The sequence below is a fragment of the Lepus europaeus genome, chromosome 20, assembly GCF_033115175.1.
Source record: "Lepus europaeus isolate LE1 chromosome 20, mLepTim1.pri, whole genome shotgun sequence".
Classification (NCBI taxonomy): Eukaryota; Metazoa; Chordata; class Mammalia; order Lagomorpha; family Leporidae; genus Lepus; species Lepus europaeus.
This window is the reverse complement of record NC_084846.1, coordinates 11,174,058-11,246,146: the sequence shown is the minus strand read 5'-3', so window position 1 is coordinate 11,246,146 and position 72,089 is coordinate 11,174,058. Positions and strand designations below refer to the sequence as shown.

Below are 72,089 nucleotides of genomic sequence, written 5' to 3'. Positions count from 1 at the left end.
AAAGGGGTGACAAGCACCGGGGGACAGTGGTGCCATCTTGGGGACCCCCCACCCACACTTTCTCTCAGGACACTGGCAGTCCTGTACAGATCAGCAGGAAGCCACAGATGGAAACTCAGGCCCTGGGCTGTTTGGAGGTGGGGTAGGATAACCCACAGCTTGGGGCAGGGGCCGGTGTAAGGAGTCGGGGATATGTTGCTTCCTGAAGCCCAGAACAGGAGATGATACGAGAGCTCTCAGCATGTCTCCCAACATCCAGAGGTCTTTACTTTGGCCGGCAACCCTCCACCCCAAAGCAGTTGGCATTCACACCCTGGGGACCAAGGGCTAAGGACCACAGCGCCACCTGGCTGTCAGTGTAGAAACGTAAACCACCCCCCTGCAGCCCCGTGGGAAGTTTCTTCCAGGAGCCGACCCGTCCTATCTGGAAAGTGGAATCCTGCACCCTTCCTGCTACAGGAAGGATGATGGGCTTGGGGGGAGGCACCAGGACGAAGCACCCCCCACCCCGCAGTGCCACCTCTTGGGACTGAAGAAGACACCTGTTTTGCTCCACCAAAAGATGCATGCAGAGGAGTTGCCCCAAAGTTCCAGGAGACAATCCTGGAATTGGCTAAATTCTAGATGAGCAAAAGGCACCTGTGGACTTGTCAAAGGGATGCTTCAGGAACACCAGAGTGGCAGGACCAAGAGTGATCAGAGGATTGCTCCCCTTCTCTGTCTCCTGAGCCCAGACCAGAGAATGGGGGTGTGGTAGGGACACATGGGTGATGCTGTTTCTAACACAAGATCCACCTGGATCTTCCCAAGTGCTCTGCCAGCCCAGCAGGGCCAGGCCAGGAGCTCTCTCTGGTACCAAGCTGGCATGTTCTCCCAGGCACCAAGCTGTGCCAACCAGAGCCTTTGAACCTAGGAGTGTGCCCTGTAGCACCCACCCCCACTCCTTGTGTTGGCCAAGCCGTCCTATCTGGAAATGATGTCCAGTAGCAGGTGTATTGCAAATGCCTGACTTGGCCAAGAGCTGCAGGAGAGGGAGCAGAACCCACTCAGGTCCCAGCCTGCCTTGGGTGGCCCGGAGAAGGAGTCCTTAACTCAGATGCAGGGGGAGACGGTGTGTGTGTGTGTGAGCTGTGGGCTGAATCTGGTGCTGTCCACACTTCGTTGGCTGGATCTCCGAGCCCCCATTTCCCTGTTTGTGGGGAGGGAGCCATACCCACCTCTTCACAGCCTCCATGTAGGAATTAAGTGACTTTCTATTTGCAGAGTCGCTCTGTGCATTGCAAAGCAGGTGTGGTCTGAGCGCTCGCGGACTTGGAGGAGTTGATCCAAGATGGAGCCCACAACCACTGCCTCCACCTCTCTGGGCCAGGGTCTTGGGTTCCATCCTGTGGACACCCATGCCCAGTTCTGCCCCACCGCTTCCCCCTACCCTGTGTCCCTGCAATGTCGACACCCTTGTCCTTGGAGCTGGACATGTCCCAGCGTCTCTTTCTGCTTCTCTCTCAGGTGTTTTTTTCTGCACAGTGGTGTTCACCGTGCTGCTCTACTCCATCATGGTGTATTTCTTTGTAAAGCAGATGACAGACCCCAAGAGTCTCTGTACCAACTACCATTACAAAGGTGTTTGGGTACCTGCCAGCCAGCTGTCAGTACTGCCTCCCTCTGGGGTCCAGGGTGCTGGGGCAGCTGTTTACTGGCACTGCCTCCCTCTAGGGTCCAGGGCAGTGGGGCAGTTCCCAGCATTGCCTCCCTTGGGGTCCAGGGTGCTAGGTCAGCTGTTTCCCAGCTTGTAGTCTCTTGAGCTGGGATGTGGTCACTCTAGCTTGTCCCAGGGAGAGAGGCTGGAGCAGAAATGGACCCTGTTGCTCTTTTTGGGGTACCCAAGGCTCTGGACCTCATCTAAGGACTGCTGCCCCTTGTCTATACTGCAGCCCTGTGTCTACACCTCTGCCCTGTGTCCACACTGCTGCCAGCAACTATCTGGCTAGCTGGCACCACCAGGGCTGTTAGGGGGCTGTGGTGCCAGGTGTCAGGTGTGGGAGAGGGGGCTGCCCTGCACTCTCTGTCCCTCCACAGTCAGCCGTGGGATGCTCAAGTTGTGCTGGTCCCTGGTGGGGACGGGCAGAGTGGGGTGGAGGTGGGGCTGTCCTGGAGGAGTCAGCCATCTAAGAAAGGAGTCAGACAGGGGACTGGGAACACCTTAGCTGAAAAGGTCCAGGAGCCCCAACAGTGAGCACCACTGTCTGCATCAAGCAAGGGGGAAAGATGTGCCCATGTACAACCCCAGGGCCTGTGGCAACTCCCCTGATGCCAACCGAGGGTCCCTGCAGATGTGACTGAAGGTGGGTGGTCCTGTGGGCCCAAGGCCAGTGGCAGCTGTTCTATGAGACAGAGAGAGAGAGGCACCAACCCACAGGAGAAGCAAATGTGCCACAAGCAAAGGAGAACCCACAGCCCCCAGGAGTCAAAAGAGGTGGGAAGAATTCAGGGCCAGGGCACCCAGAGGGAACACGGCTCTCCCACCAGGCTGCAGACATGGGGGTCCATGGTGCTAAGGCTCCCCTATGGTGCCTGGTTGGCACGGTGGCTATAGGATGCAGGCCTCAGAGCCCCCCCGCTTCCTGGTTCTTGTGAGACCTCTCTCCCCAAGGCCATGGCAGAGCAGAGACAGCAGCGTCCACTCCTGCTGCATGTATGCAGTTGCCTGGCTTTGCTGTTCCAGAAAATTCCACAGGGAGTCAGGGAGGGCGCTTCCCCACCAAAATGTCTCTTGGGCTGAAGTTGGCTACTAGGCACTGATAGAGGAAACCCTTATGGCTCAGCTGCCTCCCAGTCCAGCCCAGTGTACCACGCAGGCCACGCCACCAAGGGCCACATGCTCCAGATGTCCCTTAGGGCAGCCAAGCGAGCGAGCAAGCGAGCACCTTGCCCCTTGGAGCTCAGTCCCACCGTGCTCCACCTCCCACAAGCTCACCTGTGATATTCTCAGCAAGGGCTTTCTGGAAAGCCATGCGGCTTTGAGTGTAGGTGACCCTGGGGGTGCAGAGGACAGGGTCATAGGAGCGAGCAGGGTAGGACTGTAGCCATCCCATTCTGTTTGGAGGATGGCTGGGTGTGGCATGGCAAGGCTCAGCTGTGTATGTATGTGTGTCAGTAGCAGGGAGGAGGGAGGAGACCTGGGGACTTGGCCTCACCTTCCAGAGCCAGAGTGGGGTTATCACACCAGCCAGGTGGGGCAGTGGGGCTGGGGGGAGCCCAGGGCACTCAGGTAAGGCAGGGCATACACCTGGGCATCCTTCGGGCCGGGGAGGGAGAAGGTTGCTTCACTCCACCCTTCCCGGAGAAAGACTCCACCCCTTGGCCTCACCCAGCCCCACTTGTGTCTCCCTTGTTCTGGCAGAGGTTGGAGAGGACACCTGGTTGCTTTTCCTGTCCGTGTTCACCGTGTGGGCAAACACCACCATGGTCGTGTTCCTTGGGATGGGCGTGCTGCTGCTCAGCTTTGTCATCATGCTGATGCTGGTGCAGCTGATTTTCTTTCACATATATCTGAGTATGTACCTCCCCCCACTCCCCACCCCGGTCTGAGCACTGCCCACCACCCCCAGCATGCTCAGCTTGCTGCCCCAGGCAGGTGGCTTCCTGGTCAACCTGGGCTAGACATGAGCTCATAGCAAAACTCTAGGATCCGTTGGCAAGGGCAGAGCACAAGGAGCACGAGGGGGCTCTACTTGGAAAAGCACCACCCCAGAGGTGCTGTCCCCCTTGCAAGCTTCCTCATCCCTCAGCCAGAGGGGATGCAGGGAGCCAGGAGAGTGGGCTTCCCATCATTCTGTTTGGTCTCTAGTGCAACTCCCAGCCTGTACCTGTGCCAGCAACATCTGGCACAGAATCGATGCCCTCTGCTGAGAAAGACCCCATTTGTCAAACCTGTTTGTCAACCTCAGGTCACCCACACACCACATCACCATGTAGCCCTTGAAAAGTGCAATGCATAGTTGGCCCTAGCATTGTGGTTCTGGTGGTCTTGCCTTGAGGCTCGCACTGGTGTTTTCCTGGAAAGTACAATGAAGAGTGCTGGCATGAGTCTTATGGGGCACCATACTGAGCTCTAAGGGTCCATGGACTTGGCCATGAATGACCCAGATAGAGAGGCATTGGTTTGAGTTATCCCTGAAGGGAGCAGAAAGACCCTCAGACGTCAGTACCCAGAGGCATGTGTCTGTCGATTATAGAAAGCTGTTCTCTGTTCTGTGAAGGAATGGCACAGCCACTGGCCCCTTCTCTGCAGCCAGACCCTAGTGAATGGGGGCCGGGGGTCCATGGGCAGCACCTTTAAAGCCTTCTTCCACTGCTGCTGCTGTCAGGGTTGCTTTTAAACACTTTCTAAAAGCTGTCCAGAAGCTTCCTGCTCTCATGCCCAGGTAGAAACTCCTCCACTCCCCTCTCCCAGGACTCCCTCATGCCCAGCCCTTGTCCAGTCTCACATCCACATCATGAACCACTCATGTGACATGTTACAGCACACCATGAACCACCCGTGTGATGTGACAGCATAGCACAGCATGAACCATGCATGTTACATGATGCAGCACTGCAGGAACTATGCATGTGACATGACACACAGCACAGCACAAACCACACATGTGACATGACACACAGAATGGCATAAATCATGTGTGTGACATGAAACAGCATGAACCACACATGTGACATGACACACAGCACAGCATGAACCACACATGTGACATGACACAGCATAGCATGAACCACACATGTGACATGACACACACCACAAACCATGCATGTGACATGATACACAGCACAACATGAACCACACATGTGACATGACAGCACAGCATGAACCATACATGTGACATGACAGCACAGCACAAACCACACATGTGACATGACACACAGCATGAACCATGCATCTGACAGCACACAGCACACCATGAACCACACATGTGGCATGACACAGCACACCATGAACTACACATGTGACATGACACAGCACACCATGAGCCACACATGTGACATGATACACAGCCCAGCATAAATCACGTGTGTGACATGACAGCAGAGCACAAACCACTCATGGGACATGACACACAGCATGAACCACACATGTGACATGACACACAGCACAGAATAAATCATGTGTGTGACTTAATAGCATGAACCACACACATGACATGAAATAGCACAAACCACATGTGACATGACACACAGCCCGAACCACACATGTGACATGACACACAGCATGCCAAGAACCACACATGACAGCACAGCATTAACCATGCATGTGACATGACACACAGTACAGCATGAACCACACACATGACATGACACAACACACCACACCACAGACCATGCACAAAGCATGATAACATAACATGAACCACACACATGTCATGACACACACATGCAGCAGAGGACTGGGGCCCAGTTGCTCAGTACTACACGGTTGGTCCCTGCCATTTTTCTTTTCAATTGTAATGATGGAATACTGGCCCCAATGGAGGGTGGAGGAATAGATGGTGGGATGGAAACAGTGTGTGCAGGTGGCACTTACCTGGCCAGGTGGGCTGGCAGAGCACAGCTGTGAGGCATGGGGACCATGGGGGAGGTGGGAACCCCAAGGGAGGTGGTGTCTAGCTTGGTGGGCATGATTGCCTCCAAGTGAATAGCTGTGGCTGTCCACTGCTGTGTGCTGGTTGCCAAAAGCTGCCCACTGCCCACGCATGTCCCTGTTCAGAGGGGAGCACGGAGGTTTGGGAGGGCACAGCCCTTATACAATGGGGCAGCCACACTGAAGCCACACTGAAGTGCCTGTGCCAGAACCCTTGTTTTTCTGTCATCCTGGTCATACAGCACAGGAGGCCCAACAGGGCCCCATGGCTTCCTACCGCTATTGCACATGATCCCAGGGATACCAACCATGCCATGGCTGAGGTTTCCTTTCCTGCAGCTCCAAACCTCACGTGCAATTCCAAGGCCAGCCCTGGACGTGGACTGTGTACTACCACCATGCCAGTGCAGCATCTACAGTCAGCTTTTGTGAATGGAACCCCTGGCCCCATGCACACACAGACACACACACACAGGCTGTGTTTTGCTTTAAGGGCGTACCAGTGTCAGGTGCAGCTCGAGGAGTGTCCACCACTCCCTTTCCCATCTCTGCCAGGGCTCGCCCTGAAATTGGAGAACCGGGGACAGGTCCATGCCCTCAGTCTTTGTCAGGGTCAGAGAAATGGGGATGCACCCTGTGGCCAACACCCTGGACCTGGCATCTTTCATCAGCTGATAGTATGTGGGCACTTAGAGATATTCCTGGAGAAACGGAACAAGGTGTCTTCTGGTGCAAAAAAAAAAAATAAATGAAACCCACACATATGTGGAGTCTCAGAAAAGCTCATGAAAGTGTGAATTACAAAAAAAAAAAAAAACCAACACGTGTTGGGAATCCAAAATTGTTGGCACCAAAAACGCAAATCATCTTTGGTTTTCTTCCGTGAAGTTTTCGCCGTGCCCTCACACTCACAAGTGGTTCTTCAGGCAGAAACCTCAGGAAAGGGTGTGTGTCAAGCAGGGGTGTGGTGCCACTGGCCCTCCCCTGGATCCTTGAGACTAAGTGGAGGCACCACGGCACAAGAGACCAGGATTCCCAAGAGCACTTAGGCTGTGGGAGCGAATTCCTTCCCCCACCTGGTCTCCTCTTGGCCCCTGGAATCCCGTTCATGAAAACCCCAGGGACCATGCCTTCTGGCCCCCTACCTGGCCACGGCCCTGTGGCTTGCATCGGGGATTGGGAGGAGAGGGGTACACAAAGCGCCCACTGGGCCCTGCTGGCATGGTTTCCGTCCTCCCTACCAGCAGGAGCCGCTGCTCTTGAAAGACAAGGTAGCACCTCCAGCAAACCTGCTGTGGTTGTTTGGGGTTTGTTGGAGTTCAGGGATATCCCAAGCTCCCCTTTCCCTCCCCCTTCCTCAGAGAAGTGGTAAGCACATGGCCAGGTGGACAGGGCTGCAGAGGAGTGGGTGCCAGACGGACACAGGCACCAGCCACAGCCTGGGGGGCGTCCACCAGGGGCGGGTGTGGACACGTGATGTTTATGTAGCAAGCTGGCAGCGAGATCAGGGGATCCTGGCCACTGGGGGTTGAAAGGCAGGCAGAGGCCTCCAGGATGGTGGAAATCAGGGAGGAGTAGGGGAGAGGGACCTCCCTGCACCCCGCCCCACCCCAAGGGGCAAGAAGCATGCGTCAGGCCATGTTGGGGATATTTGGACACCACCTGGAATGGATCCCCCTGAAGTTGTTAGTGAGGATCTGGTGGCCCCAAAGTGCAGGGGAGTGCACAGGCAAGCTGGGGCTTCTGCCCAGAGCCCCTGTGACAGGGCTTCCATGGAGGCTTTGGTGGGGACCATGGTCCACAAGGAGGCTGAGGGATCAACCATGAGCGGCCTCTATGAAGCTGCTGGCAGGTGCATGAATGGCAGGACAAAGCCTCTGTCTTGGCGAGTGGAGGGCTACAGTGGCCTCGCTCCATCCCTCACCCTCTAAGCTGTCTGTGGAGCAGATAGCCGTACAGGTGGCTGGTTGCAGCAGAGTGAGCAGGCAGGAAACACAAAGAGAGGCAGTCGGTCTCCTGAAGCCCCCCTGGCACGGAGGCGCCACCTGATGCCACTTTTGTGTCCCCTTACATAGAGGCAGTCGGCTACAGAGGCACAAAGCACCCAGGCTGTGATCTGAAGCTGGTAGAGAAGCCCTGGTGTGCCTCCAGCTTGTCCAGGCCCAGAGGAGCTTCCCAAACCCCTACCCAAGAAAGATGGGAGGGAAGTGGAAGAGGACAGGTGCCAAGCGAGGGTGGAGAACTCATGGCTCGCTCAGATGGCCCGAGTGGACACCCTGGCCCTGGCCCTGATTGGGCTAGAGGACACAGCAGGGGGTGTGCGGGGACATGGAGGTGACATCTGTTGGGCACAGGTGCTGGTGGAGAGGTAGAAAGGTTGTGAGCATCCTCCATGCTGTATGTATGCTGTCGGCTTAAAATGTTTTACGGGAAACACACACTGTCCAAGCAGGTTTACCAGGAGACGCTGTGCACATGGCTCTAATAGCCTCTGGAGAAGCCCAGGCAAAAACAGGAGTTTTATTTTTATTTTTACTTTTTTAAAAATTTTTTATTTAGTAAAAATAAATTTCCAACGTACAGTTTATGGATTACAAAGGCTTCCCCCCCATAATTTCCCTCTCACTCACACCCTCCCATCTCCCGCTCCCTCTCCCATTCCATTCACATCAAGATTCATTTTCAATTATCTTTATATACAGAAGATTGATTTAGTATATATTAAGTAAAGATTTCATCAGTTTGCACCCACACAGAAACACAAAGTGTAAAATACTGTTTCAGTACTAGTTATAGCATTATTTCACATTAAACAACAATTTAAGGACAGATCCCACATGAGAAGTAAGTACACAGTGACTCCTGTTGTTGACTTAACAATTTGACACTCTTGTTTATGGCATCAGTAATCTCCCTAGGCTCTAGTCATGAGTTGCCAAGGCTATGGAGGCCTTTTGAGTTCTCCGACTTCGATCTTATTCCGACAGGATCATAGTCAAACTGGAAGTTCTCTCCTCCCTTCAGAGGAAGGTACCTCCTTCTTTGATGGCCCCGTTCTTTCCACTGGGATCTCACTCACAGAGATCTTTCATTTAGGTCTTCTTCTTCTTTTTTTTTTGTTTTGCCACAGTGTCTTGGCTTTCCATGCCTACAATACTCTCATGTGCTCTTCAGCCAGATCCAAATGCCTTAAGGGATGATTCTGAGGCCAGAGTGCTGTTTAGGACATCTTCCATTCTATGAGTCTGCTGCGTATCCCGCTTCCCATGATGGATCTTTCTCTCCCTTTTTGATTCTATCAGTTAATATTAGCAGAAACTAGTCTTGTTTGTATGATCCCTTTGACTCTTAGACCTATCAGTGTGAGCAGTTGTGAACTAAAATTGATCACTTGGACTAGAGAGATGGCATTGGTACATGCCACCCTGATGGTATTGTACTGGAATCCTCTGGCACATTTCTAACTCCACCATTTGGGGCAAGTCCAATTGAGCATGTCCCAAATTGTACATCTCCTCCGTCTCTTATTCCCACTCTTATATTTAATAGGGATCACTTTTCAATTAAAATTTAAACACCTAAGAATAATTATGTGTTAATTACAGAGTTCAACCAACAGTACTAGAACAAAACAGAGAAAAAAATACTAAAATGGATGAAGTATTACATTGTACATCAAGAGTCAGGACAAGAGCTGATCAAGTCACTGTTTCTCATAGTGTCCCTTTCACTTCAACAGGTTTCCCTTTTGGTGCTCAGTTAGTTGTGGCCGATCAGGGAGAACATATGATATTTGTCCCTTTGGGACTGGCTTAATTCGCTCAGCATGTTTTCCAGATTCCTCCATCTTGTTGCAAATGACTGGATTTCATTTTTTTTTTTTACTGCTGTATAGTATTCTATGGAGTACATGCCCCATAATTTCTTTATCCAGTCTACTGTTGATGGGCATTTGGGTTGATTCCAGGTCTTAGCTATTGTAAACTGAGCTGCAATAAACATTAAGGTGCAGATGGCTTTTTTATTAGCCAATTTAATTTCCTTTGGGTAAATTCCAAGGAGTGGGATGGCTGGGTTGTATGGTAGGGTTATATTCAGGTTTCTGAGGAATCTCCAGACTGACCTTCATAGTGGTTTAACCAGTTTTCATTCCCACCAACAGTGGGTTAGTGTCCCTTTTTCCCCACATCCTCTCCAGCATCTGTTGTGGCTAGATTTCTGAATGTGAGCCATTCTCACCGGGGTGAGGTAGAAGCTCATTGTGGTTTTGATTTGCATTTCTCTGATTGCTAGTGATCTTGAACATTTTTTCATGTGTCGGCCATTTGGATTTCCTCTTTCGAAAAATGTCTATTGAGGTCCTTGGCCCATCTCTTAAGTGTGTTGTTTGTTTTGTTGTTGTGGAGTTTCTTGATTTCTTTGTAGATGCTGGTTATCAACCCTTTATCTGTACATAGTTTGCAAATATTTTTTCCCATTCTGTCGGTTGCCTCTTCACTTTCCTGACTGTTTCTTTTGCAGTACAGAAACTTCTCTCAATTTGATGCAATCCCAAATGTTAATTTTGGTTTTGACTGCCTGTGCTTCTGGTGTATTTTCCAAGAAGTCTTTACCTGTGCCTATATTTTGCAGGGTTTCTCCAATGCTCTCTAATAATTAGATGGTTTCGGGTCGTAGATTTAAGTCTTTAATCCATGTTGAGTGAACTTTTGTGTAAGGTGAAAGGTAGGGGTCTTGCTTCATGCTTCTGCATGTGGAAATCCAATTTTCCCAGCACCATTTATTGAATAGACTATCCTTATTCCAGGGATTGGTTTTGGATCTTTGATCAAATATAAGTTGGCTGTAGATGTTTGGATTGATTTCTGGTGTTTCTATTCTGTTCCATTGGTCTATCCATCTGTTTCTGTACCAGTACCATGCTGTTTTGATAACAACTGCCCTGTAGTATGTCCTGAAATGTGGTATTGTGATGCCTCCAGCTTTTTTTTTTTGTTGTACAAGATTGCATCATTTTTTTCCAGATCTGAGAAGAATGTCTTCGGTATCTTGATTGGTTTTGCATTCAATGTATATATTGCTTTTGGGAGAATAGACATTTTGATGATATTGATTCTTCCAATCTATGAGCATGGAAGATTTCTCCATTTTTTGGTATCCTCTTCTATTTCTTTCTTTAAGGTTTTGTAATTTTCATCATAGAGATATTTAACGTCCTTGGTTAAGTTTATTCCAAGGTATTTGATTGTTATTGTAGCTATTGTGAATGGGATTGATCTTAGAAGTTCTTCCTCAGCCGTAGCATTTTTGTGCATTGATTTTATATCCTGCTACTTTGCCAAACTCTTCGATGAGTTCCAGTAGTCTCTTAGTAGAGTTCTTTGGGTCCCCTACATAAAGAATCATATGATCTGCAAAGAGGGATAGTTTGAGTTCTTCCTTCCCAATTTGTATCCCTTTAATTTCTTTTTCTTGCCTCATAGCTCTGGCTAGAACTTCCAGAACTATATTGAAGAGCAGTGGTGAGAGTGGGCATCCCTGTCTGGTACCAGATCTCAGTGGAAATGCTTCCAACTTTTCCCCATTCAATAGGATGTTGGCCGTGGGCTTTTCATATACTGCTTTGATTGTATTGAGGAATGTTCCTTCCATACCCAGTTTGCTTAGAGTTTTCATCATGATAGGGTGTTGTATTTTATCAAATGCTTTCTCTGCGTCTATTGAGAGAATCATATGGTTTTTCTTCTGCAGTCTGTTAATATGGTGTATCACGTTGATTGTTTTGCGAACGTTGAACCATCCCTGCAAACCAGGGATAAATCCCACTTTGTCTGGGTGGATGATCTTTCTGATGTGTTGTTGCATTCTATTGGCCAGAATTTTATTGAGTATTTTTGCATCTATGTTCATCAGGGATATTGGTCTGTAATTCTCTTTCAATGCTGCATCTTTCTCCAGCTTAGGGATTAATGTGATGCTGGCTTCATAGAAAGAATTTGGGAGGATTCCATATTTTTCAGTTTTTCTGAATAGTTTGAGGAGAATTGGAGTTAATTCTTCTTTAAATGTCTGGTAGAATTCAGCAGTGAATCCATCTGGCCCTGGGCTTTTCTTTTTTGGGAGGGCCTTTATTACTGTTTCAATTTCTGTCTCAGTTATGGGCCTATTTAGGTTTTCTATGTCTTCCTTGTTCAATTTAGGTAGATTGCATGTGTCCAGGAATCTGTCCATTTCTGATAGATTTCCCTGTTTGTTGGCATACAACTCTTTGTAATAATTTCTGATGATTCTTTTTATTTCTGTGGTGTCTTTTGTTACATTTCCTTTTTCATCTCTGATTTTATTGATTTGGGTCTTTTCTTTTTTTAGTTAGTTGAGCCAATGGTGTGTCAATTTGTTTTATTTTTTCAAAAAAGCAGCTCTTCGCTTGGCTTATTTTTTTTGCAATTTTTTTTTGGATTCAGTTCTGTTGATTTCTTCTCTGATTTTAATTATTTCTCCTCTCTTACTAGATTTGGGTCTGGTTTGCTGCAGTTTTTCTAGATCCTTGAGATGCGCTGAAAGCTCATTTATTTGGTGCCTTTCCAATTTCTTGATATAGGCACCTATTGATATAAACTTTCCTCTCAACACTGCTTTTGCCATATCCCATAACTTTTGATATGTTGTGTTGTTATCCTCATTTACTTCTAGAAAATTTTTGATTTCTCTTTTGATTTCTTCTATGACCCATTGTGCATTCAGGAGCATGTTTTTCAGTTTCCATGTTTTTGTATATTCTCTAGGGATTCCTGAGTTGCTAATTTCCACCTTCATTCCACTGTGGTCTGAGAAGCTGCATGATATGATTCTAATTCTTTTATATTTGCTGAGATTTGCTTTATGGCCTAGTATGTGGTCAATCCTAGAGAAGGTTCCATGCACTGCTGAGAAGAATGTGTATTCTCTAAATGTAGGATTGAAAGTTCTGTAGATATCTGTCAGATCCATTTGGGCAATAGTGTCAATTAAATCTGCTGTTTCTTTGTTGATCTTCTGTCTGGATGATCTATTTCTGACAGTGGAGTATTGAAGTCCCCCAGTACTATTGTATTGAGGTCTAAGTCTCCCTTTAAGTCCCTTAACATATCTTTTAAATAAACCGGTGCCCTGTAATTAGGCGCGTATACATTTATAATAGTTACATCTTCCTTTTGAATTGAACCCGTAATCATTATATAGTGCCACACTGTGTCTCTCTTAACAGATTTTGTGTTAAAGTTTATTTTGTCTGATATTAAGATGGCTACACCTGCTTTTCTTTGGTTTCTGTTGGTGTGGAATATCTTTTTCCAACCTTTCACTTTCAGTCTGTATGCTTCTATGTTGGAAAGATGTGTTTCTTGTAGGCAGCAAATAGATGGGTTTTGTTCCTTAATCCACTCAGCCAGTCTTTGCCTTTTAACTTTAGATTTCAATCCATTAACGTTCAAAGTGACTATGGATAGGTAGTAACTTTGCCCTGCCATTTTCCCAAAGATATTTTCTAGTATATGCTTTGAGTTTTCTATGATCTTTTACTGGTAGGTTTTCTTCCTTTACCTTCTTTCATATTGATGACCGTGTTTCTGTGTTTCTGTATGTAACACATCTTCAAGCATCTTTTGCAGGGCAGGACGAGTGGCAACAAATTCTTTCAATTTCTGTTTGCTGTGAAAGGTCTTTATTTCACCTTCATTCACAAATGAGAGTTTTGCAGGATATAATATTCTGGGCTGGCAGTTTTTCTCTCTTAGTACCTGGGCTATATCTCGCCATTCCCTCCTAGCCTGTAGGATTTCTGATGAGAAGTCTGCTGTGAGTCTAATTGGGGATCCTCTGAGAGTAATCTGATGTTTCTCTCTTGCACATTTTAGAATCTTTTCTTTATATTTCACTGTGGTGAGTTTAATTACAACGTGTCGTGGTGAGGATCTCTTTTGGACATGTTTATGAGGGTTTCTATGAGCTTCCTATACTAGGATGTCTCTGTCCTTCTCCAAACCTGGAAAGTTCTCTGCTAGTATCTCGCTAAAAAGGCCTTCTAATCCTTTCTCCTCCATGCCTTCAGGGATTCCTAGAACTCGAATGTTGGGTTTTTAAGAGTATCCTGAAGATTCCCAACAATATTTTTTAGATTTCTTTTTTTAAACTTTTATTTAATGAATATAAATTTCCAGGGTACAGCTTATGGATTACAATGGCTTCCCCCCCCCCATAAACTTCCCTCCCACCCGCAACCCTCCCCTCCTCCCGCCCCCTCTCCCCTTCCATTTGCATCAAGATTCATTTTCAATTCTCTTTATATACAGAAGATCAATTTAGTATAAAGATTCAACAGTTTGCACCCACATAGAAACACAAAGTGAAACATACTGTTTGAGTACTAGTTTAGCATTAAATCAAAAATGTACAGCCACATTAAGGACAGAGATCCCACATGAGGAGCAAGTGCACAGTGGCTCCTGTTGTTGACCCAACAAATTGACACTCTAGTTTATGGCGCCAGTAGCCATCCTAGGCTGTCGTCATGAGTTGCCAAGGCTATGGAAGCCTTCCAAGTTTGCCGACTCTGATCATATTTAGACAAAGGTCATAAAAGACAGAGTGAGGATAGTAACCAATGATCCTAAGAGTGGCATTTACCAGGTTTGAACAATTATACAGCATTAAGTTGGGAAGAGGACCATCAGTACACACATGTTGGGAGTAGAGCCATTGGTGGTAGAGTAGAGGTTATGATTACAAAGGAATGAGGCCCAGTGCACTAGACAGGGCCTAGAACAAAGGACAGAGTCATTATTAGAGGAGCTAAGAAAGGGTGCTGTCTAAGCTACATGTAATTTTTCTGATTGAGAGGCAAATAGAACCTGACAGAAGGGGCTTGATAATAATCTGTTGGGCTTTAGGCTTTGTAAGTTAAGAGGCCCAGACCTATCTATCTCTTCACATGGGGTATATCCTAAGGGAGGTGTGAACCTCCTAGGGGAAGGCACTCTGTTGACTTTCATTACTTGGCTGGCCTAGGAGGAGAGCTGGCCAGGTAAAGGCAGGTGGGCATCTCTAACAAGAAATTTACAGTTCTGCCTGCAATCTTGCTGACCCTACTTGACCATCCCCCTCAGCTGCAGTGGTCACTTTGGAAGTTGGGGCTGAGTGAAGGGCTTTTCAGCTTAGAGCCAATAGATCTGTGGCTCTGACCTGGGCATCCTTCGACTCCAGGGCAGGTCCATTTCCAGTGATGCAACTCTTGGCAGAGCTGCCAGGGCTCTTCACAAGCTGACTTCTGCTGAAGCCCAGGCTTACCACATTGAAAGCCACTGCAGTGGACTGGCCTGTTGGGTCTCCTTGAGGGCAGATCACTGTACAGATCAGCCATTAATAGGCCTTCCACCCATTGCTTCTGATGCCGAGCTTTCTTTTCCTCCTGGTTTGTGTTAAAGCAGACCAGAGGGTGCAAGTCAAGGGAGTGCCCGTTTCCCATCTCTAATCTTCGGTGGCCTGAACTACAAGTCTATAGTCACAGGCATGTTCTGTAGTAGTTTTTCTAAGGTAGACAATGCCCATGAGGAAAATTATATTCTCACTTTAAAACTTTCTTTCCCTTTGGTCTGAAAGGAGGTTTTTTCTACTTACTGTATACTTCGCTGATGGCGAAGTGAATCTAGCAATGAGATTATTTTTGAGTTTCTTATATTGGCTATGCTATTGCAGAAAAATGTTAGCCATCTCTTTTATAAGGTCTAAAGATTAAATTGTGCATCCTACAGATTCCTTCATAATAGAATTAGTTTCCTACCTTGAAGAGAATAGAGAAATGAAAGAACAAGTTGGGCTTAGAATAGAGAAATGAGGGAGCAAGTCCTAGATCGCTTGCTGACAATAGCAATATCACATGAATACTTAGCAAACCGTTTCAACCATTAGATAACAACTTAAGAAAACATTTACCAGAAGGTCCAATGCCTTCTATAAATTTTAAGAATCATGTATTTGGAAACACCTCTTAAATATCTAACATGGTGTAGTTTGTTTAGCCAGTAACTTAAGCACAACCATCTAAAATGTTTTTAGTTTCTTTCTACAACAAGTCTAAAACATATGATACACAGATTCAGGTCCCACAAATTAAAATGTATCTTTGATTGATTTTAGCAGCTTAAATTTATGGACAATCTTATCTATAAGCCATTTAAAATAAAACTCTTAATAAAATTTCCCCATGTGGACATACAATATGTACACACATATAATATAGCAAAATAGACCAAAATAGCAATTTTAATAATAGCTTTTAAAATCTTTAACTCTTTTTGTAGATTGCCAATTGATTTGAATTGCTTTTTGTTTTTAGTAACCTCAGTTAACCATACTTTCTCTCAGTTGGTACTGTTAATACCTTATTGGCTTCATCTGTTTACAGAGCCATCCCAAAGTACTGAATACAATAGAAGTGGCTGGAAAAAGTCCATAGGAACCTATAGGAGGACAGCTAAACACAGAACCAACAACGCTTTAGTTTTATGAGCAGCAGATCATATATAACTGTGGATGACAAAAGACTTTAGTCGCCATGTTTAAAATGATAAACTCATCAACCAACAAGAGGCACTTGCTTACTTCACATTATTTTTGAAAGCACCTGTAGGATTTTACAAGTATTTAACCCTTTAGGCCTCTGGGGCTTTCTCATTAAGATAACTATCATGTCTAGTAACACAAGATCATTAGACTTTTTAATTCTCAAACATTTGTATTAATAGCATTTTCCATTATAGAAACTTAAAGCCTGGTACCACATCACATCTTGACAGTCCTTCTAATATACTCCAAATAGACTGATTAGTTGGTGTCTCTATAAGATGAGAGACATAGGTCCTTCGATTTTTTCAGTTGGGCCCAAACTGGAAAAACCAAAGTCCAGGATTTACTTGGAAATTTTAGAGACCAGATTGTTTGAAACTTTGATTTTTTGACTGCCTGTCAAGAATGCCAAGAAGGCTCAAAATCCAAAATATCTGGTTGAAATAAGATTTCTTAAAATCATGACATAACATAGACCAAATTTGATCATTGTTACAAGGTGATTATTCAAATTTTTGAAAAAAGCACATATTTAAATAACCCATAGCTCTTAATAAAAATTCAGCTGTTTTTGAACAATTAGAATTTAACAGACATCAAGAGAACATAATAGATTACTTTAACACATTGCTTTAGCAGAGCATCAGAGTTTAATTCTATGTCAAAGAGAAATTGAGCTTCCTGTGATCTTTTGCTGTGAAGGTTTCCTTCCTTTACCTTCTTTCATATTGGTGACCATGTTTCTGTGTTTCTGTGTGTAAGACATCTTAAGCATCTTTTGCAGGGCAGGATGAGTGGCAACAAATTCTTTCAGTTTCTGTTTGCTATGAAAAGTCTTAATTTCACCTTCATTCACAAATGAGAGCTTTGCAGGATATAGTATTCTGGGCTGGCAGTTTTTCTCTCTTAGTACCTGGGCTATGTCTCGCCATTCCCTTCTAGCTTGTAGGGTTTCTGATGAGAAGTCTGCTGTGAGTCTAATTGGAGATCCTCTAAGAGTGATCTGACGTTTCTCTCTTGCACCTTTTAGGATCTTTTCTTTATGTTTCACTGTGGTGAGTTTGATTACGATGTGTCGTGGTGAGGATCTCTTTTGGTCATGTTTATTAGGGGTTCTATAAGCTTCCTGTACTAAGATGCCTCTGTCCTTCTCCAAACCTGGGAAATTTTCTGCTAGTATCTCACTGAAAATTGCCTTCTAATCCTTTCTCCCTCTCCATGCCTTCAGGAACTCCTAGAACCCGAATGTTGGTTTTTTTTAATACTATCCTGTAGATTCCCGACAATATTTTTTAGATTTCTAATTTCTTCTTCTTATTCTTTGGTTTGCCTGTTTCCTTTCCTGTTCCTCTGTCTTCTAAGTCTGATATTCTCTCTTCTGCTTCACCCATTCTGTTTTTAAGGCTCTCTAATGTGTTTGTCATTTGATCTATTGAACTCTTCATTTCATTATGATTTCTAGTCACTATCAGAGTTTCTTGTTCCACTAGTTGTTTCATTTCATTTTGATTCCTCCTTAATATTTCACTTTCACGAGAGAGATTTTCTATCTTGTCCATGAAGGATTTCTGTAGTTCAAGAATTTGTTTTTGAGAACTTCTTAATGTTCTTATCAATTTTTTTGAGATCCGCTTCTTGCATTTCTTCGATCTCATCATCTTCATAATCTTGAATTGGGGTGTCTTTTTCATTTGGGGGCGTCATAGTTTCTTCCTTGTTCTTGTTAGCTTGGTTTTTGCATTTGTTGTTTGGCATATTGGAGATATTTGGTTTCTTCACTGTGGTGTTTTTTCTTGTTACACTATGGCTGTATATTAAGTGGACTGTCTGCTTTCAGTGGAGCCTTAGAGGCTTGAGATGAGTGTGGACTGAGAGCTGTGTTTGGTTCCTCCGGGTTGAGGGTGTGTCAAAGATGAAACTCCCAGGTTAGGTGTGGTAAATCTCTCTGTTTCTTTTTTTGATTTAAAAGGGAAGTAATTCCGCACAGCTGAACGTAATTGGAGGTAGTTAGCAGGCAAATGATATACCCACAGGAGCCAGAGATTGGAAGCTCTTTCCCAAGGACCACACAGGGGAATCTGTGCTGCCCTCAGTGTGGGCTCCAATTCTCCTGCAGTCTCCCACTGGGTTGCCAAGTTTAGATGCTAATCTCCTGTTATTTCACCCCTCCCCACAGAGTCAGGTTTTTCTGCTAGGCTCAGGGCTGGTGCAGACCTGAGGGTCGCCCTGCTTATGACGTATGTCCAAAATGGCGCCTGCTCTGTCTTGCTTGCCTTTGAGGGGTGAGCGGAGAGAGAGAAACTTGTGTCCGTATCGGTCACTTTTTTTATTTTTTTCCTATCTCTCTTCTAGTTAGCCTGGTGAACTTTTCCCCACGGAGTTTCAAGCCTCATTCCCTCTAGCCTCCTCTTTCCGCTTGCCCGCTGGTATCTTGGGCTATGGAGGTTCGGCTCACCTCGCGTTCCAAGCGCTGGTGCGTTGAGTCTGCCGCTGGTGTCCCGAACTTGGGCTCCCACGCTCTAGTGAGCCGCGGTGCAGGCCTCAAACAGTACTTTATACTTTGTGTTTTTGTGTGGGTGCAAACTATTGAAATCTTTACTTAGTATATACTAAATATATTTATATTATAAGTATATGTATATGCTTATACTGTTTATAAACTTATACTGTATAATAAACTTATACTGTATATATATAAGTATATATGTATTATACTTATATAATTGTATATATACTTACATATATAATATATATATTTTTATATAATATATATTATATTTTAAAAACTTTTATTTAATAAATATAAATTTCCAAAGTACAAATTTTGGATTATAGCAGCTTCCCCCCATAACCTCCCTCCCATATATATATATATACATATAATAATTATATTATAATTATATAATATACAATATACTATATATTAATAGTAATATATATTATATAACATATAATATGTTAATATAATATTAATTACTGTTAATAAATTATTATAATACAATTATAATTATGATTAATATATTAATTAATATATTACTAATTATTATTAAATATATTAATACAATATATTATATACAATAATATATAGTAATATATAATAATATATCATATATAATATATATTATATTATACATATTATATATAATATACAATATATAATATAATCAATATGATATATAATTATATTATATAATTATATTATTATATCATATTATATACTATATATTATATGATATATAATATATACACATATATTATATATAATATATCATATAATATATAATATATAATATAATATATATTATACATAATATATTATATGTTATTACATATTAATAATTATATAATTATTAAATAATTATTAATTTATTATATATAATATGTATTATTTGTTATATATTACATATCATATAGAATATATTAATAATTATATGATAATTATAAAATTAATAATATATAATAATTTTATATAATTACACATAATATATAATATATAATGTAATATATATTATATGTGTGTATATAATATAATCTACTATATAATATATTATAATACTATACATAATATATAATATATGATATAATAGATATAATTATAATCACATATTATATTATTATTATAATAAAATATTGTATTATTATAATTATATAATATATATTATCTAATATATGTATTATATAATAGATATAGTTATATAATTATATATTATATATGATATAATACATATTTTTATATAATGATATATTAATATAATGTATATTATATTAATATAAATTATTTATTATATATATTATTTACTCATAAATATATCTTATATGAATACATTATATATAATGTATATAATATGTTATATACATTATACATTATTATATTTATAAATATAAATAGATATATAATATAATTATATAAATTATAATATATAAATTATATATAATATATTATTTACATATAAATATATAAATTATAAATATATAAATATATATAATATAATATTACATCTAATATATAATATATTATATAGTATAATATATAATATGTATTAATTTATATTATAATATATAATATAAATATATATAATATAATTATATTATATAATATATAAAATATATATTATTACTTATATATATATTATATATATTGTATATATATTATTAATTTATATTATAATATATAATATATACATATATATATTATAATTATATTATATCATATATAAAATATATATTATATATTGTATAGTATATAAAATATATAATATAATGTATCTATTATAAATAATTATATTTCTATATTACAATACATCTTTATATATATGTATATATATTTAGATCTTAATCGTATATATTTATATATTATATATACTATATATATATAATATATAGTGTGTATATATACGTATATAAGTAATATATACTAAATATAATTAGTATTTATATAAGTATGTAATACTTATAGTGTATATATACTTTACTGTATATCATATACTTATAAGTGTATATACTTATACTTTATATCATGATAATTGAAAGATGAATCTTGATGTGAATGAGGTGGGAGAGGGAGTGGGAGATGCGATGGTTGTGTGGAGGGAGCGTTATGGGGGGGAAAAGGTGCGTATAATCCAAAATTTGTACTTTGGGAAATTTATAATTATTAAATACACTCAAAAGAGTTTAGTTGGAGTGCAGTCAGACTATCTCTTACAGCAGGAAGGAGGGATATGATCACCCCTGTTGGTGTAATCCAACCCTCCCCTCCTCTCTTCCATAGTGGTCAATGCCCCACGTTAGCCCACAGTGGGTGCAGCACTCGCCTGTACTGCCATATGAACCACATAAAGGATCTGTGCAGTCCTCAAGTGAACATGAACCTTGTTGCTGTGGATTCATTTCTGTGAGGGGGAGCGTGGTTGGGGCAAAAGTCATGGAGTCACACACAGACCCCGGGAGTCAGGTGAAAGCAGGCCTGAGGCAAGCAGCCTGCAGACTCGTTTATTTCAGTTGCTACAGCTGCTTATATAGCCAAGGCAGCCAATCTAGTCAAGGGGTGGTCTATGCCCTAACCAATCACAGCCTGTTGCCAGGCAGTTTCCAAAGCCATCCAATACAGCCTGTTGCCAGTCAGGCTCTGTTGTCGTGTGGTTTCCGAAACCACCCAATCACAGCCTGTTGTCAGTCAGGCTCTGTTGTTGTGTGGTTTCTGAAGCCATCCAATCACTACCTGTTGTCATTCAGGCTCTGTTGTCATGTGGTTCCCGAAACCACCCAATCATGGCCTTTTGTCAGTCAGGCTCTGTTGTCATGTGGTTTCTGAAGCCATCTAATCACGGTCTGTTGCCAGGCAGTTTCTGTTGTCAGCGGCCATCTTGGCATGACCTTCTCACTTTCTCATTCCACCACATGGCCCACCCCAGCAGTCAGGGAGCTCTGAGGCCTTGGCACCACACTCAGTGATAGCTCAGAGACCTAGTTAAAGTCTGTGCCCTAATGTGTATTCTCAGGATTCCCAAAATCTGCACACAGGGCTCCCATGGTCCTGGGTGCATCTGTACCTTCCACGTGGATCCATGGCATCCCTCTTCCTGCTGTAGAATTTCCCTTGCATATTTCTCTCCAACTCTTCTCCTGTTAATACCCTTCCTCCACTTGTTTGCTACTGTTTTTCTCCTAGCCTAAAGTTTGTATGTCCTTTCCCTATTCCACCGTCTTAAGGTTCTTAAATAATTAGTTTTTTAGAAAACCACAATGAGAGATCATGTAATTCCAATTGGAATGATTATTATCAAAAACCCAATAAGAATGGAATGCTAGAGGGAGGGGGAAGAACTGCTACAATACAAAGTTGTACTTACGAAATTTATTTTTATTAAGTTGTGCTCTGAAGCAGAATGTGTTAGATACTAGTCATTCTCATCACACTGAGCGAGATGGAATTGTGAGGGAACTCCCCATGCTGCTATCATCCCCATATTTCTCTTATTTTAGAAAATAAAATACCTTGTCCTCCTGATTCTGATAAGGATATAACGATTGGATTGGATTTTTGGGAGCATTCCTCTACACCTCCTTTTTTGTCCCAAGTTCTCATCCCACTGCTTATCACCAACAGCCAGCCCAGGAGAATTCCCTCTCTGGCCTCGTCCCATCCTCCACACTAATGAAAGGGACATAGCAACTCTGGTTAGCTCATATTCATGCAGCGATATAAGTGATGTGAAAGAGCTTTAGAAAATGAGCTAGCTGAACTGGGGAACTGATATCTTCCCACATCTCCTGATTTCTACATCACATCTAGGTGCCACCATTTTAATGGTATCCATGGCCTTTGGTCACTCTGCCTACTGATAGTCCAAGGTACATTTTACCCCCCCCCCAAAAAAAAAACCTATCATATACACCCATTTCTTCTCTGTCCTACTTCCCTTGATTCCTCTTGAAACTATACCATGGAACAATTTCCCTGATGGGTGGGGCTACTCACTACCTAGAGGGGTGAGGCATGTTTATGTCATAAGGGACACTGTGACACGGGCTGGCCTATAAAAGCAGCTGCAGTCCTGGACCCATACCAGTCACTGGTTCTGACTGCTAGGAGCCTCTCCTATCAACATGACAGGTAAGCCTCCAATAATTCTTGCCTCCCAACGCCGTCTTCCCCCTTATTCCTTATCTCCCCCCCGGCCTGACATTCCTGGTCCTGTAGCCTGGCCCCAGATGTCTGGTTCCACCCCAGCCTGACCCCCCTAGCTCTGTATTTGAGCCTTTCCATCCTGTTTTCCAGGATGCTATAGTGCAGTGAGGCTCTTGACTCCTTATAAAATGTTTTTTTTTTAAATAGACAATTTGCTCAGGTGAAATACAAAAATCTGGGAGAGCCTGCCATGTACAAGATGGCCAGTCCTTTGCTAGCAGTATCCAGATGAATCTAGTTTCCTCATTGGACAGAGAAGAGCTGAGCGAGGTGAGTCCAATGCTGCAATGCACCATTCACAAAATAAGGTCATGACAGGAAGTATTTTCAGTAAAAACAATGCACAAAATATATGCCACTAGGATCTACAGAGGACAGATTTTTAATTTTTTTAACTTTTATTTAGTAAATATAAATTTCCAAAGGTTACTATGCTAGTCTTATTTGTTTGATCACTTTGGCTATTAGAGCTATCAGTGTGATCAATTGTGAACTGAAATTGATCACTTGGACTAGTGAGATGGCATTTGTACATGCAACCTTGAAGGGATTGTATTGTAATCCCCTGGCACATTTCTAACTCCATCATTTGAGGCAAGTCCGATTGAGCATGTCCCAAATTGTACATCCCACTATTATATTCAACGAAGATCACTTTTCAGTTTAAATTTAAACACCTAAGAATAATTGTGTGTGAATTACAGAGTTCAACCAATAGCATTAACTAGAACAAAAATATACCAAAAGGGATAAAGTATTAAATTGTATATCAACAGGCAGGACAAGGGCTGATCAAGTCACTGTTTCTCATAGTGTCCCTTTCACTTCAATAGGTTTCCTTTTTGGTGCTTGGTTAGTTGTCACCAATCACGGAGAGCATATGATATTTGTCCCTTTGGGACAGGCTTAATTCACTCAGCATAATGTTTTCCAGATTCCTCCATTTTGGTGCAAATGACCGGATTTCATTGTTTTTTACTGCTGTATAGTATCTATGGAGTACATGTCCCATAATTTCTTTATCCAGTTATAGCATCACTGCACATTAGACAACACATTAAGGACAGATCCCACATGGGATGTAAGTACACAGTGACTCCTGTTGCTGACTTAACAATTTGACACTCCTGTACATGGCGTCAGTAATCTCCCTAGGCTCTAGTCATGAGTTGCCAGGGCTATGGAAGCATTTAGAGTTCGTGGATTTGGTCTTATTCCGATAGGGTCATAGTCAAAGTAGAAGTTCTCTCCTCCCTTCAGAGAAAGGTACCTTCTTCTTTGATGGCCCCATTCTTTCCACTGGGATCTCACTCACAGAGATCTTTCATTTAGGTCTTCTTTTTTTTCTTTTCCATGGTATCTTGGCTTTCCATGCCTACAATACTCTCATGGGCTCTTCAGCCAGATCCGAATGCCTTAAGGGCTGATTCTGAGGCCAGAGTGTTGTTTAGGACATCTGCCATTCTATGAGTCTGCTGTGTATCCCGCTTCCCATGTTGGATAATTCTCCCCCTTTTTGATTCTATCAGTTAGTATTAGCAGACACTTGTCTTGTTTGTGTGATCCCTTTGACTCTTAGACCTATCAGAGCCATCAACTCTGAACTGAAATCGATCACTTGGACTAGTGAGATGGCATTGGTACATGCCACCTTGATGGGATTGTATTGTAATCCCCTGGCACTTTTCTAACTCCACCATTTGGGGCAAGTCCGATTGAGCATGTCACAAATTGTACATCTCTTCCCTCTCTTTTTCCATTCTTATATTTTTTATTAAACTTTTATTTAATGAATATAAATTTCCAAAGTACAGCTTATGGGTTACAATGGCTTCCCCCTCCCACCCACAACACTCCCCTTTCCCACTCCCTCTCCGCTTCCAATCACATCAAGATTAATTTTCAATTCTCTTTATATACAGAAGATCAGTTTAGTATATATTAGGTAACGATTTCAACAGTTTGCCCCCATATAGCAACACAAAGTGAAAAAAAAATACTGTTAGAGTACTAGTTATAGCATTAAATAAGAGTGTACAGCACATTAAAGACAGAGATCCTACATAATATTTTTTTAAAAATTTAATTAATTTTCTATGCCATTTCCAATTAACACCAGGTTTTTTTTTCATTTCCAATTATCTTTATATACAGAAGATCGATTCAGTATATAATTAGTAAAGATCTCATCAGTTTGTACCCACGCAGAAAACAAAGTGTAAAAATATGTTTCAGTACTAGTTATAGCATCACTTCACATTGGACAACACATTAAGGACAGATCCCACATGAGATGTAAGTACACAGTGACTCCTGTTGCTGACTTAACAATTTGACACTCCTGTTCATGGCGTCAGTAATCTCCCTAGGCTCTAGTCATGAGTTGCCAGGGCTATGGAAGCCTTTAGAGTTCGCTGACTTTGATCTTATTCCGATAGAGTCATAGTCAAAGTGGAAGTTCTCTCCTCCCTTCAGAGGAAGGTACCTCCTTCTTCGATGGCCCCGTTCTTTCCACTGGGATCTCACTCACAGAGATCTTTCATTTAGGTCTTCTTTTTTTTTCTTTTCCATGGTATCTTGGCTTTCCATGCCTACAATACTCTCATGGGCTCTTCAGCCAGATCCGAATGCCTTAAGGGCTGATTCTGAGGCCAGAGTGTTGTTTAGGACGTCTGCCATTCTATGAGTCTGCTGTGTATCCCACTTCCCATGTTGGATCTTTCTCTCCCTTTTTGATTCTATCAGTTAATATTAGCAGACACTTGTTTGTGTGATCCCTATGATTCTTTGGCCTATCAGAGCCATCGATTGTGAACTGAAATTGATCACTTGGACTAGTGAGATGGCATTGGTACATGCCACCTTGATGGGATTGTATTGGAATCCCCTGGCACATTTCTAACTCCACCATTTGGGGCAAGTCTGATTGTGCATGTCCCAAATTGTACATCTCCTCCCTCTCTTTTTCCACTCTTAAATTTAACAGGGATCACTTTTCAGTTAAAATTTAAACACCTAAGAAGAATTGTGTGTTATTTACAGAGTTCAACCACTAGTACTAGAACAATAACAACAACAACAACAACAACAAATACTAAAAAGGATAAAGTATTACATTGTACATCTAGAGTCAGGACAAGAGCTTATCAGGTCATTGTTTCTTATAGTGTCCATTTCACTTCCACAGGTTTCCCCTTTGGTGCTCAGTTGTCGCCGATCAGGGAAAACAAATGATATTTGTCTCTTTGGGACTGGCTTAATTCACTCAGCATGATGTTTTCCAGATTCCTCCATCTTGTTGCAAATGACCGGGTTTCATTGTTTCTTACTGCTGTATAGTATTCTATGGAGTACATGTCCCATAATTTCTTTATCCAGTCTACTGTTGATGGGCATTTGGGTTGGTTCCAGGTCTTAGCTATTGTGAATTGAGCTGCAATAAACATTAAGGTGCAGATGGCTTTTTTGTTTGCCAATTTAATTTCCTTTGGGTAAATTCCAAGGAGTGGGATGGCTGGGTTGTATGGTAGGGTTATGTTCAGGTTTCTGAGGAATCTCCAGACTGACTTCCATAGTGGCTTAACCAGTTTGCATTCCCACCAACAGTGGGTTAGTGTCCCTTTTCCCCCACATCCTCTCCAGCATCTGTTGTTGGTAGATTTCTGAATGTGAGCCATTCTCACCAGGGTGAGGTGGAAGCTCATTGTGGTTTTGATTTGCATTTCCCTGATTGCTAGTGATCTTCTTGAACATTTTTTCATGTGTCTGTTGGCCATTTGGATTTCCTCTTTCGAAAAATGTCTATTGAGGTCCTTGGCCCATCTCTTAAGTGGGTTGTTTGTTCTGTTGTTGTGGATTTTCTTGATTTCTTTGTAGATGCTGGTTTTCAACCCTTTATCTGTAGTATAGTTTGCAAATATTTTTTCCCATTCTGTGGGTTGCCTCTTCACTTTCCTGACTGTTTCTTTTGCAGTACAGAAACTTCTCAATTTGATGCAATCCCAAATGTTAATTTTGGCTTTGACTGCCTGTGCTCCTGGGGTCTTTTCCAAGAAGTCTTTGCCTGTACTTATATCTTGCAGGGTTTCTCCAATGCTCTCTAATAATTTGATGGTTTCGGGTCGTAGATTTAAGTCTTTAATCCATGTTGAGTGAATTTTTGTGTAAGGTGAAAGGTATGGGTCTTGCTTCAAGCTTCTGCACGTGGAAATCCAATTTTCCCAGCACCATTTATTGAATAGGCTGTCCTTATTCCAGGGATTAGTTTTGGATCTTTGATCAAATATAAGTTGGCTGTAGATGTTTGGATTGATTTCTGGTGTTTCTATTCTGTTCCATTGGTCTATCCATCTGTTTCTGTACCAGTACCATGCTGTTTTGATAACAACTGCCCTGTAGTATGTCCTGAAATGTGGTATTGAGATGCCTCCGGCTTTGTTTTTGTTGTACAAGATTGCTTTGGCTATTTGAGGTCTTCTGTGTCTCCATATGAATTTCAGCATCATTTTTTCCAGATCTGAGAAGAATGTCTTTGGTATAATGATTGTTATTGCATTGAATGTATGAATTGCTTTTGGGAGAATAGACGTTTTGATGATATTGATTCTTCCAATCCATGAGCATGGAAGATTTCTCCATTTTTTGGTATCCTCTTCTATTTCTTTCTCTAAGGTTTTGTAGTTTTCATCGTAGAGATCTTTAACGTCCTTGGTTGAGTTTATTCCAAGGTATTTGATTGCGAAACTCTTCGATGCGTTCCAGTAGTCTCTTAGTAGAGTTCTTTGGGTCGCCTAAATAAAGAATCATATGATCTGCAAAGATGGATAGTTTGAGTTCTTCCTTCCCAATTTGTATCCCTTTAATTTCTTTTTCTTGCCTCATAGCTCTGGCTAGAACTTCTAGAACTATATTGAATAGCAGTGGTGAGAGTGGGCATCCCTGTCTGGTACCAGATCTCAGCGGAAATGCTTCCAACTTTTCCCCATTCAATAGGATGTTGGCCATGGGTTTTTCATATATTGCTTTGATTGTGTTGAGGAATGTTCCTTCCATACCTGTTTGCTTAGAGTTTTCATCATGAAAGGGTGTTGTATTTTATCAAATGCTTTCTCTGCATCTATTGAGAGAATCATATGGTTTTTCTTCTGCAGTCTGTTAATGTAGTGTATTACGTTGATTGTTTTGTGAACATTGAACCATCCCTGCATACCAGGGATAAATCCCACTTGGTCTGGGTGGATGATCTTTCTGATGTGTTGTTGCATTCTATTGGCCAGAATTTTATTGAGTATTTTTGCATCTATGTTCATCAGGGATATTGGTCTGTAATTCTCTTTCAATGCTGCATCTTTTTCCGGCTTAGGAATTCAGGTGATGCTGGCTTCATAGAAAGAATTTGGGAGGATTCCCTCTTTTTCGATTGTTTTGAATAGTTTGAGAAGAATTGGAATTAGTTCTTCTCTAAATGTCTGGTAGAACTCAGCAGTGAATCCATCTGGTCCTGGGCTTTTCTTTGTTGGGAGGGCCTTTATTACTGTTTCAATTTCTCTCTCTGTTATGGGTCTGTTTAGGTTATCTATGTCTTCCTGGCTCAATTTAGATAGGTTGTATGTGTCCAGGAATCTGTCCATTTCTGATAGATTTCCCTGTTTGCTGGCATACAAGTCCTTGAAGTAATTTCTGATGATTCTTTTTATTTCTGTGGTGTCTGTTGTTGCATTTCCCTTTTCATCTCTGATCCTATTGATTTGGGTCTTTTCTCTTCTTTTTTTGGTTAGTTGGGCCAATGGGGTGTCAATTTTGTTTATTTTTTCAAAAAACCAGCTCCTTGTTTGGCTGATTTTTTGTAATGTTTTTTTGGATTCAATCCTGTTGATTTCTTCTCTGATTTTAATTATTTCTCTTCTCCTACTGGGTATGGGTTTGGCATGCTGCAGATTTTCTAGATCCTTGAGATGACTTGAAAGCTCATCTATTTGGTGCCTTTCCAATTTCTTGATGTAGGCACCTATTGATATAAACTTTCCTCTTTACACTGCTTTTGTTGTATCCCACAGGTTTTGGTATGTTGTGCTTTTATCCTCATTTACTTCCAGAAAATTTTTGATTTCTCTTTTAATTTCTTCTATGACCCATTGTTCATTCAGGAGCATGTTGTTCAACCTCCATGTGTTTGCACATGCTCTAGGGATTCCTGAGTTGCTAATTTCCAATTTCATTCCTTTGTGGTCTGAGAAGCTGCATGGTATGATTCTAATTCTTTTGAATTTGCTGAGACTTGCTTTATGGCCTAGTATGTGGTCAATCCTAGAGAAGGTTCCATGTACTGCTGAGAAGAATGTAAAGTCCTTAGATGTAGGATGAAATGTTCTGTAGATATCTGTTAGATCCATTTGGGCTATAGTGTCATTTAAATCTGCTGTCTCCTTGTTGATCTTCTGTCCTGTTGATCTGTCTATCTCTGCGAGTGGAGTATTGAAGTCCCCCAGTACTATTGTATTTGGGTCTAAGTCTCCCTTTAAGTCCCTTAACAAGTCTTTTAAATAAGCTGGTGCCTGTAATTAGGTGCATATACATTGATAATCATTATATCTTCCTGTTGAATGGATCCCTTAATCATTATATAGTGCCCCTCTTTGTCTCTCCTAACAGTTTTTGTGGTAAAGTTTATGTTGTCCGATATTAAGATGGCTACGCCCGCTCTTTTTTCATTTCTGTTGGCATGGTATATCTTTTTCCAGCCTTTCACTTTCAGCCTGTATGGATCATTACTGGAAAGATGAGTTTCTTGTAAGCAGCAAAAAGATGGGTTTTGTTCCTTAACCCAATCCGCCAATCGGTGTCTTTTAACTGGACAGTTCAAGCCATTAACATTCAATGTGACTATTGAGAAGGAGTAACTTTGTCCTGTCATTTGGCAAAGATTTTTTCTAATATATGGTTTGAGACTCCTGTGATCTTTTGCTGTGAGGTTTCCTTCCTTTATCTTCTTTCATATTGGTGACCGTGTTTCTGTGTTTCTGTATGTAACACATCTTTAAGCATCTTTTGCAGGGCTGGACGAGTGGCGACAAATTCTTTCAATTTCTGTTTGCTGTGAAAGGTCTTTATTTCACCTTCATTCACAAATGAGAGCTTTGCAGGATATAATATTCTGGGCTGGCAGTTTTTCTCTCTTAGTACCTGGGCTATATCTTGCCATTCTCTCCTAGCTTGTAGTGTTTCTGATGAGAAGTCAGCTGTGAGTCTAATTGGAGATCCTCTGAGAGTAATCTGGCGTTTCTCTCTTGCACATTTTAGGATCTTTTCTTTGTGTTTCAGTGTGGTGAGTTTGGTTATGACGTTCGTGGTGAGGATCTCTTTTGGTCATGTTTATTAGGGGTTCTATGAGCTTCCTGTACTAGGACGTCTCTGTCCTTCTCCAAACCTGGGAAATTTTCTGCTAGTATCTCACTAAAAAGTCCTTCTAATCGTTTCTCTCTCTCCATGCCTTCAGGAACTCCTAGAACCTGAATGTTGGGTTTTTTAATAGTATCCTGTAGATTCCTGACAGTATTTTTTAGATTTCTGATTTCTTCTTCTTTTCTTTGATTTGACTGTTTCCTTTCCTGTTCTCTGTCTTCTAATTCCGATATTCTCTCTTCTGCTTCACCCATTCTGTTTTTAAGGCTGTCTAATGTGTTTGTCATTTGATCTATTGAGTTCTTCATTTCATTGTGGTTTTTTGTCACTATCACAGTTTCATGTTCTACTAGTTGTTTCATTTCATTTTGATTCCTCCTTAATATTTCATTTTCACGAGAGACATTTTCTATCTTGTCCATTAAGGATTTCTGTAGTTCAAGAATTTGTTTTTGAGAACTTCTTAATGTTCTTATCAATTTTTCGAGATCTGCTTCTTGCATTTCCTCTATCTCTTCATCTTCATAATCTTGAATTGGCGTGTCTTGTTCATTTGGAGGCATCATAGTGTCTTCCTTGCTCTTGTTACCTCGGTTTCTACGTTTGTTGTTTGGCATGTTGGAGATAATTTATGTTTTTTTTTTTTTTTTTTTTTTTTTTGCTGTGGTGTTTTTTTCTTGTTATACTATGCCTCTAAGTGGGCCGTCTGCTTTGATGGATCCTTAGGGGCTGTGATGGGTATGGCCAGAGAGTTCTGCTTGATTCTTCAGGTTTAAGGCTGTGCAAAAAGCTACTCACCCAGATTGTTCACTCCCTTGCTCCTTACTGGATTGCTCTCTCTCTCTCTCTCTTTTTTTTTTTTGACTCAGTTTGGAAGTAATTCCGAATGGCTGAGTGAAATTGAGGGTAGTTGAAATCTGGCCTCTGTGAGTATTCGTTTGATCTACTCCTGGGACCACACAAAGAGTTTATGCAGCCCTCAAGATTCTCCAAATTCCAAAGTTACTGAGTTTGTGGCTGCGCTTTAGATATGTAAAATGGCGCTCTTTGTTTTGCTCGTTGAGTGACAAGAGAGGCCTCTGCTTTTCCCCCCCAGTGTCTTGGGTTTCTGCTGTCTTTGTCTTACCTCCCTCTGGTTCCCGCGCTGGCAAGAGACTGCGGCTCCTCTCCCGCGGTTGAGTTTCCACGCGGTGGGCTGCCTGCAGGTCCTCTGTGTCACATCCACTAGATCTGGAAGCGTTTCCTCTGCAGTTTTTTTCTTGAATCTTTTCCTGAGGCTACAGTAATTCCACTTTTATGAAACTTTATTTTCCCAAACTACGGCGCACGTCCTCACTATCCGCCATCTTGGCTCTGCCCCCTGTGCATTGATTTTATATCCTGCTACTTTGCCAAACTCTTCGATGAGTTCCAGTAGTCTCTTAGTAGAGTTCTTTGGGTCCCCTAAATAAAGAATCATATGATCTGCAAAGAGGGATAGTTTGAGTTCTTCCTTCCCAATTTGTATCCCTTTAATTTCTTTTTCTTGCCTCATAGCTCTGGCTAAAACTTCCAGAACTATCTTGAAGAGCAGTGGTGAGAGTGGGCATCCCTGTCTGGTACCAGATCTCAGCGGAAATGCTTCCAACTTTTCCCCATTCAATAGGATGTTGGCCATGGGTTTTTCATATATTGCTTTGATTGTGTTGAGGAATGTTCCTTCCATACCTGTTTGCTTAGAGTTTTCATCATGAAAGGGTGTTGTATTTTATCAAATGCTTTCTCTGCATCTATTGAAAGAATCATATGGTTTTTCTTCTGCAATCTCTTAATGTAGTGTATTACGTTGATTGTTTTGTGAACATTGAACCATCCCTGCATACCAGGGATAAATCCCACTTGGTCTGTGTGGATGATCTTTCTGATGTGTTGTTGCATTCTATTGGCCAGAATTTTATTGAGTATTTTTGCATCTATGTTCATCAGGGATATTGGTCTGTAATTCTCTTTCAATGCTGCATCTTTTTCCGGCTTAGGAATTCAGGTGATGCTGGCTTCATAGAAAGAATTTGGGAGGATTCCCTCTTTTTCGATTGTTTTGAATAGTTTGAGAAGAATTGGAGTTAGTTCTTTTCTAAATGTCTGGTAGAACTCAGCAGTGAATCCATCTGGTCCTGGGCTTTTCTTTGTTGGGAGGGCCTTTATTGCTGTTTCAATTTATCTCTCTGTTTTGGGTCTGTTTAGATTTTCTATGTCTTCCTGGCTCAATTTAGGTAGGTTGTATGTGTCCAGGAATCTGTCCATTTCTGATAGATTTCCCTGTTTGCTGGCATACAAGTCCTTGAAGTAATTTCTGATGATTCTTTTTATTTCTGTGGTGTCTGTTGTTGCATTTCCCTTTTCATCTCTGATCCTATTGATTTGGGTCTTTTCTCTTCTTTTTTTGGTTAGTTGGGCCAATGGGGTGTCAATTTTGTTTATTTTTTCAAGAAACCAGCTCCTCGTTTGGCTGATTTTTGTAATGTTTTTTTGGATTCAATCCTGTTGATTTCTTCTCTGATTTTAATTATTTCTCTTCTCCTACTGGGTATGGGTTTGGCATGCTGCAGATTTTCTAGATCCTTGAGATGACTTGAAAGCTCATCTATTTGGTGCCTTTCCAATTTCTTGATGTAGGCACCTATTGATATAAACTTTCCTCTTTGTCTTTGTTTCACCTTCATTCACAAATGAGAGCTTTGCAGGATATAATATTCTAGGCTGGCAGTTTTTCTCTCTTAGTACCTGGGCTATATCTCGCCATTCTCTCCTAGCTTGTAGGGTTTCTGATGAGTTTGATTACGACGTGTCATGGTGAGGATCTCTTTTGGTCTTTTTTATTAGGGGTTCTAGGATGTCTCTGTCCTTCTCCAAACCTGGGAAATTTTCTGCTAGGATCTCACTAAAAAGGACTTCTACTCCTTTCTCCTTCTCCATGCCTTCAGGAACTCCTAGAACCTGAATGTTGGGTTTTTTAAGAGTATTCTGTAGATTCCTGACAGTATTTTTTGGATTTCTGATTTCTTCTTCTTTTCTTTGATTTGACTGTTTCCTTTCCTGTTCTCTGTCTTCTAATTCCGATATTCTCTCTTCTGCATCACCCATTCTGTTTTTAAGTCTGTCTAATGTGTTTGTCATTTGATCTATTGAGTTCTTCATTTCATTGTGGTTTTTTGTCACTATCACAGTTTCATGTTCTACTAGTTGTTTCATTTCATTTTGATTCCTCCTTAATATTCATTTTCACGAGAGACATTTTCTATCTTGTCCATTATGGATTTCTGTAGTTCAGGAATTTGTTTTTGAGAACTTCTTAATGTTCTTATCAATTTTTTGAGATCTGCTTCTTGCATTTCCTCTATCTCTTCCTCTTCACAATCTTATTGGGGTTTCTTGTTCATTTGGGGGCATCATAGTGTCTTCCTTGCTCTTGTTACCTCGGCTTCTACATTTGTTGTTTGGCATGTTGGAGATAATTTATGTTTTTTTTTTTTTTGGCTGTGGTGTTTTTTTCTCGTTATACTATGCCTCTAAGTGGGCTGTCTGCTTTGATGGATCCTTAGGGGCTGTGATGGGTGTGGCCAGAGAGCTCTGCTTGATTCTTCAGGTTTAAGGCTGTGCAAAAAGTGACTCACCCAGATTGTTCTCTCCCTTGCTCCTTGCTGGATCTCTCTCTCTCTAATTTTTTTTTTTACTCAGTTGGGAAATAATTCTGCACAGCTGAGTGGAATTGAGTGTAGTTAAAATCTGGCCTCTGTGAGTATTCGTTTGATCTACCCCTGGGACCACACAAAGAGTTTATGCAGCCCTCAATGTGTTCTCAAGTTTTGGCATGGTCCCAAAGTTACTGAGTTTGTGTACTCGTTGCCACTTTACATATTTCAAATGGCTCCTGCTCTTTGTTTTGCTCAGCTTTGTTAGGTGAGTGTAGAGAGAGGCCTCTGCCTTTCCCCACCAATGTCTCTGGTTTCTGAGGTTTTTATCTTACCTCCTGTTCCCACGGTGGTGAGATTCTGCGGCTCAGCTCCTGCGGCTGGGTTTCCACGCAGTGGGCTCCCTGTGGGTTCTCTGTGTCACATCCACTAGATCCGGAAGCGTTTCCTCTGCAGTTTTTTTCTTTAGTCTTTTCCTGAGGCTACAGTAATTCCACTTTTATGAAACTATATTTTCCCAGACTATCTGCGCACATCCTCACTATCTGCCATCTTGGTTCTGCCCCTGTCTGGGTAATTATTATGGACGGCAAAGTAAGGTCAGATTCTTGTCTTAAACAAAATATTATGATCAATTGACTTAGGAGGAATCATCTAGGAAGTTATCAGTCTTTACAAGAGGACTGGGGAGTGAGAAAATCAAATAAGATGCCTTCTTTTATTTGGCCCCAGTGAGACACTAATGTGAACAAGTGCCCACACCTGAAAATACCTTCACAAGTGGAAAGAAACTGGACAGAAATCACGGTATCCAGTAGGAGCTCAATAATAATAAAAGACACACTTCTGAGGATAGGATGGACAATTTTTATTGTTTTAAAGCAGATTATTATTATTTTGAGAGAGAGAGCATGTGAATGAGAATTCCCAAATGTCCACAATGGCCATGAATGGGAAAGCCCAATTCAAGAGCCAGGAGCACAGTGCAGTTCTCCTCCGTGGGTAGAATGGCACACCTCCCAGAGTGCTCACTGTTAGGAAGCTGGATTGGAAGCAGAGGCAGAGCTCAGACCCAGCTGTTCTGATGTGGGATGCAGGCATCCTGAGTGTTTTCTCAGTGCTGTGCTAAGCACTTGTCCTCATTTACACGTTTAAATCAAATTTTAACTTGGAGGAATACTTGCAGGTGAACATGCATCTGTAAGAAATAATGCAGAGAGATCCGTGTAACCTCACCTCAGTTTCCCCAATGGTAACATCTTGCAAAATTGCAGTAAAATACCACACCCAGCATATTAGGAGTTAGAACAACAAATTAAAAAACAGTTACATCAACACCAGCTCCCCCATATAGGCCTTTTACATCTGCTCTCTTCCTCTTGGCACCACATCTGATGCCCAGGGACCCCTCAGCTCTTCACCATTCATGTTTAAAATGTCATGTACAATATAAGCATAGCTATAAAAGATAAATGAGGAAGTAGTTATCTGTGGGTGTTAGTGGTAGACTCTGTTCTTGGAGCTGAAATAGAAACGGGATCCTACATATGGGGATAGTCACCAATGAGAAGTTAGGGAACACATAAATGTGTTAAATTCTGCATTATCTGGAAAGGATGTTAAAGTGCTGACAATGGACAGGAATGATGGAAGAAAACAAAAAACAAGTGGTTTCAGGATTTTCCTGACTACAAAGTAGGCAAACAAACTTAGTTGCCACGTGTAGTATATCTGTTGGAGAGGTAAATCACGTGACTTTCTTTTTCAGTTAAAAGAAATAGTTCTCAGGACAACATGTGTCAGGTAGGAAAAACTATTCCTAAGATATCCTTGCTGTCCCACAGAACAAATGAGAATTTCCAAATTTTTCAGAACATGTTTGGTGTAGTATTGGGAAAGTAGGAAACTAGCAGAGTCACAGACCGTGGGCCACTGAGAACAGAAAGTTCAGTGAGTGTGTTTTGTACAATGTGCAGTGATTGAAATCCATGGAAAGGAAACTCCAGCAAATAAGCAAGATAAAATATTTTCACAAGCAGATCCATGGGTAATAAGTTCTGCCTCTGAGGTTTGGTCTCAGCAATTTTCCATTCCCAAGACAATTTTCCATTTATGGTTTCTCTCCCAAAGATCTTTTCAGGGCCCTCTTTATGTCTTCATTTCTCAGACTGTAGATGAAGGGGTTCAGCATGGGGGTGACCACAGTGTACATCACTGAGGCTGTTGCAGTTGAGCGTGAGTCTTGGGTAACAGCAGAGCTAAGGTAAACTCCTAGCCCTGTGCAATAGAATAAGGAGACGACGGAGAGGTGAGAGGCACAGGTGGAAAATGCTTTATACTTCCCTTGAGATGATGAAATTGCACAGACAGAGGAGACAATCCTGGAGTAGGAGTAAAGGATCCCAGCTAGTGGACCTCCAACCAGCAGCATAGAAGCAAAATACAAAATGAGATCATTAAGGAAGGTGTCAGAACAGGCGCTGTGGATCACCTGGTTCAGCTCACAGAAGAAGTGGGGGATTTCCAGGTGTGTGCAAAAGGACAGCCGCAGCACCATTAAACTTTGCAACAAGGCATGCAGCACACTGATGATCCAGCACACCAGGACCAGCTGCACACAGAGCCGGGGGTTCATGATGACTGTGTAGTGCATGGGATTACAGATGGCCACAAACCGATCATAGGCCATCACAACCAGAAGGAAGTTGTCCAGCCCAATAAACAGTATGAAGAAGAACATCTGGGTGATGCAGCCTGCGTAGGTGATGGCTTGGCTCTGTGTTTGAATGTTCACCAGCATTTTGGGGACAGTGGTGGAGGTGAAGCAGACGTCCACCAAGGACAGGTTGGAGAGGAAGAAGTACATGGGTGTGTGGAGATGGGGTTCTGAGAGGATGGCCAAGATGATGAGCAGGTTCCCAGCCACAGTGGCCAGGTACATGGAGAGGAAGAGTCCAAATATGAGGGGCTGCAGTGCTGGGTCCTCTGAGAATCCCAAAAGTAGGAATTCTAAAATTTGTGTCTCATTCCCTGGCTCCATTGATTGAGATATCTGCAAGAAAAAAAGAGATGCCATGATTACTTTTCACACAAAAATTATTGCTCACTTAGGTTTAATGCTATGATTTGTATTTTGCAGGCAAAAAAATTGATTTCCATATTTTGTGTGTGGATCTGGTCCCATTTGGGGACTCCTGTACAGAGTAAGTTTTCCTTTCCACTTGGCGTTTTCAGCAACGTTCTTGTACATATACTCATTTTAATAAGAATTTTTGTTGCACTTGAGCAATGTAAATTGACTTCTGAGCATGTTCCAACTACTGTCCAACAACAAACATATGCTGCAAAACAAAATTCCCCACTTCCCAGTGATGCAGAAGGATTACCAGCCAACAAATAAATGCTGTGAAAGGAAAGTCAGGCAGAAGGAACATGGGTGGAGAATGTGATTGTCTAGCAGGTGTCTAGGTCAGCTGAAAGAGGAAGCCATGGCTCTGAGACAGAGTGCCACAGGGGATCTCTAGAATGATGGGCTTGTAGGGAGTCAGCCAGTGTAAAGGTCCTGGGGCCCATGTTATTACCTAAGTCAACACTTCAAAGGACTCAACTGTGGCAATGACAATGAGCAGCAGGGAGAGTGGTGGGGATGAGGTAGAGGATGTTGAAGTTTCCTTCCCTACTGCTTCTGAGCCTTCAGCACGTAGAGTCGATTATCCTCTTGTACCTTGTTGTTTTTTAAAATTATTTTTATGTATATTTTAACTTCATCTTGTTGGTACTAAAAAGAGACAAATGGTACATGTTTGTAGGTTTTCCTGTAATATGTCAATACATATGTACATTATATATGTCCAATCAGGATAAATAAATATATTATTTTCCTCAAACAAATGTTTCTTAATTGTGAAAACATCCAAAATCCCATCTTCCTATTTTTTTTAAAATAGGAGAAATATGCGGTACTTTAACATGTATAGTTATCCTACCATGCAATACAATCCCAGAGGTTACTTCTCTTCTCTTAGTAACCATTCATTAATGTTTCCATGTCTCCTCCCCCATCTTTTCCCTCCCTCCCCTGTCTCTGATAAGCACCATGTACATTCTTTTTTTAAAAGATTTTTTAAAAATTTATTTGAAAGGCAGAGAGTTAGAGAGAGAGAGAGAGAGAGAGAGAGAGAGAGAGTCTTCACTCCACTGGTTCATTCCCCAAATGGCCACAACAGCCAGAGCTGAGCCAATGGGAATCCAGCAGCCTGGGGCTTCTTCCAGCTCTCCCACATGGGTGCAGGGGCCCAAGGACTTGGGCCATCTTCTACTGCTTTCCCAGGCGCTTTAGCAGAGAGCTGGATTGGAAGTGGAGCAGCTGGAGCTCGAACTTCCTCCTATATGGGATTCTAGCACTGCAGGTGGCAGCTTTACCCACTATTCCATGGCTCCATCCCCCTCCAGTGATGTGAAATGAATTCCTTCTAAATGCCATGTGTTGGTTACGTTGTGTTCTCACTGTTTTAAGTGTCACCTGGGATAAATGAACCTTGGAATATAGAACCCTGGCACCCCAGCTGTGAACACTGCTGTCCTATCACAAAGATGCACACATACATGCACACACACAACAAGCACACACAGAGACAAACATGCTGACACATGGCCTGCTGCGGCTGTGTTGCCACCATTCCCTTCTTGTCTCTGGCTGCAGTGACAGGGCTACAGGTGGAAATGACCCATGCTGGTCAAATCAGGTTTTCTTTACTGTCAAGTAAATATAAACACCACCCAGAAGTTCCAGTTTGGAAGCCTCCCATGAGCAAATACAAGTGGGGCACTATTGTGGTATGACTCTTCTCTCCCTTTAAAAATTGATTTATTTTTTGTATTTGAAAGAGGGAATTTCGTAATCAAGTGATGCACTCCCCCCAAATGCCTGCAACAGCCGAGGCCGGACCAGTCTGAAGACAAGAACTGGGAGCTTCTTCTGGGTCTTCCATTGGATGGTAGCGACCCAAGTATTAGAGCCGTCTCTGCTGTCACCCAGGGTGTGCATTAGGAGGGAGGTAGAGCTGGGGCTCCCAACTCAGTCACTCAGGACAGGGGATGTGGGCAGTCCAAGTGCTGAGCCAGTCACCATCCATCCTCCTTCACTTGAAGATGCAAAAGAAACTCTTTTCCATCCATGGAGGGTGGAGGAAGCAGACTTTAGAGACAGGATGTCATCATGTCCGGTGGTTATGGAGACACTGAGGAAGGGTGAGATCCTCTGGTCCTGGTAGCTTTGCTACCCAGTGACTTCTGTGTGCCCCCGCAGAGTTAACAACAGAGCAACAGTCTCTCCCATGGATGCAGGTGGTGGTGGTGCTGTTTTTTTTTCTGTGAAGACATTTTTCAGGTTGAAATCTCAAGCATGTAAATAAGCAAAGGAAAGAAGCCAGCCACTTGTGAGAGGGGTGTCCTTCAGCGATTTTGTGGAAAGTTTAATTGAAACATAAGTTTGCTTTGGTGCAGTTTTTGAAATCCATGCATAGTTTATTCATGGTGCACATTTTCTGTGAGCTTGAAGCTCCCTCACAGGCCTGAATTCCATTTTTTTTCCACCAAAAAATAAACTTCCTTGCAATTCATCTCCCTGAAGTTCATGAAGTCTCTCCATGTGGAAACTTAGTGTATGACAAGGTTGGACTTCAGTGTAGTTGGGACAGATGGGATTGCTGAATGACTGTTGGCATAAATGGCTGGCTGCAAGCAAATGAGGTTGGAGCTCTCTGCCATGCATCTTACAGAGAATCAGAGGGATAAACATTAACGTAAGAAGGAACAAAACATTGGAGATGAACATCTAGAAATCTCTCTGTCTGCAGTTGGCAAAAGCATCTGAATGAAGGCAAGAGGCCCAGCAATAAGAAGAGAGACATGGGGCCGGCGCTGTGGCACAGAGGGCTAAGCTTCTGCCTGCAGTGGCAGAATCCCATATGGGTATTGGTTCGAGACCCGGCTGCTCCTCTTTTGATCCAGCTCTCTGCTGTGGCCTGGGAAAGCAGTTGAAGATGGCCCATGTCCTTGGGCCCCTGCACCCATGTGGGAGACCCAGAAGAAGCTCCCGATTCCTGGCTTCAGATAGGTGCAGCTCTGGCCATTGAGACCTACTGGGGAATGAACTAGTGGATGGAAGACTCTCTCTGTCTCTCTCTTAGCCTCTGCCTCTCTCTGTAATTCTAACTCTCAAATGAATAAATAAAATCTTTAATTAAAAAGAGGAGACATACTTAACTAAAAAATATTTACACCTTTTAATGGCAGCAAAAGTCCCCTAAAAGTGAACTGAAGGATAATAATCAAAGCACATTTAATATACCTGCAACTATAGGAAATATGCATGTAGTGTCTGGGCATCCAATTATAACAGACAAATCAGTATGTGGCAAATTATGCAAATCTTTGATCAAACCCTGTAATACGTCTAGAAAATCACAGGAAATCCCTTCCTGCCCCTTAGGGGACAAACCTGAAGGAGATTCACAGTAACCGGGGTGGACATTGTCAATAGGCAGCAATGTCAGACTGTTTCATTTTTTTCTGGCAGCCGTGTTGGTATCATTGTCTTTGGGAAACAAGCTGAAGATGGAAATACTAAAATTACAGGTGGGCATTTGGCTGGCAGCTAAGATGCCATTTGGGATGGCTGCCTCCCACATTTAATGCCTCGGTTTGAGTCCTAGCTCCCCTTCTGGTTTTAGATTCTTGCTAATGCACGCTCTGGCAAGCAGCAGTAGCTGATGATGGAAGTGTTTCAGTCTCTGCCACACAGAGGGGAGAATTGCGCTGAGTCAGCCTGGCCCACCCTCAGCAGTTGTGGGCATGCAGGGAGTGAACCAACAAATGGGAACTCTTTATCTTTCACACAAATTAAAAAATGAATAAATGAAACGAACGATGTAACAGCCATTTAACCCATTTCTGTGTACTCCTGTCACTCTTGATTGTTTTGTTGAGGGTTGTTCATTGTAGGATGTGTAGCAGCATCTCCGGCCTCCACCCATGCCTGCCTGGTGTCACAGCAAAATCACCACGAGCCTTCTTCCATGTCCAGGATCCAGGTGCTTTAGTGCCAATCAGTACATTAGCATTGACACTATAGCAAATCAAGGAGAAAGACCAGCAGAGACCATGAAAATTATGAATTGTCCAGGTGGGAACAGGGATGCCACTGTGGAGCGAACACGTTAGTGTGTTGTGCCAGTTGATGGCAGGCACCCCCTTCATGTGTGATTGAGAGGGAAGGAAGGGGGATGAAAACTGAAGACTGCTGACCATGTGCCCCAGGTTCTACTTGTGCCTTGTTAAAATATATTGAAGGGGGCCGGTGCCGCGGCTCAATAGGCTAATTCTCCACCTTGCGGCACCAGCACATGGGGTTCTAGTCCCGGTCGGGGCGCCGGATTCTGTCCCAGTTGCCCCTCTTCCAGGCCAGCTCTCTGCTGTGGCCAGGGAGTGCAGTGGAGGATGGCCCAAGTGCTTGGGCCCTGCACCCCATTGGAGACTGGAGAAGCACCTGGCTCCTGCCATCGGATCAGCGCGGTGCGCCGGCTGCAGCCCGCCAGCTGCGGCGGCCATTGGAGGGTGAACCAATGGCAAAAGGAAGACCTTTCTCTCTGTCTCTCTCTCTCACTGTCCACTCTGCCTGTCAAAATATATATTGAAGGGGTTGGCACTGTAGTACAGTGGGTAAAGCTGCAGTGCTGACATACCATATGGGCACTGGTCCGAGTCCCGGCTGCTCCACTTCCCATCTAGCTCTCTGATTTGGCCTGGGAAAACAGTAAAAAATGGCACAATTCCTTGGGCCCCTGCACCTGCATGGGAGACCCTGAAGAAGCTCCTGACTCCTGGCTTTGGGTAAGTGCAGCTCTGGCGATTTCAGCCATTTGGGAGTGAACCAACAGAAGGAAGACCTTTTTCTCTGTGTCTCCCTCTCACTGTCTGTAACTCTACCTCTCAAATAAATAAATAAAATCTTTAAAAAAAGAAAATGGAAATACATTTATGCAAGATGACTTATTAATTCTAATGAAGTAAAAGAGCCTTTTGCATTGACAAAGCAGTGGGTGTGACAGTAGGAGGGCGCTAAAGCTTTGTTGACACAAATTTGGAGACTTCATCCTCAGACACACACACACACACAGCAATAAGCAGCAAACAGCAAAATGAGTTTGTTTGAACACAATCAAAAGCATGACTAAACACACCCTAACATCAAGATGGAAAGGCAAAAAATCTGGGAAGACACTTTGCATAAATAAAGTAAATGGTTATCAAGCCCACAAATATATTCATAAATAATTGGAAAGAAAAGCTATTTAGGAGAGCGGCAAGATGGCGGAATAGGAAGGGAGCACACTATTAGTCTGGGCGAGAGACAGGTTAATAAAAGTGGAGATACTGCAAGGCCAAGGAAGAGTAGGGGAAGAAACAGCAGAGGAAACTCTTCCGGAACTAGTGATTCACTGTGGACCTGCGTGGAGAGCGTGGGAGCCCAAGTTTGGGACACCAGCGGCAGACTCAACACACCAGCGCTGGAACGCAAGGTGAGCCGAACCTCAATAGCCCAAGACACCAGCGGGCAAGCGGAAAGAGGAGACTAGAGGGAACGAGGCTTGAAACTCCATGGGGAAAAGTTCACCAGGCTAACTAGAAGAGAGAGAGGAAAAAAAAAAGTGACCGATACGGACACGAGTTTCTCTCTCTCCGCTCACCCCTCAAAGGCAAGCAAGACAAAGAGCAGGCGCCATTTTGGACATACGTCATAAGCAAGGTGACCTCAGGTCTGCACCGGCCCTGAGCCTAGCAGAAAAACCTGACTCTGGGGGGAGGGGTGAAATAACAGAAGATTAGCATCTAACTTGACAACCCAGTGGGAGACTGCAGGAGAATTGGAGCCCACACTGAGGGCAGCACTGATTCCCTGTGTGGTCCTTGGGAAAGAGCTTCCAATCTCTGGCTCCTGTGGATATATCATTTGCCTAACTACCTCCAATTACGTTCAGCTGTGCGGAATTACTTCCCTTTTGAATCAAAAAAAGAAAGAGATTTACCACACCTAACCTGGGAGTGTCATCTTTGACACACCCTCAACCCTGAGGAACCAAACACAGCTCTCAGTCCACACTCATCTCAAGCCTCTAAGGCTCCACTGAAAGCAGACAGTCCACTTAATATAGAGCCATAATGTAACACAAGAAAAAACACCACAGTGAAGAAACCAAATATCTCCAACATGCCAAACAACAAATGCAAAAACTGAGGTAACAAGAACGAGGAAGATACTATGACACCCCCAAATGAAAAAGACACCCCAATTCAAGATTATGAAGATGATGAGATCAAAGAAATGCAAGAAGCGGATCTCAAAAAATTGATAAGAACATTAAGAAGTCCTCAAAAACAAATTCTTGAACTACAGAAATCCTTAATGGACAAGATAGAAAATCTCTCTCATGAAAATGAAATATTAAGGAGGAATCAAAATGAAATGAAACAACTAGTAGAACAAGAAACTGTGATAGTGACGAGAAATCATAATGAAATGAAGAATTCAATAGATCAAATGACAAACGCATTAGAAAGCCTTAAAAACAGAATGGGTGAAGCAGAAGAGAGAATATCGGAATTAGAAGACAGAGAACAGGAAAGGAAACAGTCAAATCAAAGAAAAGAAGAGGAAATCAGAAATCTAAAAAATACTGTCAGGAATCTACAGGATACTCTTAAAAAACCCAACATTCGGGTTCTAGGAGTTCCTGAAGGCATGGAGAGGGAGAAAGGATTAGAAGGCATTTTCAGTGACATACTAGCAGAAAATTTCCCAGGTTTGGAGAAGGACAGAGGCATTTTAGTACAGGAAGCTTATAGAACCCCTAATAAACATGACCAAAAGAGATCCTCACCACAACACATCGTAATCAAACTCACCACAGTGAAACATAAAGAAAAGATCCTAAAAGGTGCAAGAGAGAAACGCCAGATTACTCTCAGAGGATCTCCAATTAGACTCACAGCAGACTTCTCATCAGAAACCCTACAAACTAGAAGGGAATGGCGAGACATAGCCCAGGTACTAAGAGAGAAAAACTGCCAGCCCAGAATACTATATCCTGCAAAGCTCTCATTTGTGAATGAAGGTGAAATTAAGACTTTTCATAGCAAACAGAAACTGAAAGAATTTGTTGCCACTCATCCTGCCCTGCAAAAGATGCTTAAAGATGTCTTACACACAGAAACACAGAAACATGGTCACCAATATGAAAGAAGGTAAAGGAAGGAAACCTCACAGCAAAAGATCACAGGAAGCTCAATTTCTCTTTGACATAGAATTAAACTCTGATGCTCTGTTAAAGCAATGTGTTAAAGCAATCTATTATGTTCTCTTGATGTCTGTTAAATTCTAATTGTTCAAAAACAGCTGAATTTTTATTAAGAGCTATGGGTTATTTAAATATGTGCTTATTTTCTTTTTTTTTTTTAACTTTTATTTAATGAATATAAATTTCCAGTATACAGCTTATGGATTACAATGGCTTCCCCTTCCCATAATTTCCCTCCCACCCGCAACCCTCCCCTCTCCCGCTCCCTCTCCCCTTCCATTCACATTAAAATTAATTTTCAATTCTGCTTATATAAAGAAGATCAATTTAGTATATATTAAGTAAAGATTTCAACAGTTTGCACCCACATAGAAACACAAAGTGAAACATACTGTTTGAGTACTAGTTATAGCATTAAATCAAAATGTACAGTACATTAAGGACAGAGATCCCACATCAGGAGCAAGCGCACAGTGGCTCCTGTTGTTGACCCAACAAATTGACACTCTAGTTTATGGCACCAGTAACCACCCTAGGCTGTCGTCATGAGTTGCCAAGGCTATGGAAGCCTTCCAAGTTCCCCGACTCTGATCATATTTAGACAAGGTCATAAAAGACAGGGTGAGGATAGTAACCAATGATCCTAAGAGTGGCATTTACCAGGTTTGAACAATTATACAGCATTAAGTGGGGAAGAGGACCATCAGTACACATAGGTTGGGAGTAGAGCCATTGGTGGTAGAGTAGAGGTTATGATTACAAAGGAATGAGGCCCAAGTGTACTAGACAGGGTCTAGAACAAAGGACAGAGTCATTATTAGAGGAGCTAAGAAAGGTGTTGTATAAGCTACAATTAAGTTTTCTGATTGAGAGGCAAATAGAACCTGATAGAAGGGGCTTGATAATAATCTGGTGGGCTTTAGGCCTTGTAAGTTAAGAGGCCCAGACCTATCTATCTCTTCACATGGCGTATATCCTAAGGGAGGTGTGAACCTCCTAGGGGAAGGCACTCTGTTGACTTTCATTACTTGGCTGGCCTGGGAGGAGAGCTGGCCAGGTAAAGGCAGGGGGCATCTCTAACAAGAAATTTACAGTTCTGCCTGCAATGTTGCTGACCCTACTTGACCATCCCCTCAGCTGCAGTGGTCACTTTGGAAGTTGGGCTGAGTGAAGGGCTTTTCAGCTTGGAGCCAATAAGATCTGTGGCTCTGACCTGGGCATCCTTCGAGTCCAGGGCAGGTCCATTTCCAGTGACCCAACTCTTGGCAGAGCTGCCAGGGCTCTTCACAAGCTGACTTCTGCTGAAGCCCAGACTTACCACATTGAAAGCCACTGCAGTGGACTGGCCTGTTGGGTCTCCTTGAGGGCAGATCACCGTACAGATCAGCCATTAATAGGCCTGCCACCCATTGCTTCTGATGCCTAGCTTTCTTTTCCTCCTGGTTTGTGTTAAAGCAGACCAGAGGATGCAAGTCAAGGGAGTGCCCATGTCCCATCTCTAATCTTCGGTGGCCTGAACTACAAGTCTATAGTCACAGGCATGTTCTGTAGTAGTTTTTCTAAGGTAGACAATGCCCATGAGGAAAATGATATTCTCACTTTAAAACTTTCTTTCCCTTTGGTCTGAAAGGGAGGTTTTTTTTTTTTTCTACTTACTGTATACTTCGCTGATGGCGATGTGAATCTAGCTATGAGATTATTATTTAAGCTCTTATTTTGGCTATGCTATTACAGAAAAATGTTAGCCATCTCTTATAAGGTCTAAAGATTAAATTGTGCGTCCTACAGATTCCTTCATAATAGAATTAATTCCCTACCTTGAAGAGAATAGAGAAATGAAAGAACAAGTTGGGCTTAGAATAGAGAAATGAGGGAGCAAGTCCTAGATCACTTGCTGAAAATAGCAATATTACATGAATACTTAGCAAACCGTTTCAACCCTTAGATAAGCACTTAAGAAAACATTTTCCAGAAGGTCCAATGCCTTCTATAAATTTTAAGAATCATGTATTTGGAAACACCTCTTAAATATCTAAGATGGTGTAGTTTGTTTAACCAGTAAATTTAAGCACAACCATTAAAATGTTTTTAGTTTCTTTCTACCAACAAGTTTAAAACATATGATACACAGATTCAGGTCCCACAAATTAAAATGTATCTTTGATTGATTTTAGCAGCTTAAATTTATGGACAATCTTATCTAAAAGCCATTTAAAATAAAACTTAATAAAATTTCCCCATGTGGACATACAATATGTACGCACATATAACATAGCATAATAGACCAATATCAAAATCCAAAATATCTAGTTGAACTAAGATTCCTTAACATCATGACATAACATAGTCCAAATTTGATCATTGTTACAAGGTGATTATTCAAGTCTTTGAAAATAAGCACATAGTTAAATAACCCATAGCTCTTAATAAAAATTCAGCTGTTTTTGAACAATTAGAATTTAACAGACATCAAGAGAACATAATAGATTACTTTAACACATTGCTCTAACAGTGCATCAGAGTTTAATTCTATGTCAAAGAGAAATTGAGCTTCCTGTGATCTTTTGCTGTGAGGTTTCCTTCCTTTACCTTCTTTCATATTGGTGACCATGTTTCTGTGTTTCTGTGTGTAACACATCTTTAAGCATCTTTTGCAGGGCAGGATGAGTGGCAACATATTCTTTCAGTTTCTGTTTGCTATGAAAAGTCTTAATTTCACCTTCATTCACAAATGAGAGCTTTGCAGGATATAATATTCTGGGCTGGCAGTTTTTCTCTCTTAGTACCTGGGCTATGTCTCGCCATTCCCTTCTAGCTTGTAGGGTTTCTGATGAGAAGTCTGCTGTGAGTCTAATTGGAGATCCTCTGAGAGTAATCTGACGTTTCTCTCTTGCACCTTTTAGAATCTTTTCTTTATGTTTCACTGTGGTGAGTTTGATTATGACGTGTCGTGGTGAGGATCTCTTTTGGTCATGTTTATTAGGGGTTCTATAAGCTTCCTGTACTAAGATGCCTCTGTCCTTCTCCAAACCTGGGAAATTTTCTGCTAGTATCTCACTGAAAATGCCTTCTAATCCTTTCTCCCTCTCCATGCCTTCAGGAACTCCTAGAACCCGAATGTTAGATTTTTTAATAGTATCCTGTAGATTCCCGACAATATTTTTTAGATTTCTAATTTCTTCTTCTTTTCTTTGGTTTGCCTGTTTCCTTTCCTGTTCTCTGTCTTCTAAGTCTGATATTCTCTCTTCTGCTTCGCCCATTCTGTTTTTAAGGCTCTCTAATGTGTTTGTCATTTGATCTATTGAATTCTTCATTTCATTATGATTTCTCGTCACAATCACCATTTCTTGTTCCACTAGTTGTTTCATTTCATTTTGATTCCTCCTTAATATTTCACTTTCACGAGAGAGATTTTCTATCTTGTCCTTTAAGGATTTCTGTAGTTCAAGAATTTGTTTTTGAGAACTTCTTACTGTTCTTATCAATTTTTTGAGATCCGCTTCTTGCATTTCTTCGATCACCTCATCTTCATAATCTTGAGTTGGGGTGTCTTTTTCATTTGGGGGCGTCATAGTGTCTTCCTTGTTCTTGTTAGCTTGGTTTTTACGTTTGTTGTATGGCATGTTGGAGATATTTGGTTTCTTCACTGTGGTGTTTTTTTTTTTTCTTGTTATACTATGACTCTAGATTAAGTGGACTGTCTGCTTTTAGTGGAGCCTTAGAGGCTTGAGATGGGTGTGGACTGAGAGCTGTGTTTGGTTCCTCAGGGTTGAGGGTGTGTCAAGATGACACTCCCAGGTTAGGTGTGGTAAATGTCTCTTTCTTTTGTTGATTCAAAAGGGAAGTAATTCCACACAGCTGAATGTAATTGGAGGTAGTTAGCAGGCAAATGATATACCCACAGGAGCCAGAGATTGGAAGCTCTTTCCCAAGGACCACACAGGGAATCTCTGCTGCCCTCGGTGTGGGCTCCAATTCTCCTGCAGTCTCCCACTGGGTTGTCAAGTTAGATGCTAATCTCCAGTTATTTCACCCCTCCCCCCAGAGTCAGGTTTTTCTGCTAGGCTCAGGGCCGGTGCAGACCTGAGGTCGCCCTGCTTATGACGTATGTCCAAAATGGCGCCTGCTCTTTGTCTTGCTCGCCCTTGAGGGGTGAGCGGAGAGAGAGAAACTCGTGTCCGTTTCGGTCACTTTTTTTTTTTTTTCCTCTCTCTCTCTTCTAGTTAGCCTGGTGAACTTTTCCCCACGGAGTTTCAAGCCTCGTTCCCTCTAGCCTCCTCTTTCCGCTTGCCCGCTGGTGTCTCGGGCTATGGAGGTTCGGCTCACCTCGCGTTCCAGCGCTGGTGCGTTGAGTCTGCTGCTGGTGTCCCGAACTTGGGCTCCCACGCTCTCCACGCAGGTCCGCTGTGAATCACTAGTTCCGGTAGAGTTTCCTCTGTTGTTTCTTCCCCTACTCTTCCTTGACCCTGCAGTATCTCCACTTTTATTAACCTGTGTCTTGCTGAAGAATATCAATGTGCTCCCTTCCTATTCCGCCATCTTGGATTCCCCGATTAAATATGTGCTTATTTTCAAAGATTTGAATAATCACCTGTAACAATGATCAAATTTGGTCTATATTATGTCATGATTTTAAGGAATCTTATTTCAACCAGATATTTTGGATTTTGAGCCTTCTTGACATTCTTGACAGGCATTCAAGAAATCAAAGTTTCAAACAATCTGGTCTCTAAAATTTCCAACCTGGACTTTGGTTTTTCCAGTTTGGCCCAACTGAAAAAATAGAAAGACCTATGTCTCTCATCTTATAGAGACACCAACTAATCAGGCTATTTGGATTATAATAGAAGTACTGTCAAGATGTGATGTGGTACCAAACTTTAAGTTTCTATAATGGAAAATGCTATTAATACAAATGTTTGAGAATTAAAAAGTCTAATGATCTTGTGTTACTAGACATGATAGTTATCTTAAGGAGAAAGCCCCAGAGGCCTAAAGGGTTAAATAATTGTAAAATCCTACAGGTACTTTCAAAAATACTGTGAAGTAAGCAAGTGCCTCTTGTTGGTTGATGAGTTTATAATTTTAAACATGGCGACTTAAAGTCTTTTGTCATCCACAGTTATATATGATTTGCTGCTCATAAAACTAAAGCGTTGTTGGTTCTGTGTTTAGCTGTCCTTCTATAGGTTCCTATGGACTTTTTCCAGCCACTTCTATTGTATTCAGTACTTTGGGATGGCTCTGTAAACAGATGAAGCCAATAATGTATTAACAGTACCAACTGAGAGAAAGTATGGTTAACTGAGGTTACTAAAAAGAAAAAGCAATTCAAATCAATTGGCAATCTACAAAAAGAGTTAAAGATTTTAAAATCTATTATTAAAATTGCTATATTGGTCTACTATGCTATGTTATATGTGTGTACATATTGTATGTCCACATGGGGAAATTTTATTAAGAGTTTTTTTTTTTTTATTAAACTTTTATTTAATGAATATAAATTTCCAAAGTATAGCTTATGGGTTACAATGGCTTCCCCCCTCGCACAACTTCCCTCCCGCCCGCAACCCTCCCCCCTCCCGCTCCCTCTCCCCCTCCATTCGTGTAAAGATTCATTTTCAATTCTCCCTACATACAGAAGATCAGTTTAGTATACATTAGGTAAAGACTTCAACATTTTGCCCACATAGCAACACCAAGTGAAAAAACTACCATTGGATTACTAATTATAGCATTAAATAGCAATGTACAGCACATTAAAGACAGAGATCCTACATAATTTTTTTCAAATTAATTAATTTTCTATGCCATTTCCATTTTAACACCAGGTTGTTTTTTTTTTTCTTTTTTTTTTTTCGTTTCCAATTCTCTTTATATACAGAAGATCACTTCAGTCTATAATTAGCAAAGACCTCATCAGTCTGCGCCCACACAGAAACGCAAAGTATAAAAATATTGTTTCAGTACCAGTCATAGCATCCCTTGGCTTTAGACGACACATTAGGGACAGATCCCACATGGGGTGTAAGTACACAGTGACTCCTGTTGCTGACTTAACAATTTGACACTCCTGTTCATGGCGTCAGTAATCTCCTTAGGCTCTAGTCATGAGTTGCCAGGGCTATGGAAGCCTTTAGAGTTCGCTGACTTTGATCTTATTCCGATAGGGTCATAGTCATAGTGGAGGCTCTCTCCTCCCTTCGGAGAAGGGCACCTCCTTCTTTGATGGCCCCGTTCTTTCCACTGGGATCTCACTCACAGAGATCTTTCATTCAGGTCTTTTTTTTTTTCCCATGATATCTTGGCTTTCCATGCCTGCTATACTCTCATGGGCTCTTCGGCCAGATCTGAATGCCTTGAGGGCTGATTCTGAGGCCAGAGTGTTGTTTAGGACATCTTCCATTCTATGAGTCTGCTGTGTATCCCACTTCCCATGTTGGATCTTTCTCTCCCTTTTTGATTCTATCAGTTAGTATTAGCAGATACTTGTCTTGTTTGTGTGATCTCCTTGACTCTTAGAGCTATCAATTGTGAGCTGAAATTGATCACTTGGACCAGTGCGATGGCATTGGTACATGCCATCTTGATGGGATTGTGCTGGAATCCCCTGGCACTTTTCTAACTCCACCATTTGCGGCCAGTCCGATTGAGCATGTTCCAAATTGTTCATCTCCTCCCTCTCTTTTTCCACTCTTAGATTTAACAGGGATCTCTTTTCAGTTAAATTTAAACACCTAAGAATAATTGTGTGCCAATTACTGAGTTCAACCAATAGTACTAGAACAACAACAATAACAACAAATACTAAAAAGGATAAAATACTGCACTGTACATCTAAAGTCAGGACAGGAGCTGATCAGTTCATTGTTGCTTATTGTGTCCATTTCATTTAACAGGTTTCCCCTTTGGCGCTCAGTTGTCACCGATCAGGGAAAACAAATGATATTTTTCTCTTTGGGACTGGCTTAATTCACTCAGCATGATGTTTTCCAGATTGCTCCATCTTGTTGCAAATGACTGGGTTTTGTTGTTTCTTACTGCTGCATAGTGAGGTTCCATCTCACCCCAGTGAGAATGGCTCACATTCAGAAATCTACCAACAACAGCTGCTGGAGAGGATGTGGGGAAAAAGGGACACTAACCCACTGTTGGTGGGAATGCAAACTGGTTAAGCCGCTATGGAAGTCTGTCTGGAGATTCCTCAGAAGAGTTTTTTTTAAATGGCTTATGGATAAGATTGTCCATAAATTTAAGCTACTAAAATCAATCAAAGATACATTTTAATTTGTGGGACCTGAATCTGTGTATCCTATGTTTTAAACTTGTTGGTAGAAAGAAACTAAAAACATTTTATATAGTTGTGCTTAAGTTTACTGGTTAAACAAACTACACCATGTTAGATATTTAAGAGGTGTTTTCAAATACATGATTCTTAAAATTTATAGAAGGCATTGGACCTTCTGGTAAATGTTTTCTTAAGTCGTTATCTAATGGTTGAAACTGTTTGCTAAGTATTCCTGTGATATTGCTAATGTCAGCAAGCGATCTAGGACTTGCTCCCTCATTTCTCTATTCTAAGCCCAACTTGTTCTTTCATTTCTCTATTCTCTTCAAGGTAGGAAACTAATTCTATTATGAAGGAATCTGTAGGACACACAATTTAATCTTTAGACCTTATAAAAGCGATGGCTAACATTTTTCTGTAATAGCATGGCCAAAATAAGAACTTAAATAATAATCTCATAGCTAGATTCACTTCGCCATCAGCGAAGTATACAGTAAGTAGAGAAAACCTCCCTTTCAGACCAAAGGGAAAGAAAGTTTTAAAGTGAGAATATAATTTTCCTCATGGGCATTGTCTACCTTAGATAAACTACTATAGAACATGCCTGTGACTATAGACTTGTAGTTCAGGCCACCGAAGATTAGAGATGGGAAACGGGCACTCCCTTGACTTGCATCCTCTGGTTTGCTTTAACACAAACCAGGAGGAAAAGAAAGCTAGGCATCAGAAGCAATGGGTGGCAGGCCTACTAATGGCTGATCTGTACAGTGATCTGCCCTCAAGGAGACCCAACAGGCCAGTCCACTGCAGTGGCTTTCAAAGTGGTAAGCCTGGGCTTCAGCAGAAGTCAGCTTGTGAAGAGCCCTGGCAGCTCTGCCAAGAGTTGCATCACTGGAAATGGACCTGCCCTGGAGTCGAAGGATGCCCAGGTCAGAGCCACAGATCTTACTGGCTCTAAGCTGAAAAGCCCTTCACTCAGCCCAACTTCCAAAGTGACCACTGCAGCTGAGGGTATGGTCAAGTAGGGTCAGCAACATTGCAGGCAGAACTGTAAATTTCTTGTTAGAGATGCCACCTTGCCTTTACCTGGCCAGCTCTCCTCCTAGGCCAGCCAATTAATGAAAGTCAACAGAGTGCCTTCCCCTAGGAGGTTCACACCTCCCTTAGGATGTACCCCATGTGAAGAGATATATAGGTCTGGGCCTCTTAACTTACAAAGCCTAAATTCCAACAGATTATTATCAAGCCCCTTCTGTCAGGTTCTATTTGCCTCTCAATCAGAAAACTTAATTGTAGCTTAGACAGCACCTTTCTTAGCTCCTCTAATAATGACTCTGTCCTTTGTTCTAGACCCTGTCTAGCGCACTTGGGCCTCATTCCTTTGTAATCATAACCTCTACTCTACCACCAATGGCTCTACTCCCAACATGTGTGTACTGATGGTCCTCTTCCCCACTTAATGCTGTATAATTGTTCAAACCTGGTAAATGCCACTCTTAGGATCATTGGTTACTATCCTCACTCTGTCTTTTATGACCTTGTCTAAGTATGATCAGAGTCGGGGAACTTGGAAGGCTTCCATAGCCTTGGCAACTCCTGACGACAGCCTAGGGTGGTTACTGGCGCCATAAACTAGAGTGTCAATTTGTTGGGTCAACAACAGGAGCCACTGTGCACTTGCTCCTCATGTGGGATCTCTGTCCTTAATGTGCTGTACATTTTGATTTAATGCTATAACTAGTACTCAAACAGTATGTTTCACTTTGTGTTTCTATATGGGTGCAAATTGTTGAAATCTTTATACTAAATTGATCTTTATATAAAGAGAATTGAAAATGAATCTTGATGCAAATGGAAGGGGAGAGGGAGCGGGAGAGGGGAGGGTTGCGGGTGGGAGGGAAGTTATGGGAGGGGGAAGCCATTGTAATCCATAAGCTGTACACTGGAAATTTATATTCATTAAATAAAAGTTAAAAAAAAAGAAAAGCTATTTAGTCCAACCCTTTCCAGCTGCTCTGTTCATCCCCCACCCATGGGAATGCTTATAGTTTAGATAAGTAGCTATAAAAGACACGCCTTAGGATATGCTCTTGCAGATAGAATTTACAAACAATGTCTTGGTCTGACCCTCTCATCAGTTTTCAATATGCATCACTTCAAAAGTTAAAGAAGAGTAGAGATGAGTTTTTGGTGCTGCGTTTAAGATGCTGTTTGGGACACCTGTGTCCCAGGTCAGACTCCCTGGGTTCCAGCCCTGGACCTGCTCCTGATTCTGGCTTCTTGCTGATGCACCCTCTGGCAGATCCTAGTCTGGGCTCAGGTAGTTGGATTTCCTGTCTCCCACAGAGAAGGCCTACACTGAACTCTGGGTTTCTGAGTTCTTTGGCCTGGTCCAGCCCCAACTGTTTCAGGCATTTGTGGAGTAAGCCAGTGGAGGGTACATCTCTCTGTATGTCTTCGTCTATAACTCTGTTTCTCTGCCTTTCATATAAAATGAAATAGCTTTTTAGAAAGATTTATTTATTTGAAAGAGTTACAGAGAGGGAGAGAGAGAGAGAGAGAAAGAGAGGGGGAGAGGGAGAGAGGGAGAGAGAGAGAGAGAGAGAGAGAGAGAGAGAGAGAGAGAGAGAGAGAGAGAGGTCTTCCATATTCTGGTTCACTTTCCAAATGGCTGCAATGGCTAGAACTGGGCTGATCCAAAGCCAGGAGCTTGGAGCTTCCTCCAGGTCTCCCATACACTTGGACCATTTTCCACTGCTTTCCCTAGCTATACCAGGGAGCTGGGTCAGAAGTTGAGCAGCTGGGACTTGAACTGGTGCCCATTTGGGATGCCGGCACTGCAGACAGCAGCTTTACCTGCTATGCCACCACTTAGACCCCTGAAATAACTAAAAAGTAAAAAAGAAATGCCTTTACTTGCCTATCTCATCTGTCCACATCTACCACCCTGTATTTTACTTTCTTAATTGCAATTATTTTTGGATGCCTGTGCTACTTTTACTGGAACCACTTTGTGCTTCTCAGTCCCTGCTCTGACAGGGCTTCATCTACCATCACTTAACTGTCAACAATGAGTTCTGTGTTCTTGTCTCAATGACCTGAAGTCTATCTGGTCATCAGGTCACCTCAGGGAAACGTTTTCAGCATCTTTTCTGTCCAAGCCTTTCCTGCAGTGCCTGCTGCATGCTCAGACTCACCTGGAAGGGTTCTCTGGGACGAAGGTCTCCATGTGGAGGTGTGACAACTCCCGGATGGCTGATGATGGAGACAGACTCTCTGTCATGCACCATTCAGCAGAAAGGTGTAAAATATCAGTCCTGGGATCAGACCAAGATTCCCATGAATTTATAGCTCCCTGTTCTGCTTGTTAGGCACAGTTCCTATTTCCCTTCAGGTGCTCTGATCTGTAAGCACCCAATTTCCCTGTGGGAGCACTGTCTCAGGCAGCAAGAAATTTCCCAGTTGATTATCTGTTCCTAAGAGACCTCCAGGTTTGAAATCAAGTGCACTTAGTCTGATTATTCTTTCTCTGTGAATTATCCTGCCTCCCAGAGGTCAAAGCACTCAGCACTTTATTTGAGTCAATGTTTTCTCCAGAATACAACAGAAGGACTATCTTGAAGTGGTCCCTAGAGTCTTCAGACCAAGAGTTTAGCTGAGGATACAGCTGTAGATGACTCTAGAAAATTGGCATTCCCTGCTTCAAGAAGAGGAAAACTGTTTCTCTGTTGTAAATCTAGAGGCTTCTCACTTGTTATGAATTAGAAATTTTATTACAAGTTAAGAGTTGTCAGGCCGGCGCCGTGACTCACTTGGTTAATCCTCCACCTGCAGTGCCGATGTCTCATATGGATGCCAGGTTCTAGTTCCGGTTGCTCCTCTTCCAGTCCAGCTCTCTGCTCTGGCCCGGGATGGCAATGGAGGGTGGCCCAAGTGCTTGGGCTCCTGCACCCACAAGGGAGACCAGGAGGAAGCACCTGGCTCCTGGCCTTGGATCAGCGTACCTCTGGCTGTGGCAGCCATTTGGGGAGTGAACCAATGGAAAGAAGATCTTTCTCTCTCTCTCTCTCTCTCTCTCTCTCTCTCTCTCTCTCTCTCTCTCTCACTGTCTCACTCTGTCTGTCAAAGAAAATAAAAAAGAGCTGTCATTTCATTTTCAGTATGTTTGGTAATTAAAAGATACATGTATTAATATTATTTTAATGGCAATATATATATATATTTAAGATTTTTATTTTATTTATTTGAAAAAGTTACAGAGAGAGGTAGAGCCAGAGAGAGAGAGAGAGAGAGAGAGAGAGAGAGAGAGAGGGAGAAAGAGGTCTTCCATCCGCTGGTTCACTTCCAAATGGCCACAATGGCCAGAGCTGAGCTGATCTGAAGGCAGGAGCCAGCAGCCAGGAGCCAGGAGCCAGGAGCCAGGAGCCAGGAGCCAGGAGCCAGGAGCCAGGAGCCAGGAGGTTCTTCCAGATCTCCCACAAAGGTGCAAGGTCACAAGGACTTGGGCCATCTTCTACTGCTTTCCCAGGCCACAGCAGAGAGCTACATCGAATGTGGAGCAGCCAGAACTTGAACTGGCACCCATATGGGATGCCAGCAATGCAGGCTGGGTCTTTAACCAATTGCTCCACAGTGCTGGCCCCCTTAATTGACAATTTAAGGAGGATACAGTGACATTTAGGTGCATTTACATATTGCACTTTGATCAAATCAGGGTAATTAGCATGCCAATCACCTTAAACACTGATCATTTCTTTGAGTTGGGACCATTCAGAATATTTGCTTCTATTTTGAGATATCCAGTACATGCTGATGACCCAGCACACCAGGACCAGCTGCACACAGAGCCGCGGGTTCATGGTGACCATGTAGTGCAGGGGATGACAGATGGCCACAAACCTATCATAGGCATTCATGGCCAGGATAAAGTTGTCCATCTCTGCAAATAGCATGAAGAAGAACATCTGGGTGATGCAGCCTGCATAGCTGATGGCTTGGCTCTGTGACTGGATGTTCACCAGCATCTTGGGGACGGTGGTGGAGGAGAAGCAGACGTCCACCAAGGACAGGTTGGAGAGGAAGAAGTACATGTGGAGGTGGGGGTCTGAGAGGATGGCCAGGACGATGAGCAGGTTCCCAGCCACAGTGACCAGGTACATGGAGAGGAAGAGATCAAATATGTATGGCTGAAGTTCTGGGTCCTCTGAGAATCTCAGGAGAAGGAATTCTGAGAGCTGTGTTCCATTGCTTTGTTTCATTTGGTTATGATGACCACCAGCTTAGTGAAAAATAGCAAGACAACGTTTAATACACAGAATCCTTCCTCTTACAAATGAATGCTACATGGAAAGCCAAGACACTCTGAAAAAAAAAAAAGAAGAAGAAGAAGACCTAAATGAAGGATCTCAGCGAGTGTGATCCCAGTGGAAAGAATGGGGCCATCAAGGTAGGAGGTACCTTTCTCTGAAGGGAGGAGAGAACTTCCACTTTGACTATGACCCTGTCGGAATAAGATCGAAGTCGGCGAACCCTAAACGCTTCCATAGCCTCAGCAACTCATGACTAGAGCCTAGGGAGATTACTGATGCCATAAACAAGAGTGTTAAATTGTTAAATCAACATCAAGAGTCACTGTGTACTTACGTCCCATGTGGGATCTGTCCTTAATGGGTTGTCCAATGTGAAGTAATGATATAGCTAGTACTGAAACAGTATTTTTACACTTTGGGTCTATGTGTGGGTGCAAACTGATGAAATCTTTACTTAGTATATACTGAATTGATCTTCTGTATATAAAAATAATTGAAAATGAAAAAAAAACTTGGTGTTAAATTGGAAATTACATAGAAAATTAATCAATTTTTTAAAAAAAATATCATGTAGGATCTCTGTCATTAATGTGCTGTACACTGTTATTTAATGCTATAACTAGTACTCCAACAGTATTTTTTCACTTTGTGTTGCTATGTGAGGGCAAACTGTTAAAATCTTTATATATACTAAACTGATTTTCTGTATATAAAGAGAATTGAAAATGAATCTTGATGTGAATGGAAGGGGAGAGCGAGCGGGAAAGGGGAGGGTTGCGGGTGGGAGGGAAGTTATGGGGGGGGGAAGCCATTGTAATCCATATGCTGTACTTTGGAAATTTATATTCATTAAATAAAAGACAAAAAAAAAAAAACAAAACAAGTGAATGCTACAGTTTATATTTAGCAGCCAGAGAATGGATTTCTGTGTTTTGTGCATGGTTCTGGGTCTGTTTAGCGGACTGCCTCTTAGCATCTGTGAGTAGGGTTTCTACTTGGTTCTGCCAGGGTTCCTGCCCAGCTCTTCCCTGAGAGGCAGCAGGTGGTTATCCAATTAGTCGGGTTCCATGCACTTGAACCATGAACCAGCACGTGGGAGATGTCTCTCCTTATGTCTTTCTGTATCTTTCTCTCTGTAAACAGAATGGAAATGAACAAAAATAAACAATAAATATCCCCCCTTGTCTGTGGATCTCTGCTCCATTACCACTGTATTTTTTTCCTTCTCTTAGTTGGATCCATGTTCTACTTTTAGTGAAACCACTTTCTGCCTCTCAATCCCTGCTTAGGGTTCCACTGCAATCATTTCATTGAAAGCAATGTGTCCTGTGTTGGTTTAAATGTACACTTCTGTTTATTGTCACATCATAGATAAATGCAAAAACTAATTAATCAAGAAGGAAACTAACAACATGATTGCTTTATCTGAAATAGACTGGGGTAGCCATCAGGTGGCCTCAGGTAAATGTTCTAAGCTTCCATGTTCCCTGATCCTTCTCTGCAGTACCCACCTGGTTGGGCTTTCTGGGGTGAGGGTCTCCACTTGGAGTTGTGATTCCTCCCTGGATGACTGATGATAGAGACTGAGCTCAGTCACACACAGACAGCAAGAATAAGTGAATCATTGGTCCCTGAGTCAGATCAAGACTTCAAAAAAAAAAAATCAGCCTGTCGCCAGCAGCCCAGTATTGCACACTGTGAGGGATGACAGCAGAGGGAGAATTTACAGGTCCCTGTCTCTGCTCATTAGGCACAACTCCCCCTTGGGGTTCCAACCTCTAAGCACCTGATTCCCTGTGGAGATGCTGGTCTGAGAAGAATGAAATTGTCCTGCTGATTCTGTGTCCCCAGGAGATCAGGTCAGAAGTCAGGTGAACCCAGCTCTCCTGATTCCTTCTCTGTGAACTTTGCTACCTCCCAGCAGCTTCCGTTTGTCAGGTCGAAGTTTGCTTTGGGGTCCAAGACAGAAGAACTTACCTCGATGATGCCCCTATAGCTGCTGACATCTCCCTCTTGAAAAATAGGGAGAACTGGTCCTTTCTCTTATCTTAAACATTAGTAGTTACATCGCATGGTAAGAGCTGTCCTCAGTCATTATAGAATGTTTGTTAATTAGAAGAGAAACATTTATTTTATTTTAATTGACACACAGGTTAAAGAGTTCAGTGTGACGTTTGGATGCATGTGTACACTGGGCCAAGATCAAATAAGGGTAATTTAGAGTATCCATCTCCTTCAACACTTACACTTTCTTTGAGCTGGGAACAAGCAAAATTCCTCTATCTTGGAAATATGCAGTACATTGTTATTGTTAACTGTAGTTACATACTGTGCCATAGATGTCAGAATTCAGTCCTCTCATGTGTTGGAGAGTTTGTACCCACTGACCAACCTATGCCCATCTTCCCCTCCTGCTTGTACTCCCTGGCTTTTGCTAACCACTATTCCACTGTCCCACTTCTGTGAGATCAACTTTGTAAGAGATTACTTATGCCTGACATCATGTAGAGTTTGTCTTTCTGTGTTTGGCTAATTTAAATTATTGTAATGTCCACTGGGTTAACCCACGTTGTTCTAAGTGACCGAATTTCATTTTTTTTTAATTTGTGGCTGAAAAGGAATTTGTATATGTTCCACATGTAAAGTTATTTATTTGTATTAATTTAAAGGCAGAGACAGAGATGCAGGAAGAGAGAGAGAGAGAGAGAGAGAGTGAGAGAGAGAGAGTTTTCCACCCATTACTCTTTCAAATGCCCACAGAAGCTAGGCCTGAGCTAGGCTAAAGCCAGAAACCTAGAACCCAATCTTGGTCTCCCACATGGACAGTAAGGACCCAAGTACTTTAGCCATCACTTAATGTCTGCTGGAATGTTAAGTAGCAGGAAACGCAGATGCACATCTCAGTCTTGCACTGTAAAGTCTGGACTGTGAGCATAGAAGGAGGCATCCTAGCCTCTGCACCTTGACATCCATTTGTACTATCTGCTATGCTTTCCCCTAATTAGCACTCCCCACCAAGTACTTGAGAAAATTTTAAATTCTTCCCCTTTGAGATGCAATTTTCCTTACATCTGTCTTTTCTAAAGTGCTGTGACCATATCAGCCACATCAAATTTGACTCCTTCAACTTGCAAAGTCAGCTTGGATCCAACTGTGCTTTCAAAAAGAGAATTGGGTAGTGTCCCACCTGCTGCTTGACTAAAATCACAACAATAACACCTCTGCATTTGCATTTGTCTGTGTTTTTCTTAAATTCCTCCCAAAGCATGATCATGGGTGTGGGTACTTGTTTAGTTGTTTCCTTCCTTCCTTCCTTCCTTCCTTCCTTCCTTCCTTCCTTCCTTCCCTCCTCCCTTCCTTCCTTCCTTCCTTCCTTCCTTCTTTCCTTCCTCCCTTCCTCCTTTCCTCCCTTCCTCCCTCTCTTCCTTCCTTCCTCTCTTTTATTATTTCTTTTTTTAAAAAAGATTTTATTAATTTGAGAGGTAGAGTTATAGACAGTGAGAGGGAGAGACAGAGACAGAGGTCTTCCATCCGCTGGATCCCTCCCCAAATCGCCACAGTGGCTGAAGTTGTGCTGATCTGAAGCCAGGAGCCAGGAGCTTCTTTCAGGTCTCCTAGATGGGTGCAGGGGCCCAAGCACTTGGGCCATCTTCTACTTCTTTTCCAGGCCATAGCAGAGAGCTGGATGGGAAGTGGAAGTGGAGCAGCTGGGCAAGAACCAGTGCCCATGTGGGATGCCAGCACTGCAGGCGGCGGCTTTACCTACTGCACTGCAGCACCTGCCCAATGTTTAGTTATAAACAGTGATGTCTCTGATCATCAGAACACCCACGGACTTTAGGGTTCTTGCATAGATAATGGCCTCACATTCTCACACTGTTAAAATGGTTATCGTTATCATGGAAGTATTGTGAGATGATTTCTAGTTAGGGTTGTTCAATGTCTTACAGAATTTCCTTGGGAAATTCAAATATAGTTGTTAGGGAGTACACTAGGTGAATGTAAGTGCTGTGAACATTAAAAGTGGACTGTTCATAACTCAAAACTTTTTCATTACCTAAATATTAAGGTTCTGTGATGTTAAGTACAATATAAGGTATTATGAAATAGGAGGGTAAACGTTTTTGAGGAAAAAAGAATGATTTCATTCCAAGATATCATGACTGTTTGTTACAACATGAGAGAGAAGGAAACTTAGACCATATGAATAAAACTTTGGAAAATTGTGGAAGATTTGTGGAGGATGAACTTGTGAAATGTGTGTGTTCAGGTGTTAAGGAGAGTTGGACCACAGGATATAGTATGATAGCACAAAATTATGCAGGTGAAAGTAGAAAGTGGGAATAGTGAAGGTGCCAGGGCTACTGAACTCAAGGAAATATGTTTTTCATGTTCATAAAATCCCCATATGCTTGTATACATAGAGAAAAGAGCTAAATTATAGCAAAGGTGGTTAAAATTCTAGTTCTTACCTTTTTAGCATGCAATCTATAAAGTAAGGATCAAAATACTATGACTGCATGGTGCAAAAACTGAATTTGACCCAACCGTGGATAAAGCAAATGATTAATAAAACCACAAATGTATTTATATTATTCAATTATTTCCACAAAGAAATAATTGCAAGGAAAACTCATTAGCATATGCCCTTTTACCTATTTTTATTTAAAGATTTTATTTATTTGAGAGGCAGAGTTACAGAGAGAGAGAGAGAGAGAGATCTTCCATATGCTGGTTCATTCCCTAGATGGCCACAATGGCTGGAGCTGGGCTGATTTGAAGCCATAAGCCAGGAGTTTCCTCTGGGTCTTCCACATGTTTGCAGGGGCCCAAGGACTCGGGCCATCTTCGAGTGCTTTCCCAAGTCACAAGCAGAGAGCTGGATTGGAAGAGGAGGAACTGGGACTTGAACCAGTACCCATATGGGATGCCGGTGCCACTTTACCCAGTATGCCACAGCACCAGCCCCTTAAATATTTTTGTGGCTATTGTAAATGGGACTGATCTCACAAGTTCTTTCTCAGCCATGACTTTATTTGTGTATACAAAGGGTACCTATTTTTGTGTATTGATTTTATCCTGCAACTTTACCAAACTCTCTTATGGGTTCCAATAGTCTCTTAGTGGAGTCTTTTGGTTCTCTTATATATAGAATCATGTCACCTGCAAACAGACATAATTTGACTTCATCCTTTCCCATTTGTATTATTTTTATTTCTTCTTGTCTAATGGCTCTTGACAAAACTTCCAGAACTATATTGAGTAGTAATGGTGAGAGTGGGCATCCTTGTCTGGTTCTGGATCATGGATGAAAGGTCTAAGATGGTCTCATTCTTTACAAGAGGAGACAGGGGAGAGAGTGTGGAAATAGAATCCCCAGAGATTGGACCCCAAAGAGACCTTAAACAACTACACAGACCTGAAAATTCAAGAATAAGAAAACTGGGCAAGAAAACAAAGTGTCCAGTAAGAGGATAATAATAATAATAATAATAATAATAATAGACTCAATGCTGAGAATAGGATACACAGTTTTTATTAATTTTTAAAGAAGTTATTATCTGAAAGGAAAGAATGAGAGAGAGAGAGAGAGAGAGAGAGAGAGAGAGAGAGAGACTTTGACTGTTCCTTTCCGCTGGTTCTCTCCACAGTTGTCAAAAATGGCTGGGGATGGAGCAGCCAAAGACAGGAGCCAAGAACTGAATCCAGTTCTCCCATGTGGGTGAAATGGAGCCCACTTATAGAACCGTATCTGCTGCCTTAAAGGGTGCACAGAGTGAGGAATCTGGACTGGAACTAGAGGTGAGACTCTGACCCAGGTACATGGGATGCAGGTATCCCAAGTGTTTTCTAACTGCTGTGCCAAGCACCTGTCCTCAGTTGTGTGTTTAAATCAAACTTTAATTTGAGGATGAACATGCATTTGTAAGAAACCTTGACTCAGTTTTGCCACTGGTAACATACATCAAAATTGCAGTAAAATAACACATCCAAGATATTAGCAGTCAGAATAACCAAAGTACCAAACAGGTGTATGAACACAATGTCTACCAACATAGCCCTTTTCCAGCCATAGCCACCTCCCTTCTGGCCCAATTTCTGCTCCCTGGAAACCATTCAGCTCTTCACCATTCATATTTCAAATATTAGACAAAGCAAAAAAATCTACCTAAGAAAAATATTGGAGTAGATATCTCTGGAGCCCTGTTCTGCTGTGTTTGGGGTCGACACGGTGGTTTTGGAGCTGAAATACATGTAGGGCCTTAGATGCAGATAAAATCCAATGAGACATGAAGCACTCAAGCATGTTAATTGCATTATCCAGCAAAGACATTAAAGTAGTATACTTTAATGTAAATATACACAGGAATTTTGGGCATAAAAGAGAAAAACAGATGTATCAGTTTTTCCTGTACTATGAGTTATGTAAATAATCTTGGTTACCATGTGTCATCTCCCTGTAGGAGTAGTAAAACATGAAACTTATTTTTTTTCCAGAGAAACAGTACTCAGCACAATAGATGTCAGGTAAGAAAAAAAACCATTCCTAAAATGTCCTTACTGTCCCATGAGAAAAATACAAATTCTCAAATATTTCCAATCCAGTGTTAGGATGAACTTTTGGAAATCAAGAAAATATCAAAGGGGAACAGGTGGGATTCAGACAACAGAAGGCTTAGTAATTGAGTTACCGAAACTGTGTTGGGAGGTTGAAATCTACATAATGTAAACTCTAGCAAATAAATGAGAAAGTTCTATTTTCTTAATCAGAATCTAGAGTAAGAATTTCTGGCTCTGAGTTGTGAGCCCTGCAATTCTTGGCACTTCTTATGCCCCAAGGCAATTGGCCCATTTATAGTTTCCCTCCAAAAATACTTTTCAGGGCCCTCTTTATGTCGTCATTCCTTAAACTGTAGATGAAAGGGTTCAGCATGGGGGTGACCACCGTGTACATCACTGAGGCTGTTGCAGTTGAGCGTGATTTTTGGGTAGCAGCAGAGCTAAGGTAAACTCCTAACCCTGTGCAATAGAATAAGGAGACGACGGAGAGGTGAGAGGCACAGGTGGAGAATGCTTTATACTTCCCCTGAGCTGAGGGGATTACACGGATGGAGGAGACGATCTTAGAGTAGGAATAAAAGATCCCAGCCAGAGGACCTCCTCCCAAGAGCACAGATACAAAGTACAGAAACAGATTATTAAGCAAGGTGTCAGAACAGGCACTGTGGATCACCTGGTTCAGTTCACAGAAGAAGTGGGGGATTTCCAGGTGTACACAGAAGGACAGCCGCAGCACCAGTAGGCTGTGTGACAAAGAATGGAGGACACTGATGACCCAGCACACCAGGACCAGCTGCACACAGAGCCGGGGGTTCATGATGACTGTGTAGTGCAGGGGGCGACAGATGGCCACAAACCTGTCATAGGCCATCACAACCAGAAGGAAGTTGTCCAACCCTACAAAAAGAAAATAGAAGAACATCTGCGTGATGCAGCCTGCATAGCTGATGGCTTGGCTCTGCATCTGGATGTTCACCAGCATCTTGGGGACGGTGGTGGAGGTGAAGCAGATGTCCACCAAGGACAGGTTGGAGAGGAAGAAGTACATGGGTGTGTGGAGGTGGGGGTCTGAGAGTATGGCCAAGATGATGAGCAGGTTCCCAGCCACAGTGACCAGGTACATGGAGAGGAAGATTCCAAATATGAGGGGCTGCAGTGCTGGGTCCTCTGAGAATCCCAGAAGGAGGAATTCTGAAAGTCCTGTATCATTCCGTTGTTCCATTCACTTGAGGTAACCACTTGGTAAGAGATCAATAAGAAGACTGTTTTTCAAGAATCAGCCATTGGTCACATAGGTGAAATGCTGAGATTCTCACTTTGCAGGCTGTAGGTTGATTTCTACCTCGTATGTATGCATCTGGGAACTGTCATTTCTGAGTAAGGTTTCCTTCCCGCCTAGCATTTTCACTAAAGTTCATGCACATATTCTTCTAAGTAGAAATTTTTTTGCACTTAAGCCATAGAAATTGATTTCTGATTTGTTTTTAGCACTGCGCAGTCAACAGGTCTTCCATGCTGAAAAACAAAATTCCCTACATCCCGATGATGAAGGAGTGTCTGCAAACAAACAGGCACTATGAATGAAAAGAAAGTGGACACAATGAGCCGGCGCCGTGGCTTAACAGGCTAATCCTACGCCTTGCGGCGCAGGCACACCAGGTTCTAGTCCCGGTCAGGGCACCGATCCTGTCCTGGTTGCCCCTTTTCCAGGCCAGCTCTCTGCTGTGGCCAGGGAGTGCAGTGGAGGATGGCCCAAGTCCTTGGGCCCTGCACCCCATGGGAGACCAGGAGAAGCACCTAGCTCCTGCCATCGGATCAGCGCGGTGCGCCGGCCGCAGCGCGCCTACCGCGGCGGCCATTGGAGGGTGAACCAACGGCAAAAAGGAAGACCTTTCTCTCTATCTCCCTCTACTGTCCACTCTGCCTGTCAAAAATTAAAAAAAAAAGTGGACACAATGGAGCATGAGTGAAGGGTGTGATTTCAGGCAGGTGCCCAGCGAGACTAGAAACAGGATTCCATGGCTCGGATAGGAGACACAGGTGATCTCCAGAAGTGAGTGGCTTGCAGTGGGTCAGCCAGTGCAAAGGCCGTGGGGTAGGTGCTTTTACCTAACATCAAGACTTCAAAGGAGACAGGTGAGGTGCTGAGACAGAGGTGCCCTCCCCACTGCTTCTGAAGCATTGAAACACAGAGTCCATTGTCCACATTATGAGCCTCCTGCATCTTAATCATCATTATTACTACACTAATGTGTGTATTACTAGTTTCTTTTGGCAAACGTTCTCTTAAATGGTGAAAGTTTTAATCAGACACATAATAGTTGCACATATTTGTGGGGCAACTGTGTGATATGTCAGTAGCTGTGTCTGTTCTGTGGTTTCCAATTAGGGTAACTATATATTTTAATAGAGAATTTTCTGGTATACAGATACTAAATAGAGATATTTTTAAAATATAGAATTTTCCAGTATACAAACATTAACTACAACCACACCACACTACTATGTAATAGAACCCCAGACTTCTTCTTCTCTAACTATAATTTATCATCCATGATTCAACCTCTCCTATCCATCTGCCATCACTCTTTTCCTTGTCTATGATAACCACCATTATGCTTATGATTTTTTTTTTGACAGGCAGAGTGGATAGTGAGAGAGAGAGACGCTACGGCCGGCGCATTGTGCTGATCCGAAGCCAGGAGCTAGGTGCTTCTCCTGGTCTCCCATGGGGTGCAGGGCCCAAGGACTTGGGCCATCCTCCACTGCCTTCCCATGCCATAACAGAGAGCTGGCCTGGAAGAGGGGCAACCGGGATAGAATCTGGTGCCCCAACTGGGACTAGAACCCGGTGTGCCGGCGCCGCAAGGTGGAGGATTAGCCTGTTAAGCCACGGTGCCGGCCATGCTTATGATTTTTTAAAAATGGATTCTGTGATGTGACATAAATTCCTTCTAAATGCCATCTATGGATGGAGTTCTGGTTTCAGTATTCTGAGGGTCACCTGGAATACATGAACATTGCCATGTAGAGCCCTGGTACCCAGTCTGTTAGCATTGCTGTCATGCCACAAAGCAGAGGCATGCATGCATGTGCACACACATGCAGATGAACACACAGAAACCATGGCCTTCCGGGCCTCATTGCTACCATGCTCTTCTCATCTCTGGCCTCCTTTATTGGGCTGCAAGTGGGTATGACACGTGCTGGTCAAATCAGGTTTCCTTAGTGTGGAGGAGGTAGAATACCATCCAGAAAAGCCAGTTTGCAAGCCTCAGTGAACAAATACAAAGAGTTCAATTCAGGCACAACCGTTTTCTCCCTTTTATTGTTTGGTTTATTTTTTCATTTATTGGAGAGAGAGAGACAGGGTTAGAAGCAGATATAGATAGATCAGTAGATATATGGATAGGTAGGACAGGTAGAGATCTCCCATTCACTGGTTTGTTCAACAAATGCCCACGGTAGCCAGGCCTGGGCCATTCTGATGCCAGGAAGCTCAGAAGTTAAGCCAGGTCTCCTAGGTGGGGGCCAGGAACCCAAGTATATGAGCCATCAAGATGATTGCTAAGGTGTGCCTTAGCAACAATCTGGAATCAGGAATGGAGCAAAGGACTGAACCCTGGCACTCTGAAATGAAGTACAGGCATCCTGAATGTCAGAAATGCTACATCAAATGCCACCCCCCCCAAGAGAACAACTCTCATAAACCACAAATGTATCCAACAAAGAATAAACTTGAGAATGTAATCAAGTATTATAGTTGAAAACAACTTTGAAACAAAATTGAATGCAATTATAAAGCTAATTTTTTATTTTTAAAGGAAAAAATTTGAACACATCTACATAAATGAAGAATTCAAGATGAATTCACAAAGATTTGGAAATAAAATGACATAACTAAAAATATTTTAAAATATGAGCAAGAGGGGCTAGTACTGTGCTGCTGCAGGTTAAAGCCATGTCCTGCAGCATCAGCATCCCATTTGGGCTCAGGTTCTTGACCTGGCTCCTCCACTTTCGATTCAGCTCTCTGCTAATCGCCTGGGAAAGATGCAGAGAATGGTTCAAGTCCTTGGGCCCTGCACCCATGTGGAAGACCCAGAAGAAGCTCCTGGCTTTTGACTTCAGCCTGGCCCCAACCGGGATCATTGCAGTCATTTGGGGAGTGAACCAGCAGATGGAAGATCTCTGTCTCTCCTCTCTCTGTAACTCTGCCTTTCAAATAAATAAATCAATCTTTTTTTGAATTTAATTTTACTTTTTTATTTGACAGATATAGTTAGACAGTGAGAGAGAGAGACAGAGAGAAAGGTCTTCCTTCCATTGGTTCACTCCCCAAATGGCCGCCACAGCCGGAGGTACACCGATCTGAGGCCAGGAGCCAGGTGCTTCCTCCTGGTCTCCCATGCGGGTACAGGGGCCCAAGGACTTGAGCCATCCTCCACTGCCCTCCCAGGCCACAGCAGAGAGTTGGACTGGAAGAGGAGCAGCTGGGACAAGAACCTGGCGCCCATATGGGATGCCGGTGCCACAGGTGGAGGATTAACCAAGTGAACCACGGTGCTGGCTCCAATAAATAACTCTAAAAAAACAAAAAAAAAAAAAACAAAAAACAAACAAACAAACAAAAAACCATGAGGCAGGCGCCATGCCTCAATAGGCTAATCCTCCACCTGTGGTGCCGGCACCCTGGGTCCTAGTCCTAGTCAGGGTGCCAGATTCTGTCCCAGTTGCTCCTCTTCCAGTCCAGCTCTCTGCTGTGGCCCAGGAGTGCAGTGGAGGATGGCCCAAGTGCTTGGGCCCTGCACCCACATGGGAGACCAGGAGGAGACATCTGGCTCCTGGCTTCGGATTGGCGTGGTGTGCAGGCTGCAGTGCACCGGCCACAGCGGCCATTGGGGGGTGAACCAATGGAAAATAAAAGGAAAACCTTTCTCTCTGTCTCTCTCTCTCACTGTCCACTCTGCCTGTCAAAAAAAAAAAAACAAACCATGAGCAGGAGGGACCAGCATTTTTAGGCAGCAGGTTAAGCCACCACCTGTCACACCAGCACCCCATCTGGGCTCTGAGTAGAGTTCCAGCTATTCCACTTCTGATAAAGCTCCCTGCTAATGCACTTGAGAAGACAGCAGAAGAAGGCTCAAGTACTTGTATCCCTGTCACACCATGTGGAAGACCCAAGTCTAGGACCCTGGCTTTTGCCTGGCCCAGCTCCAGCTGTTGCAGACATTTGGGGGAGTGAACCAGAGAAGGAAGGGTCCCTTTCTATCACTCTGCTTTCAAATAAATCAATAAATCTTTTAAAAATTATGGGCAGGATATAGAGTTTAATGTTGTCACTTCACTTACTGGAATTGTTGGATGGTAATGTGGCTCCGAGTGGAAAAGGTGATGTTGGGTCAAAGGGTCAAGAAGAATGAATTCCAAACAATGGTGAAGGGGATGCAGCCTATAGATATTGATCTGGTCAGAGGAGAGGAAAGGCACAATGGAGGACAACAGAAACACGGAAAGAAAGTCGAAACACATGTACAAGAACATTCTGCATTGACAAAGAAATGTGGAAGGAGCAGTAAGAGAGCGATAAGATAGACAGTAAGATAGATCTGGTGATGCAATATATTTAGACTTTAACCCTCACTCAAATACACACACACACACACACAGACACACACACACGTGAAGAAATGAAATGGCAAGCAACACGCACAAGACCTCATGTTTGAAATAATGCAATCAAAGCAGGGATAAACCCTACCTGATGTCAATTTTCAAATGCAAAGTGTTAGATAAAGTAAATGGGATGACATACATAAGTGCATTTAGCCTGATTAGTAAAGAAATAATTACAAAGTAAAACTATTTAGCCTAGCCCATTTTTTAAAAGAAGATTTATTTATTCAAAAGTCAGAGTTACACAGAGAGCGAAAGAGAGGCAGAGAGAGAGAGAGAGAGAGAGAGAGAGAGAGAGGTCTTCCATCCACTGGTTCACTCCCCAATTGGCTGCAACAGCTGGAGCTGGGCCAATCAGAAGCTAGGAGCCAAGAGCTTCCTCCAGGTCTCCCATGCAGGTGCAGGTGCCCAAGCACTTGGGCCATCCTCTACTGCTTTCCAAGGCCATTGCAGAGAGCTGGATCAGAAGTGGAGCAGCTGGGACTTGAACCAGTGCCATATGGCATGCTGGCACTGCAGGTGGTGGCTTCACCCGCTGCACTGCCGTCCCCAGCATACTCCTTTTTAACTGTTATGTGCATTGTTTTTTTCCCTTGGGAAAGCCTATGCTTGAAAGAAGATACTGCAAAAGTTCTATCTTTTTAAAAAAGATTTATTATTTATTTATTTATTTGAAAGGCAGAGATAGAATGAAAGGGAGACACACAGACCCACACCCACACACAGACACAGACTCACACACACACACACACACACACAGAGAGAGAGAGAAAGAGAGAGAGAGAGAGAAATCTTTCATCTGCTGGTTCAATCCCCAGAGCTGGGCCAATCTGAATCCAGGATCCAGGATCCAGGAGCTTCTTCCAGGTCCCTCATATGGGTGCAGGAGCCCAAGCACATGGGCCATCCTCTGCTGCTTTCCTAGTCACATTGCAGGGAGCTGGATTGGAAGTGGAGCATCCAGGACTTGATCTGGCACACAAATGGGAATGCTAGCCCTGCAGGCAGTGGCTTTACCTGCTATGCCACAGTTCATCCCCATAAAAAGTTCTCTCTTATGACAGGCCATTGCAGGTAATGTTTGCAAGCAATATCATAGTCTGAGTCCAGCTCATCAGCAGAAAACATTGTCAATATGCACCACTTCATTAAAGATACCTGGGTATTTTGTACTGCATTTTAGATGCTACTTGGGATGCTTGCTAATGGACCCTCTGGGAGGCTGCTTCAGTGGTTCAAGTAGTTGGGTTTCCTGTCTCCTGCACAGAACTAGACTGAAGTCTAGATCCCTGAGTTCTTTTCCTTGCCCTCCCCACCCCGTCTTAGCATTTGCAGACATTTGGGATGCGAATCACTGGATGATTCTCGCTCTCTTCCTCTTGCTCTCTTTTTCTCTCCCCCTCTCCCTCTCTGTCCTCCCCTCCTCCTCCTTTCCTTCTCCCTCCCTACTCCCTCACTCTCTCTCCTTCCCTTCTGTTTGTATGTTTTTGTCTCTCTCTTTATACCCCTGCCTTCCAAATGAAATTAGGCTACATAGGTTTTTTTTTTTAATACAAAAAAGAAATGCCTTCACTTGTCCGTGTGCCCCTCCACAACTACCCCTCTCCCCAATTTTTATCCTTCCTTGAATCCCAGAGAAGTTTAGGTCCATATTCTGCTTCCACTAGAACCACTTTCTGCTTCAACATCCCTGCTCTGAGGGCGGCATCCACTGCCATCATTTCTTTGTCAATGGTCAGTTCTGTGTCAGAGGCTTCAACGGACATTTCTGTTGATCTTGAGTATAGCAAATAAATACAATATCTAATTAATTAAGCAAGCAAATGAACACTACAGACCAATTGAAATGAACTGTTTTGGCCAGCAGTTGTCCTCAGGTGAACATTTTCAACTCTCATAGCTTGCGAGCTTTTCCTGCAGGACATTTGGGGCTATGAGACTTACCTAGATGGGTTCTGTGCGAGCAGGGTCTCCATGTGGAAATGTGATTGCTCCTTGGAACGGCTGATGATGGAGAGTGAAATCCAGATATCGCACGCGAGGCAGCAGGAAGGAGTGAAGCCTCAGAGTCAAATCAAAACTCCAAGAGCGACCACCGTGTCCTGTGCAAGGCCACTGTGAGGGAAAACAGCAAAGGGGTGAATCTATAGCTCCCTGACTCTGCTCAATAGGCACACCCGCCTCTTGCGGTCCTGGCCACTGAGCACCTGCTCTCCCTATGGGGATGCTGGTCTGGGCAAAAAGACATTTTCCTGCTGATTCTCTGTTCCCAGCAGACCTGGTGAGAAGTCAGGTGAGCCCAGCTCTGATGAACTCCTCTGTGAAATCTGCATCCCAGAGGCCAAAGCTCACAGCCATTTATCCTTCTTGATTTAAACTTTCCTCCAGAGTCCACGACTTAAGAGTTTCTCTTGAAGATGTCCCCATTGTCTCCAAAGCAAAAGTTACCTTGGGGATACAGCTCACGACATCTCCAGAAAATTTTTTTTTCCTCTTCAAGAAGAGGAGACTGTTTCTCTGATGTAAAACCTTACTTCCCAAGAACTAGAAATTATATCACACATTAAAGATCTGTCATCTAGCTCCTCACAATAAACTGCTAATTGGAAGGGATGTATTGACTCATAGTTTTATTTTTAATTGACACATAATTGGTGGGCAACAGTGTGATGTATGGATGTAAGCATACATGGTGTTATGGACAAATGGGGTGATTAGCATATCTGTCACCTAAAGGTTGATCTGATCTTTGAGTTAGCAATGCTCAAAATCCTTTCTTCTCTTTTATATGGTGCATTATTGTTAACTTGTAGCCATTCTACTGTGCAATAGACCCCAGAACTCATTCCTTTCTTCCAACTGAGATTTTGTATCCTTTGGCCAATCACTGCCCATTCTCC

General features: G+C 42.5%; 2 protein-coding genes across 2 annotated transcripts; both read right to left on the bottom strand.

Moving 5' to 3' along the window:
• Positions 1-36,107: 36,107 nt before the first annotated feature.
• LOC133749302 (olfactory receptor 7A17-like) lies at positions 36,108-40,532 on the bottom strand. The gene is made up of 2 exons (XM_062178498.1): positions 40,500-40,532; positions 36,108-37,049 (listed from the first exon to the last, which is right to left on the bottom strand). The coding sequence occupies exons 1-2, from the start codon at positions 40,530-40,532 to the stop codon at positions 36,108-36,110; spliced, it is 975 nt and encodes a 324-aa protein (XP_062034482.1).
• Positions 40,533-63,805: 23,273 nt separating this feature from the next.
• LOC133749137 (olfactory receptor 7A17-like) lies at positions 63,806-64,735 on the bottom strand. The gene has a single exon (XM_062178315.1). It carries the CDS (start codon positions 64,733-64,735, stop codon positions 63,806-63,808), a length of 930 nt encoding a protein of 309 aa, XP_062034299.1.
• Between the last annotated feature and the right edge of the window lie 7,354 nt (positions 64,736-72,089).

Coding starts and splice junctions, on each gene's coding strand:
- LOC133749302 (XM_062178498.1), bottom strand. CDS start 40,532: ATGTCCACCCCGGTTACTGTGAATCTCCTTCAG. Junction 37,050..40,499: donor TTACTGTGAATCTCCTTCAG/GTTTGTCCCCTA, acceptor TTTTTCTTGCAG/ATATCTCAATCAATGGAGCC.
- LOC133749137 (XM_062178315.1), bottom strand. CDS start 64,735: ATGGAACAACGGAATGATACAGGACTTTCAGAATTCCTCCTTCTGGGA.